This window comes from Rhineura floridana, chromosome 4, assembly GCF_030035675.1.
Source record: "Rhineura floridana isolate rRhiFlo1 chromosome 4, rRhiFlo1.hap2, whole genome shotgun sequence".
In the NCBI taxonomy this organism is placed as follows: Eukaryota; Metazoa; Chordata; class Lepidosauria; order Squamata; family Rhineuridae; genus Rhineura; species Rhineura floridana.
In genome coordinates, this window is record NC_084483.1 from 159,321,005 (window position 1) to 159,393,093 (window position 72,089).

At 42.4% G+C, this 72,089-nt stretch overlaps 1 protein-coding gene across 3 annotated transcripts; it reads left to right on the forward strand.

Annotated features, from left to right (window-relative positions):
* The first annotated feature begins 14,551 nt into the window (after positions 1 to 14,551).
* FOSL2 (FOS like 2, AP-1 transcription factor subunit) lies at positions 14,552 to 44,392 on the forward strand. Of its 3 annotated transcripts, XR_009762396.1 has the most exons (5): positions 14,552 to 16,781; positions 29,631 to 29,885; positions 34,455 to 34,562; positions 35,760 to 36,523; positions 43,914 to 44,392. XR_009762396.1 is itself a non-coding variant. In XM_061624942.1 (4 exons), the coding sequence occupies exons 1-4, from the start codon at positions 16,683 to 16,685 to the stop codon at positions 36,267 to 36,269; spliced, it is 972 nt and encodes a 323-aa protein (XP_061480926.1). In that variant the 5' UTR covers positions 14,552 to 16,682; the 3' UTR covers positions 36,270 to 44,392. The 3 variants fall into 3 exon arrangements, 2 of the variants coding, with proteins under 2 accessions (XP_061480926.1, XP_061480927.1); XM_061624942.1 differs by having other exon boundaries at positions 35,760 to 44,392; XM_061624943.1 differs by lacking the exon at positions 14,552 to 16,781 and adding an exon at positions 16,884 to 17,454 and having other exon boundaries at positions 35,760 to 44,392.
* The last annotated feature ends 27,697 nt before the right edge of the window (positions 44,393 to 72,089 follow it).

Genomic DNA, 72,089 nt, shown 5'->3' on the forward strand with positions numbered 1-72,089 from the left:
AAAAAATGTAAGTAACATGTCCTTAAAATTACTTTAGTGGCTAATAGGCAGCCAGTGCTGATCCCTTAGCATGGGTGTATGTCCCTGGTAAGGGACACCACTTATCACCCAGGTTGCAGCATTCTGCATCAGCTGCAGCTTCCAGACCAGCTGTAAGGGAAGCCCCACATAGAGTGAATTACAGTAATCTAAATGAAAACTTATCAGCACATGTGTCCTAGTGGCTAAGTTACTGCTGTTCAGGTAAGGCACAGCTAACACTGTGGCAGGCACTCTTTGTTCCAAAAGCACCCATAACCTGTGCACCTGTTCCTTTAGAGTGCAATCCCATCTAGAACAGATAAAAACCCCAGTTCTTGGATCTGGGAACCACCCACCTACCATGTCTCCATCTTAACAAGATTCAGCTTTAGCTTATTGGCCCTCATCCAGACTACCACTGCATCCAGGCACTTTTTCCCCCTCAGCACACATTGGGTAGTTGTTCAACCAGTTGTGGATCCACTCTTCCTCAACATCTCCCTGGTACTCTAACTAATTGCCTGGGATTGGTAACTGCATACTTGATGGCATTCAAAGTGTAACCAGTACAGCTCTAGAAGCCAACTGATGTATGCCACCCCAACACCCAGGATGATCATTCAACAGCTCTGCATTCTCCCACTGGGAGGAATTTCATTGCTTTGCCTTGAATGCCAAAATGCCAACGTATTCTCTGAGGCTAGGACTCTTTATTAAAAGCCCTGACAAAGCTAAGTAGAATTTTGAAACATTGTTATGCCAGCCCCAATTAAAGTCACCTAGTATTCTCCTCCTCTCCACAGCACTTTTCCAACTCGATGATAAAACTGACAGCTGAAGACAGGAAATAACCAAAACAAGAAGCATTTACAAAGGAGCATTTGCACATCATAGGCACTGCAGGCCAATTCCTTTTGCATCTTGGACAAATTCTTTTCCCCCTAGGATAGATCAAGCACATGCAGCTCTTACCTGTTTAATATATAGTCCAAAGGGGAAAACGTCAGTCTCACTGCGCCTGTTAAGAGCATTCCCCCCCTTGCCCCCCTCCCACTGCCTAAATATAATGCAAACTGGCTGCAACAAATGGTCTATTTTTAAGTCCTAACAACACCTCCTCTAAAGATAGGCACTGCATGAAACAGACCAGCTAATTTTGGACCAAGGCGCTCCCCCGCTCCCCCGTGGCCGAGAAAACAAAGCATCTGCCAACTAAACAGCCTCAGCAGGAGCTTTGCTTATAAATGCCTAGCTCTTCAGGTGTTAAAAGGTTTGGCCTTGATGTGACATTACTTACCAGCCTTCCAAAAATGAGCTTGGATACTTTATTTGGTGATCTCCAAAAACAGAAATCAACAGGCAAATGATCTTGCTTTCCTCCACAGTTCACTTGCAGAAAAATATATCTGCAGAGGACAGCCTAATGGGATTGAAACACTGGAATTTAAGCTTCTCTCAATTTGCGCAGCAGTTAAAGAGATGTGCAAAGTGCTAGTTCGATTCTCTAGGGGAAGTCTAAGAAACATACACATCCCATCTTAATAGGCCTTTTAATAGTCTTTCAAGTGCTGCTGAATTTCCATTTGTGTTTCCCATATTTATTTTCTCCTAGGTAACTACATTTTATTTTCATTTTACCAAAGATGGTGTATTTTTCTAAGATGATGCTTTCTTTCCATAGTTTTTATAAGAACTTGTGTTTAACACATTGTTTTTGTAAAAAAATCTGCTGCCCAATTAATCACGTTGTTTGCTTCAGTTTTAATTCTGAATTGGCACTTTTTCATCAATCAAAAGGTTTGGATTTATTCTTACCAATTAACATAGAGGCCGTGGCAATAATCCTAAGAAGCGGCCACATAAGCTTGCAGTCTTATCCAACCTTCCTGCAAGTAAATTCCATTGAACTCAGTGGGACTTGTATAAGAATAGGCATGCATCTGTAACAGATGAGGTCTAAGGATGCTTCCAGATGGGGTTATTACATCGCCAACGGTCATTCAGATCTGATTTTCTCTGTGCACATTTAACATGTGAGCTTCCAGACATTAACATTTCCCCTTATCCCCAGTCATAATATTAATTACTATGCCACCACTTGCCATCCACATCAGTGGGTGGAGCTTGACAGAATGTATCTGGGCTGTTTTTTGTCCCTTCCTCCAGTCATTCATTTTCCACCCTCCACTACCTTCTGGAAATGCACTCAGGTATTTCTGTACCTGTACACATGCACCTTTATATACACATTTAAAAAATCCCAGGCAATGTGCAAGAAGAAGCCTTATCTGGGTGCCTTTGGGAGGAAGGGTAGAATATTGTTTTTATATTGTTTTAAATTTTAAAATTGTATTTTAAATTGTTCTTAAAATATGTGTTTTAATTGTATATTTGTTTTAATGTTTTTGATTGCTGTAAACCGCCCAGAGAGCTTCGGCTATGGGGCGGTATAAAAGTGCAATAAATATAAATAAATAAATAAAATATACATTTAGGGTTGTAAGTCTCAGTCCTACTCAGAGTAGACCAATTGAAATTAATTAACCTAAGTTAGTCATATCTATTAATTTCAGTGTGTCTATTCTGAGTAAAACTAATCCAACAAACATATACATTTATCATATTTCACAATGTGGAAAATGGTGATGTACTATTTTGGTGGGGAGCAATAGCCATTTCCCTTTGGTTTTGTCTATTGGCTCAGTTAACTAATAGTCAGTGGATTCTTGTATGAACAATAATATTCCCAGAAGTTGGTAGGGGAGATTTCTGTTCAGAATGAGATGTTGGAGCATGCCAAGAGATAAAATCTTGAGTATGAGAATTTGATACCACATCTAAATTTGTAGAATGCTTAAGATTCTTGGGAGTTTCTGCTATTTAACAGAGGCTTTTAAAAGTATGATACAATAATTCCGTAGTTGTATAATGCCTTCTTCTTGTCCTGAATAAATGAAGGTATCCCAGGAGTTTAAAATTTTAATTAAATCTTTTAGCCAATCTTTTGCAAAAATCCAGCTGTTACCAAATGTACACACCATGGGGGCAGATCAAGTAGAAAGCTCAAATACTGACATGCTGGATGTGCTGAAACCCCAAAAGGCACATGCCCTTAAAATGGGAAAAGACTAATCACTATCTGCTTCATTTGTAATACAAGATCAGATGTACAAAATCCCAGGTATCCTGCTTCCTTTCTTTGTTGTTCTACATGTTGGAAGTGGGGCAAGTGCAACTCCTGTTTTGTTCTTTTGTTTGTGCCCCAGAAGGAAGATAGAGCTAGGGTCCTCCAGATGGACAAGCTTGTTTACCTTTACCTGTGATGCTGTGATTGACTTCCTTCTGTCGCTAGACTGTGACGTCTTTAGGGAAGCTTACCTGCTCCTCCTGCCTTTTCCACTCCTTTGTCCTCTGGCTGTCCGGGGGAGAGGAGACATCCCTTTGTCTCTGCTCTCTCCAAGCATGAGGCTAACCCCTACACCTGGGCGTTATGCCTCCAACTTAGCTAGTTAGTTAGAATTAGGTATGCCTTTTCTATCTACAGACTACAGTTCCCATCATTTCTGACCATTGGCTATGCTGGCTGGGGCTGATGGGAGCTGTAGTCCAACAACATCTGAGGACCAAAAGGTTGGGAAAGGCTGGGCTAGAACATAAGTGGAGGCTTGTGACAAGCCTGGCAAAACACAAGGTAGAGTTCACTATCAAGTCTACTCAGTGGTGGAGATGGTAGCAAAGAAGCCACTTTTTCCACCATCATTGTGCCTTCAGAGTGCTATCCAACAGAACTTTTCTGAGTGGTTTGGGGCCTTCTACAATCTTGCCCAGTAGGTGATATGAAAGAACCCTCAGTAGCATGCTGTAACACGTTTGTCAGATGCTTCAAAGATGAAACTGCTTGAATCCATCAGAATCTAGATACCACTGTTCATTAAGATCAACCAAGGAAGGTGTCCAGGAAACCACCTGGTTTCCAATTTTGTTGGAAAACGTTAAGGTTAAGGTCATGACCCTAGAGTCCAGCAGCAGGCAAGATACATTGTCAGAAGCTGCAGAGTCAGCTAAGGGGTAGCTAAACCTGAGGCTGGCAGGCAGGGTCCTTCTCAACCAGATCCCATCACACCAAGGTCCACAGCCAGCCAGAGCTAAGTCCTCACGGGAGCCTCGTGGGAGCCTTCCCTGGGCCCAAGAAAACAAGTGCCTCTCTTTTTTTTTATCATTAATTTTTATTCAAATTTTCAAAGACAAAAAACAAAACAAAACAAAAACAATTAAACAATAAAGTAAAATGTTGACTTCCGATTTGTCGCAGATCAGTTATAGGTCTACAATATATAACAATCCTATCTCTAAAATTATATTATAAAATCACTTTCCTCCAGTAGTTATCTTAATTAATCATCAAATCTCATAAACATTACTTTATTCTTTCCACAAAAAGTCAAAGAGAGGTTTCAATTCCTTGAGAGATATATCTTTCAATTTTTCTCCAAATAAACATGTCGCTTAATCCATCTGATTCAAATCTGTTAGGCCCAATAATTTCAATAGCCATTCTTCCATTATCTATATTAATTCCATCTTCCATCTTCAATAATCCTGTTAAGTCCAGTAATTTCAGTAGCCATTCTTCCATTATCAGTATCCCATAATAATAATAAGCTGTCCTGGAGGTGCATTCTAAAGATACCAACGGAAGAGGGATTTCTATTTCGAGGAGGGGGGAAAAAATTCTTTTTGGTCTATTTCATTTTGACGAATCTGCTTGTTCACGACGCCACTAATTGTTTTGATGTTGGGAACTAAGTTTGTTTTGTATTCCTGAACACATAGAGATAAGGCAGGCTGTACTGTCTACACTGATATCAGCAAGCCTGGAATATTAACCCAATTGTGGCTGAAATAATTTTTGTTTCTGTGGTTTTAAGAATGGCAACCAGGAAAGTGATTGAGACCATGGAAGAAATTATGTTTCAGAAAATAATGGGTGAGATTGAGATAACGAAACAAACCCTGAGACAGGGTAGACAGAAGATGAAAATTGAATTTAACAAAATGACGCAGGAGCTTAAAGAAATAGGGGATTCTGTGAGAGAGGAGTTTGATGGGATTAGAGATGAGAAAAGAAAAATTAAAGGGAAGCTACAAGCTTGGAACAAATGTGAAATTGGAAAAAGATTTGGAGTTTATGGATGTTAGAAATAAAGTTTACTGTTTGGAATTCAACGTTGTCTCTGAACAAATTAATGAAGATTTTGGTGGTAAAGTTATCAATGTCTTGGATAATTTTCTGGACTGGAATGATGTGATGGAGCTTGACATAGAAAAAATCTATGGAGTTGGCTACAGATATGTGACAGTGGATAAACTCTTAAGAGATGAGCCAGTGCATTTTGTAAAAAAGAAGAACAGAGATATGACTTTGCAGCAATATTTCAGCAACATATTCAGAATTCTTGACTGGAATGATGTGATGGGGCTTGACATAGAAAAAAATTATGGAATTAACTACAAATATGTGACAGAGCAGAGATGCACCCAGAGCAGAGATGTGACTTTACAACAATATTTCAGCAACATATTCAGAATTGATGGTAAGGACATATTTGTGATGAGGGAAATTCCCATCAGACTCTTGTTATATGACTATGGCTATGACAGCAAGATCATCATGGGATACTGATAATGGATGAATGGATACTGAAACCACTGGATTTAACAGGACTATTGAAGATGGAAGATGGAATTAATATTGATAATGGAAGAATGGTTATGGAAATTATTGGACCTAACAGATTTGACGAGATGGATTAATCGATATGTTTATTTGGACTATGGCTAAGAAAACAAGTGCCTCTCAACCTACTTTGCCCGTCCAACAGCACAGGGAGCACACCAAGTGGGATGCCAGGGAACACAGAAGTACCCCTCAGGAGGCCCAAGGTTTTGCCCTTTAAGGGCTCTAGTTATCACAAAAGGGGTGGAGCCTAGGAGAGGTGGATTGGAGGCTGAGATTCAAAAGACCTCAGTTCATCTCTAGCCATTGTTGGAGCAAATTCCTTTCTTGGAGGTCTCTATAGTTCTGCAGCATCTAACATCTTGCTCCATACTATTTATTATTTACTAAATTTATATCCTGCTCTTCCTCCCAAAGGATGCTTGCCCCTCTTGGCTTATTTCATTTAGCAGGGAGGGAGTGTCCAAGTGGGTGAACAACAGAAAAATCCAGGTTCTGGGTGCAGTGGATGGCTATGGGAAAGAGGTCCTTTTCAGTAGTGGCACCAAAGTTGTGGAATACCATCCACAGTGAGTCTTACCTGGTGCCTACCTTAGTATCATTTTAGTGCCAGGTGAATACCTTCTTATTTGCTTAGGCCTTTCAATCTGTCTTGGTTTAAAGTGACACTCTGTGACTGTTTTCACAGTGTATTTATATTAATTGTTACTGAATTTTATACTGTATTATTACTTGTTTTGAGCCACTCTGTTACAGGATGGCCTATAAATATTGGAAGCAAATATTGCCCTGCACATGGCAGAGCAAGGTTGATGGTGGTGGATACACTCTTTCTGAAGCACACTAAATTGGGCTCTTCCCCAGTTGATCCGTGGGCAAATCCCTGGTTTCATTAAAGCCCTATATGGCTTAGGACAGGGATGGGGAGGTTGTGGCCTTCCTAGGGCCAGCCCAAGATACTTTGTCACCTGAGACAAAGGACAAGATGGCTCTCCCTTCCACATACAGAGGCCGACTGGACTAGCAGCTGCATCTTCATCACTGGTGACAGGATAGCATTCTCCACTGCTCCTGAGGCAACAAGCTGGTTTATGGAGTTGAGGAATGGCCATGTGGCACACAACTCTGTCCTCCAACAGGGAAAAATGCAGTAGTGGCCAGTTGGAGGGGCAGAGCTGCAGAGCCACCCGCCCGAGAGGAGTGGCACTGCAGCTTACCCCGATAGGGCAGTCGCACGGTTAGGGCTGCACAGTGGCAAGGTTTTGGCTACAGCTCATGGTTAATGAGGAGAGAGCTTGGCCACAAGTCCTGGTTCAGATGACATGCTAAACCAAACCTTGGCTTTGGTTGGCAAGGCAGTAAAAAGGACTGGGGAAGAGCAAAGCGGCTTGCAAGCTTCTCTCTGGGTTAATCTGTTTTCGTAAACCCTGGTTGGGCTCACAGTGCCATGCAAAACAGCTTGATGTGTATCCCATTCCTAATTCAATCCAACATTAAGGGAGATGTGGCAGAGAATAGAATGCCCTCTCCAGAGGGACCCACCTGGCACCTACTCAGCACCAGGCAAAAACTTTTATCTTTTCCCAGGCCTTTTAAACTATGTTGTGGATTTAATGTTGTTTAACTTTGTGGATTTTTAATCCTTCTGCTCTCAGTTTTAAATCTGGCTCTGTGGATTTATTTCTTTGCTGTTTTTGAATAACTGTATTGTTACTTTTTTATTTGTTGCTTTTGTTATTCTCATTGTAATATATTTTTATGTTGTAAGTTGCCTTTGTTATAGGGAGATATATAAATAATGCAAATAAACAAATATTAAGTGAGGTTAAGTATGTACTCCTGTACTACTGAATTCATAATAAAATGTTAAAAGCCACTGATTGTTTAAAACCTTTTAGGAAAATGCTTCTCTTCTGCAGAAATCATGTACTCAATACACCATGTCACATGCAGGAAAATGTGGGATTTAGTCATATAATAGGGTCACAAGTGTTTCTATATTTACTATCCAAGCTGTGAAGGGAAATGCTGATTGTTTTATGTTCCTATTCAGACACACCACATGCTGAAGTGACCTGTACTTGCCGACTCTAACAAATCACTGGTGTCTGTTGAGAGGAACGCTGTAATTGTTACTGCAAAAGAATTTATTAAAATACTTAAGATGAGAGATGTGTAATTAACACAGCTTTGTGCTCTAATAGGTCCCTTTGCCCAAAGCTCTTTGAAAAATTAATTAAGTGGCACTCCACCCCCATCTGGTGATACAGATATATTAATCTTGCAGAAGGGTAACCTCGGGCATACAACATTGGGTGACTTGCCCAAAAAAGAGGCAGAAATGTTGAGTGGGATCCAATTCCCAGCTCCCTGCTCAAACCCCAGAGGTAAAATAAGAACTAATTTGATCCATCAGATTCTAAATGTATGAAAACCCATACAGCTTATTACTTAGTTATTTAAATGTACATTGTGATCTATGCTGTTGGGCTGGGTGGTTTACAGTTAAAATTAAATATACAACATACCAATAAAACTCTCCTTATTCCTGTCTTTTAAATATTACCCTGCTCAGATGAATTATCTGTTTGTACTGCTCAGAAAGATCTTCTGTTTTGGAAATCTGTGGGGGAGGAGGTAGTTTTACAGTGGAGATGAAGATACAGAAAACTTGGTTTTTTGGCTCCTGGTTTTACTCAAGGGCTACTTTAACAAGGTGGGCCACCAACAACTGTCCCTCCAAAGTAGCCAGATTGTAAGTTCCATTTCTGTAGTTGCTATTCCTTTTTCACTTCTGGTGTGGCAATCAGGGGCCAAGTGTGGAGGTCTGTTTTGGCCCAGGAGTCTTTGGTAACTGATCACTATTCTGTGTGAACTCTCTATATCCATTCAGCACATGGGCTCCTACTAGGAGGAAGGGTGGGATATAAATCTAATAATAAATCTGTCAGTCACCATTGGTTGACCTAACCCCATTTACCTGGGAGTAAGTCCCACTGAATTCAACAGGACTAACTTCTGAGTAGACATGGTTAAAAAGGTAAAGGTGTCCCCGCACTTACAGTGCGAGTCGTTTCCGACTCTTAGGGTGATGTCTTGCGACGTTTACTAGCCAGACCGTATATATGGGGTGGGATTACCAGTTCCTTCCCCGGCCTTTCTTTACCCCCCAGCGTATGCCGGGTACTCATTTTACCGACCACGGATGGATGGAAGGCTGAGTGGACCTCGACCCCTTTTACCGGAGATTCGACTTCCTCCTTCTGTTGGAATCGAACTCCGGCCGTGAGCAGAGCTTTGGCTGCATTACCGCCGCTTACTATAATCCTACATATGCTTACACAGGAGCAAGTCACAACGACCTCAGAGGCTGCTCCAAGCCCAGACTCTGGAACTCCCTCCCAAGGAAAAGCTTGCTTCATCCCTTCTCTAATGCTCATCCAGGGGTAAGGGGAGAAATGGCAGAGGTGTATAAAATTATGCACAATGTGGAGAAACCCTTTCCTCCCTCTCTCGCATTACTAAGACGTGGTCAGCCAATGAAGCTGAACTGTGGGAGATTCAGGACAAAGAAAAGGAAGTACTACTTCATATTGCGCATAAAACTACAGAATCCGCTACCATGAGATGTAGTAATGGCCATCAGCTGGGACGGCTTTAAAAGGAGATTCAACAGGTTAATGGAGGATAAGGCTGCCAAATGGCTACTCACTGTGTAGACTGGATGCTACCTCCAGGATGGGAGGCAGCATGCCTCTGAATATCAGTTGCTGGGAAACAACAGTGGGAACGACCTCTGGCACTTCTGTCTTGCTTGTGGGCTTCCAGTAGGTACCTGGTTGTCTCTGCAGGATCCGGAAGAGCTATTCTTTTGTTCACAGAAGATGTTTAAAATTTCCTTTGCAGGAAGGCTTTCTGCGGAGTGCTCCCTTTTGACATGGCTTTAAGCAGGCTGGGAAAATTATTGTAGTAGCTGTTACCGATTTTTAAAATTTGATCTCTCTGTTGTTTTAGCATTATATGTTTTTGTAAATGGTTAGGTTTCTGTTTTAACTAGTTTTGTTAGCTGTGAGCTTGTTGAGGACAGGCAGGATTTCAGCATTTTAAGAAATAAAATAGAATGAAAACTGAACCTTAGTAAACATATGTAGAATTGGACTTGAAATTGTTGCTTGGTTGCCTGGGGCACACAGACGGTGCTCTCTTTCTTTGCTCAACTTCAAAAGGCCAGCAAGAGGTCAAAGCTACCCTCCTAAACACAGCAGTTCTGGGTGAGGGCAGGCAAGAATTCTCCCTCCTGAGGCTAGGAAAGGTACAGCCATGCTCACAGCCACAGGCAACCACCTTCTAAATAAATATTTGCTAAGTCTGGGCTAGCTAAGGAGAACATATTGGGACTGAGGAGCAGGAAGTCTCAAACCATTTTAAGGTCAAGCTGTACATAGGAAGCTGACTCATATTAGCTCTATCTACTTCAGCATTGTCTACACTAACTGGCAGGGGCTCTCCAAGATTTTAGACAGGAACCTTTTATAGCCCTATCTGCAGATGTCAGGGATTGAACCCGGGGCCTTCTACAAGCACAATGTAGGCCATACCAAAAGTATGCCTCCAAATTGATAGTTATCCTTAAAATAGGAAACTGCTGTATACCAGAGTCAGACCACTGATCAAATCTGGCAGTGGCTCTCCAGGATTTCAACAGGTTCCTCTCCCAGGACTACCTGGAGATGCCACAGATTGAAGATGGCACCTTCTGCATGCAAAGCAGATGCTCTTCCACTGAATTACAGCCCTCGGCCTGTAGACTTGACTTGCCTGATGAGAAAACTAGAACAATCCAAATCAAACCCTGACAAGTCTAAACTGTACATCACTCCCAAATCTTTGTGTGCTATACTAAAAACCTGCTCACACAAGAATTCACTGTGTAGCCTTGGACAAGCCACTTTCTCTCATCCAGAGTTCTTCATCTATAAAATGGAGATGATAAAGACCTGCTTTGCAGGGTTGTTGTGATGATTAATACAAGATTCTCAAGCATTTTGTCACACATTATGAAGCAAAAGTATTGATAAATTATGGATAGGAATTGTAAGAACGTAGTCCTGCAGCTTCCTTTATGCCTACACTTTCCATGGTCTTGTTTTTTAAGTCTACATCATTTGGGCCTCCTTCACACAAAATATTTGAAGATATGTCACCCTTCATAAGCAATCCACTACACTGGATTGTAGGCTGTCAATTAATCCTTTGAGTCTAGGATCAATTATCACATATTCATTATCTACAGAATTTTGTAACAAAGGATTATCGAGCAAACAGTTACAGTGGTGTCAGAATAAACACCAGCAATTATGGGCATGACCCAGCCCACTGATCCAATCCCGTTGATTCTACAGGGACAGCTAATAATGCACTTAAATTAATGGAAGTAAATGGGCCTTAGAAGAGTTCCACCTGGGGCAGCTTGCTTTAAAAATGTATATTAATGTTAATGCCGTTTCACACTTTGTATGGCAATCAAGTCTGTTGGGGCTACAATTTTGCTGTGGCAAACACAAAAGGGTGAAGGGGAATTGCAAGTTTAGATTCTAAGCTCCAACGTCAACATCACTGGTTTAAGACTGCTGTTTGCATGTGAGAAACTCGCCTTTGTTGTCTAGCAAATTTAGGAAAGCCAGAGTGCTATAGCAATTAGAGTGTCAGGCTAGGGAAACCCTTCCTCAGTCATAAAGTTCAGTGAGTGACTTGGGCAGTCGCTGTTTAACCTAGGAACAGCCTTATATAGTATCAGATCATTGAACTCTCTAGCTCAGCATTGTCCACAGTGACTAGCAGTGGCTTTCAAGGATTTCTGACAGGAGTTTCTCCCAGTCCTAGTTGAAGATGCCAGGAATTGAACCTGGGAGCCACAATAACAGCAGCTAGCAGAGGCTGTAACATCTGAGTGGGGGAATAACAGACTGTTTTCTTGTACTTTAGTATTGGAATATTTATTATGTTTGTCATTAACTGATATGTTTTGTTTGATAGTTTGTTTTATGATTACTTTGATTATTATAACGTTCTTGTAATCAAACTGAGTTATTTGTTAGATTGTTGTTTTGAAATGATTTAGTATTGATGTAGTGATTTTTATTTATTTATTTTATTATTTGATTTATATCCCACTCTTCCTCCCAGCAGGAGCCCAGGGCAGCATTTGCATTTTTGTTCTGTTGTGAGCCACTTTGAGCATAATTATATGGAAAAGTGGCATACAAATTTAAATAATAGTAAATTATAGTAATAGTAATTGAACCTGGACCCTTCTGCATGCAAAGCAGATGCTCTATCCCTGAGGTACGGCCTTCCCCTTGCCATACCTCAAAGGGTTAATAATGCTGGGAAAAACAGAAGGGAGTAGAAAAAGAGGAAGGCCAAACAAGAGATGGATTGATTCCATAAAGGAAGCCACAGACCTGAACTTACAAGATCTGAACAGGGTGGGTCACGACAGATACTACTGGAGGTCGCCGATTCATTTGTTGTTGTTGTTGTTATGATTCATAGGGTTGCCATAAGTCGTAATCTACTTGAAGGCACATAACAACAACAACAAAAATTATTCTTGATGTTTTGTATTGTTCAGTCACTTTTGTTTTAAGGGAAGAGAGTGAAATCATAATCATGTAAAAAATAAGCCTCCAAAGGCATGTCAAGGCTTCCTTGTGTATGTCCACTCTGTATTTAACACTGCCTTTCACAATTTACGTGTTTAAATGTAACAAACACTGGACAGTGGTGCAGCTGTGGCAAACAAAACAGCTGTATAAAATAAGAAGAGAAACCCTCACACCTTTTTTTATGAGGCAACAATCCATTGATCTGATCACCTCCTCAACATGTTTACTGACTCAGCAATTGTCAGGATTGGCAGCCATAAAACTGCTGATATGGAACGTGTCCCTTTGAGAAATAGAGCACATAACTCCATATATGGAATCAATAATTACTATAGGGTGGAGTCCCTTAAGCATGACCTTTGTTCTAGATATTTCCTGCTCCTTACACTGTTTCCATGACATTCGTCTTTCATTTTGTCCAGCATTGTAGTGGACATTGCTAGGAAAAGCATTAGCAAAATATCTGGCTCCCCGCAAAACTCTCATTTTATTTGATACCTTAATATAAACATGCACACACAAATCTTGTAGAGCCTTAAAGGCTTAACATATTGTGGCAGATGCTTTCTTGGATTACAGCAGGGAGGGGGGGGTCTGTGGCTCTTCAGTTGTTTGGCTCCAGCTTCCATCAGCTGCATGGCCAATGGTCAGCTGGAGGCCTGCATATTCCTCACCCTTGGACTACAGCCCACTTCATCATAAAGCCACAATAAGAAGAGCCTGCTGGATCAGGTCAGTGGCCATCTAGTCCTGACCTCCTGCTCTCACAGTGGCCAACCAGCTGCGCACAAGAGAAGCCCTCAAGCAAAACCTGAATGCAACAAGGCTCTTCCCACCTGCGATTCCCAGAAACTGGTATTCAGAGGCAGACTGCCTCTGCTAGTGGAGACAGAACATAGCCATTGTGGCTAGTAGCCACTGATAGCTTTATTCTCTACCAGTTTGTCATAATTAACCTAGGTGTCCTTTAAGGTGCCACGAGATTCTGGTTTTGTGTATTTGCTTATAATGGTCTACCTACACCACTGGAAGCACCTTTATATAATAACAGGCATTCAATTATTTTAGAAAGAATGGGAATTTCAGAATTCATCTGGTTCTTGCATCCTATAAGCCCGATAGTCTACGACTTTTCTTTTTTCTTTCTCAAACGTTTCCTTCTAACTATCCTGAGATGCAATTGCACAAAAGACACAGTTAGTTTGCCCCTCACTTCCTGGAGGATCCTTTAAAAAAACAAAACCGTTCGGGCAGACGTAATCATCAGTGGGAAATTCCATCTCTCGCTGCCCCTCTCCCCTCTTTCCCGCACCTCCATCCGGGATTTGACTGATCTTTGCCCCGGCTGCATTTCCTGCCCGCCGTCTCCCCTGTTAGGTCGTTCACCATCGCTTTGCGGCTGGCGCTTGCTAACGCAACGCGTTGGATGGTTGCATCAACCACCGTCCCAAATTCCATCGTAAACTCCTTGATCTCTGGGGGTTAGCCAGCAGCCACGTAACTTTACTGGAAGACACCCTACCCGAGCAAGTGACGCCGTCGGGCCGTGCGTGCGAAGCAGCAGCAGCCCAAGCAACAAAGCGCTCCTCCCACTGGGGAGGCCTGACTGGAAGGGGCGGACCGGTGTGAGCCGAAGGGAAAGGGAACAGCTTGCGTTTCTCTCGCTCCGGCCAGTACTGGCAGCGGCCTAGCAGCTGCTCGGAAGCCAGAGCCAAGGCTCCTCGATCTGAGGGCAGGCTCTTGGCAGGGATCGCAGCAATACTGGCCAACTCAAAGCTTTTGTCCCGCTCTGTAGTAGCTCCGTGTCTAGCCCAGCGAAGTGCGGCTGCAATCAGACGGAAGGCGAAGGTGGATCATGTGATCACCTTTTAAAGCGCCTATAACTTGTTATCGTTCGGTATGTTTTTAGACTCTTGCAGCCCTATCCTGTGCGCGCGCTTACCTAGAGGTAAGCCCTTCTGAGTTCAGCAGGGCTTCTTCCCAGGCAATTGAACAGGACTGCAATCGGAAACCTATACGTGTTTACTTGGAAGTAAGTCCCACTGATTTCAATAGGCCTTCTCACACGTAAACGTATTTAGGATCCCAGCCGTACTAGTACAAGTCTAAACATGCTTATCCGGAATTAAGTCCAGGCCTTCCCGTTCTCGGTTTAAGCGTACTCATTAAAAATCTTCATAGGATTGCGCGATCTAAGTGTCTCAGGTTAGCAGAATTTACTCATCGGGCTGGGAAGTAAGGCATGCAAATAAATAACCACGGAATTATTGAGGTACCGTTTCCCCATGCATAAAGAAAATACAGGCGGCTTAGGGAAAGCGGAGGATCCATCCAAGAAAAGGCTAAAGGGCAGCGGCCATTGGAATCTGTGGGTTTCTTTCAAAGAAAAACAGGACTGCGTTTATGATAGTTGAATGGATTTAGAGCCTGAATTAGAAGAACGCTACTTAACTTCGACGAGGCAAACGCGGGAAACTCATTATGAGGTCGAGTGATTGCACTACGACAGAAGAGTCGGCTGTTGTACTAGATTTATGGCAAAGAATTTAACGGTAATAAACGGGGATAGAGGAATGCGGGGGGTGCAAATTCACGCGGGAAAAAGCGTCGGCAAAGTTGCCTGGCATCAGCGATTCTTTCTTCCTCCACTGCGGCTTCTGCTACTCCTACCAGAGATGCTAAACCTGACATCCCACCCAGATCAGTAGCGCAAACTCAGCCTCGGGAGTGAACAACAGACGCCCTTTACGAAACAAAGCATCGGGATCCGAGCTTTCCCTGTTTCTCCCCACCCTTCCCTTCTTTGAGTTGCGGTGTAAACCAGCCCTTGTATTCGATTCAGTAAGACACGCCACCCACACTCCGGTTTTGCACAAGCAGCATTTAGAAAATTCGTAGGCTCCGTGAATAGTGGAGACAGCATATCGGCTTCTCTCCACCGTTCCCCCCCACCCCCGTTTTTTGATCCGGTTCCCCTTTAAGCGAAGTTCGATCTGTTGCAGACGAGCAGGGAATCCCTCGCTGAACGCGTCATTCTAACCAAGGAAACCCGCGGTCGCGTAGTACAACGCAAATGACCATCTTTGGCAACGGCGACCTGCGACAATGGAACAGACTAAACGTACACGCTAGAAGGGGACGGGGGACGTGACAGAAAGAGGCCTGGATCGGGAAATCAGGGCCATCAGACGAATTGGCCGGCTGCGCCTCCGCTGCACTGGGAAATGGGTATGAGAAGAGCTTCAAGTCGTCTGACTGGCGTTGGCTCTGCGGGGTTTAACGGGCAGGGTGCTCTTGCCCGCCTGTTCCTCCTCCGCCAAGTGGGAGGTTCCGCAAGGGGAGGCGGGGCCAAACTGCAAGTTTGACGTTTGCGAATCCACATGGTACAGATCGTAAGAGACAGGGAGATGGAATAAGACTGTGGATTTGAACTAATGCCATTGCACTGACTCATTCAGGGAGAGTAAAGGAGCTCAGAGAACAAGGATACGAGATAGAAAGGCGCTCAAAAGAACGAGGGAGAAAGAGAAGAGGGGGGTGACTTGTAACAAGGGGGGGGAGATAGCCTTTACGGCAGACAAGGGCAGCATCAAGAGTTTAAAAAGATCAATAATTCAGAAGAGTATTTTAAACAGCAACAAATAAATATAAGGAGCCTCAGATCCCGGGCTGAGTCATCCAGCCCAATTACAGCAGGAAGCTGGCATTTTTCTGAAGGGCTTAATTATACAGGAGGTATAGATCCTCCTGACTTAAAAACTACAGTGCCATCGCGGCTTTGAAACCAGTAGGGAGATATCCGCAGGAAGTTGGAAGGAAGGGAAATGAGACACATCAGGCTTTCTCTTATGTAGAAATAAAGTCGTATTTGGAAAGAAATTTTTTTTAAAAAAAAACAATCTTGTCGTTTTCATATGAGAAGCAATGATTTGGCTCTAGAGGGATTTATGTTATTTTTCTATATTGTATGGAAGAGAGTTTTTGGATATATTTTTTAATTTCCCCAGTGCTGTCACAAGAAGGAGAAGAAGAAAAGAATATCAGGAAAGACTTATTTTTCATTGCTTAAAATAGAGGAAAAGGGAAATACCCTGCCAAACGCAACAGTGCATTTGGAAAAATCCTAAACGATCGGAAGCGAACAAGACAGGGAGGGACTGAGGGGGAAAAAAGAGAGCGTGCGCTTGGAGGGTTGTGTTCTTTCCCCTCCTTTCCTTTTCTCAAAGCTTATTTCTCCCCTACTTCCACCTCGGACAATGTATCAGGACTTTCCAGGAAACTTTGATACCTCCTCCCGGGGCAGCAGCGGTTCTCCAGGCCACCCGGAAACTTACTCCAGCCTCGCAACTCAACAGGTAGGGGCGGTCGCGGGCACCTTTGCCACGGAGCTGCTGGGATCGAGGTTTTGGAGTGATACCTCGCTTTTCTTTTTGCCTGTCCTCTTAAATACACCCCCGAACATTTTGCCTTGAAGAGGAGTGCAGGTCATATAAACGGATTCCACTTTATTTCGCGTTTAGAGATGTAGCGTGATTTTGCATAATTCAGGCCCTTATTCTCTCTCTCTCTCTCTCTCTTTAAAATGGTCGTTACTTTTAATTCTCACTCAGTAGTACACTTTCCCCTCTCCCTACAAGTGTAGTAAGGCGGGTGAGCGAGCAACGCCGCCGACGCCTCTTCTTCCTCCTCTTCCTTCTCTTCGCAGCAACTCGTTAATCAAATAGTAAAGTTCACTAACCACACCCAGTGCACCTCCTGAGAGCGCGCTCCGACCTCTCCCTTAGTCGGAGATTAGGGGGAATAATAGGCGGCGGCGCGTCTCCTTTGGCCTCGAGTCCAACAACTGCCTTTCTACGCGTACACCTTAAAAGGAGGCGGAAACGGCTGTTTGCTGCTGCTCCTGCATTGCGAGCGTTTGGGCGGGTGAGCGCAGACAACACAAGCTCTTGAAGTTTAAAGCCTTTATACAGTGTCCAGGACGCGGGATCGGAGAAGCAGGCTGAATGCGACGTTGATCCCACCGGCAAGGCAAGCGGGGTTTAAGTCACTGCGCGCCTGAGACTGTGTGTGTTTCTCTGGGAGGGGGAGAGAGATGTCTGCTCTCTCCATTTGCTTGAACTCTGTGCTAGGGAACAACACCCTGCTTTTTTATGTGCGACCGTGGCTAGCTTCCTTTTTTGTTCTTAAGTGGCTTGGTGCTGGCCTCTGGCGGACTGAATTTGGAGTCGATCAATATGTGTGTGCAAAAAACAAACAAACTGGGATGGTAGTGTAAATAAATTCACAGTCGGAATTAAAATCTCTTGGTTAGGGTGTCTCTCTTACTTCTGGCTCTACCGCTGGGTGGGAGTGCCTCTTGGCCAAAGAAGCGTTCGCATTGAGCCTAGTGGCCGTTCGAGATAATAGCACCGAGGGAGAGCTGGGCTGTTGTGCTTCCGAGCGCCCGACGGGGCGAGGAGACAAAGGCGACGCGGTGCATTCGTTTGGGGGTTTGGACCTAGCCAGGTGTGCGTATCTGCACAAACAGAAACATTCTTGAGTGTCCTTTTCCAAAGTAGTGGTCTACACACACATTGCTAGGGGAGGGGTGGGGTAGTGGCAATACTTTCTCAGGATGAAATATGGGGGGGGGGAGACGTGCACACGGGTATGACATGGGGACAGGACATACATGGAATACCAGGAGTAGTTGCCAGAATGGTGGTACACAGACAATGGGGCTGCAATCCTATACCCATTTACCTTAGAGCAAGAGCAGTGTTTTTGTGTGTGTGCGATGATACCTGTAAGGTGTACTGTTGCCTCTATTTTGCCCATTGCATACATTTTGTTCTGGCACCGACAGCACTTTTATCAAGATATGAGTACCGGCACCTCACTTTGTTCCCCCCCCCAAAAAAGCACTGCCTGAGAGTCCCTACCATTAAACTGGGTAGGACTTGCTCCTGAGCAGAGTAGGGCTGAGACTCCTAGTAGAGTGTAAAGAGTATAAAAGGGGTTATGTTGGTCTCACTCTTCAGTCCTGCTTGTGTGAAAGAAAACCAAATTGCCTAGTGGAGGGGCTGGAGGAGAGCTGGAGAAATAACTCCTCTTCCCCCTTTTTTTTAAAAAAAGCAGTTATGCTGTAATCTTCAAAACAATTTTCCTTTTTAAGTCAGTGGAACGCCAAAAGAAGCGATTGTTCACAATGGTCTATAGTCTTTGTTTGGATTTACTGCATATTTTGCCCCAAGACTTCCAAAGCGTGAGCAGTGCATTTCACTTTATAATGTTTCCAAAGGTTGTGAGTTTGGATTCCATGGGGTGTTGTTGGAAACATTCTTCTGTAGTCTACCCATTCATTAATTGTGTCTCTGACCTACTAGGCTTGGGAAGTAGAAAAGCCATTGGCTATGGTGGCCCTTGCATTTGTTAAATATCGCCTGCACGTGGACACTAGAGTGCCCACACCACAACAGCTGAATGAACTAGATGGTTGGTGATGGATTTGGGGGATCAGAAGTGGGAACCCTAGTGGAGAAGGGGTGCCACCATCATAATTGCCCTCTCCTTCTTGGCCTTTGATTATACAAGCAAGGTACAGAAGCCATGTAACGAGAGAAAAAGAGTAGATGGATTGTGTGGCACCTCATTTAACATTTTGGGTAGATTTGCTTGATTTTAAATATATATCATTGCTAAAAACCTGTTGCTATTTCCCCCTACTTCAGTTCCTTATCACCTTATTTAAGATATGCATGTATTTAAGGGATGGCAAATGGAATGATTGAAGGAATCCCCACACACACAACATTCTTTGGTCAGTCTTGGATTTACATTTATTTATATGTGTTCACAAGAGACAAATGTGTTGGCAGTCAACTCCTTGGACTCCACACTGAATTGGGATTTGGGGTTTTAATTATATTTTGCAGACTTTGTGGAAAATGCGGTGCATGAAATTAAGAGTCATCTTAAGGAGACTTGGCTGCCTGAGAAATGCAAAGCAACAGGCCTATCCACCAAGCCAGAGTTAAATCCACTTTAATTTGGTTGAATGGGTTAGTGAATTAAGCTGCAATGTGTTTGAAAGACCTCTATGGTAACCTAGAAAATAAATATTGGCTTGTTTTAATTTATAGAACCCTTTCCTGGGAAGGGATCTAGAAAAATTGGATTTTCTCCAAGGGCCGCAGTTGGGATAGGCTATACAAATTAGATTTATTTGTATAAATTTACTTTCATTTACTCATTTTTTGGGGGTAGTGTGTCTTTATCTGTCTAAGCTGATTTGCTGAATAGAAATGGAAGATGTGTGGAGCAACAACCAGGATCCTCGTGGAAGGTCTGGTTAAGTCCATACAAAAGGCAAGATAGGAACACCACCACCCACTCTCCAGTTTCCTTTAAAGATTTAGTCCTTTCTCCTTTCACAAATAACGCAAGTCTTCCATTTTCTGAGATTAGTAGATGTAACTATTCAAAAAGGTTTGTTTTAATTTTTTACTGTAACTAAAAACATGAATAGTTATGCTTTATTATTATTGTGATTTTTTTAAAAAAAATTAACTATTTTTTTAAAAAATGAACCATAAGGTTCCCTGGAGGCAAGTACATTTGCGGTGGGCCTTACCAGTGTTCTAAGCTTTCAGGGCTGCTGAATTTTTTTTTTTTAAAAAAAGCAAGGAAACCACCGTTAGGTTTCTATGGTTTGTGAATCTTTAGCAAAACCTGTTTATCTTTCCAGATTGCCCTCCTGTCTCTTATTTCTCTCCCCCACCCCAATAATCTTTAGGGCTAAACATATTCATGTGTTTTTTTTAAAAAAAACACTAGTATTTTCAGGATTCTGAAGATGCTGCAAGATTCTAAAGTAGAAATTAAATCAACTACAATACTTAATACACTAGCGTAGGTTTGATTGAAATTAATAGACGTATTTCCAAGAAATTGGTTTAGGATTAGGATGTATTTCTTGATTGAGAACTCACCTTTACTCAAGTTCTCATGCAAATAATATTTTACAGACAAATAAGGTGGATTTCTGGATTGAATACTTGAAAGTCCAATAATTGGCGTTGGACGTATTTCTAGAAACCTGGCTGCCTAATTTCTTTATATTAGGAAAGACAAACTTGTGGTTTCACTGTAAATGCAGCTGCATATGTTCTTTACAGTCCCACCGATAAGATTAGCCCTTATGGCTGAGGTAAGTTTGCCGATTTACTGAAATAGATACACTTCCATTGGATTGGAAACAACTATATTAGAAATACATGCAAAACTGAAAATATGAATTCAAGGAGAGAAATCAATACATAGGTAAGAAGACAATCCATGATTGAGCACAACTTAAACATTGGTCAGTTCTGAGCATGCTGCCACACAAAATAGTTTGCAATGAATAATATTTATGGTATGAGAATCTTGTGTTATCTAGAACTTGTGGCTGCCATTAGGTTATAGCTGCCATGCAAACCAGTGAAATCTACTAGGTAAATTCTGCTTTTTCAAGGCATAATAAATACTTTTAAGTAAAACAAAAACCTTCTTTCTCTCCAGCTTTTGTTCTGGCTTGAATTTCTTTTATTTGTTGTTGACCCAAATTAAATGGCATTTCATGAGCTGTGCCAAACTACAATTAATTCAGTGCTATGATGTTGTTGAAGTGCTGGAACCATCTCCTAGTACATACACAGTAACCTTTTAAAGCAGGCATTTCTATTCCATGTTTTTAATAGCGTCTGTTCGGGAAGGAAATGGAATGTGTTATTTTTCTTTTATAGGCTCCATCTTCAAGCAAGTTAGGGAGTGACATTGTTGCACTCCTTTGGTATTCAAACATTCCTTTGCTGACTGAATGGACCTCATTGGTATTTATTGTTTGGTTTTTGACCTTCAGAATGCAAGTTTTTACAGGGCCCATGCAATTTGGCTACATATTTGGGATAGCTCTTTTGGTGCAGAGTCTAGCCTGAAATGATGTTGGACCTTGAAGAATGAGAAATATTTCCTGTTGAAACTAAAATCTATGAAATCCAGGAGGATAGTTGTGCTCTCTTCATTGCTCTGCCCCCCTCACTTTTCTCTCAATCAGTATTTTTCTTAGCCTTTTTGAAGATGTCTTATGTGCCTTCCTAGGCAAACCCTATGGCTTCTGTGACAAGGATTGCACAATCTAAGCAGTTACACAAACTTATATTTCGTAACGTGTTTACATTGGCTGGCCTTGCCTTTCTTCCCCCAAGATGCCTTTCTTACCACTTGTGTAATGTGTGTGTAAAATCTACTGGCAAAGAGAGACATTAAGGCTTTTTCATATCAACTAACTGTAGGTTGTCTTTGTTCGGGGAATTTTTTTTTAAAAAAATCTGTTCTATATAAAACTTTGCTAGTGGTGCTGGTCTGTGACATTCCACACATCAAATAATTTATGTATTTATTTATTTTTACAAGAAATGACGCTTGGTGTCTAGGTCCACACCAATGATACCACTTTGGTGCCCTCTATAGGCTGTTTCACATAGGAAGATTTCCAGAAATGATACACGATGGAAAAGGAATTATTCGTTCACCTACAGTAAATGTGGAAAATCTTGGTGGGGAACGGGTAGAGTGAGTTTTGTTTTTAAGACGTGTGTGGCCCAGATTTTTAACAGAATTGTTAATAAATGTGTGTTATGTATTCTAATTCAACAATTCTCCAGAATTAGAAAACCAAGCTTCCCTTCAGATTTCAGCTCTCCCTCTGAGGCCTCCCCAGCACCGCACATTGTTGTGAATTCTGTTTCTAGGTTTGGATCTGCTGTGGTTTTCTGCATCTCACCTTGTTTTGAAGATTGGAATGCTGCTGATCAGTTGCCTGATCAGTTGAACTGGAACTGTGCGTTTAACTCTTTGTTGCAGATCTTTTCACAGTTGTAAAGCCTTACATGTTAAATCAGGCAGCTGGCAAACTTTTTTGTATTTATTGATCTGCCCAACTGTATTTCCCATCCATAGTTTGTTGCAATTCCCTTTATTTATTCTCACCAACACCCGCTCTGCCAGTGCCTACCCACCTTCAGTTGCAGGCAACATTACTCACTGCTTAACTTCCAAAACGAGACATCTGTGAATTCAGAGTTGGCTGGAAGTTATACCCTTGGTGTCTGCTGGTGTTCATTATAACTCTTTGGTGAAGGAAAGTTCCTCGGCACATGTTTCAAGGCATGCCTATGGTTTTTGCATACTCCAGAATGAACTCTCACATTGACAATAGAAAGGGAAAGAAAAATAATGTTGGAATAGATATGTGCATGATTTCTATAGTCGATCACACTGCTCTATAAGATTTCTGCATTTCCCTTGATCTCTCTCTGCAATTAAGCACAAATGTTACATGAATTCTTGGGTTGAAAATGTCAGCTGAATCCTCACACCAGAGAAAATGCATGTCTTGAATTCACCCGCCCCTTTTCATCATTTCTTTTTTATTTCCAAAATAGTGGAACTTGTGCCTTTTGGAGTCAAAACTTCAATGCCTTTTTAACTCCTGCACCCCTAAAGCTAGATGAAATAAGCTTGATAAAACTATACTTTCCATCACAAACTTGCAGTACAAGGTGAACACTTAATTTAATCAGGAGAGGATGTCTCACACTGGGACTGATGAGATTACTTATCTTGCCTTGCAAGATTAAGCCTAAAGGAATCTGAAGGGATTGGACTGTGTTAAATTTTGTTTCTTCTCACTACTTCTAGCCACTGTGTAGAGCAGGAATGGGGAACCTCTGGCCTTCCAGCTGTTGCTCAACTACAACTCCCATCATCCCTTTGGCTTTGATGCCTGGGGCTGATGGGAGTTGGAGCTCCATAACATCTGGAGGGCCAGAGGTTTTCCATCCATGCTGTAGATCGTATGAAAATGCTATAATGGTCACAAATTAGTTATTTCTGTTTTAGTTTGGAAAACAATGGGTAAGATAAGATTTGTTCTGTAAATCATTAGATACCTATTTCCGTTGGTGATAGAATTATCTTTTCAGCAAATAAAAAGGCTCTCCAAACATGACATGGTTTTGATGCAGTTGAGAAAGTGTTTTGAGTGTTTAATTTTTGAATGTCCTGTTTTATCATGAGGTAGATAGGCTGGCCTTGGGCATGCTGCTATGTTTTTGGATAACTAACCTCACAGAGTTGTTGTGGTAGTAAGTAACAGAATGATAAAGCTTTCTGTGTGCTGAAAAACACTGTAGCAATTAACAACAAAATTTGTGAAATGTGTAGGACTCATATAAGAGTTTGCTAGTTCCAATCTTGCCTTCATTATCCATTATTTTAAAAGTAATAGTTGCTCCATAGTCTCATTGAATGGATAGCTTTTGTTTCCACACATTGCACTCATACAGAACACTACAGACTTTTTTCCTTGCTTTGGGTACCACAGCTCCAAAGTGACCTTCATTTTTGCAATCTTGATCTGACAGCTTTAGATTTTCTGCACTCCTCTGAGTGAAAAATCTTCAGAGATTGGCTGTCTGAGGTTTGACCACAGCTGAGTTTCATAGGGAAAGTGTTAGTTTAAAATGTATCTGTGCGCTGAGGTTGCTTTACATAAGACATTTTACCTGCAGAGGTAAAGGAGAAAAATAAGTACACCAAAGAATGCTGTCGTAAGGATTGCATATATGTGGGTGGTTTTTTTTGCTGCATTTGTATGTGCAAAGTGCCCTAAAACAGATATATGGACAACCATCATGAATGAATGCACAGGTGTACACTCTCCTTCTCCTACACCCTTATAGATAAAATGTCACAAAGTGTGAAGCAGACTGCAGTACAATAAGCAGTCTTGGAAAAGGCCCTGTAATGCAGGGGTGGGCAGAAGGTAGATCAAGATTTACTTTTAGATATCTGAATGATTTGCTGGAGATCGGCATGGGTTCTGACGCCAGGTTGTCTAACTATAGCAACAACAAAAATATTTGTCCTCACTAAATTAGGCTGCTGAAATGGGAGAAAATTTGGTAACCAGGAGTGATTTGTGTGTGTTCTAGTACTGAAAAAATATCCCAAGGCTCAGAATGTATTCATAAGCACCCTGCTCTTTAATTTTAATGGTATGTCTTTTGCAACTGGCTCTCATTGGTTGATCTTGGGGTTCTAGTAAAAAATGAAAGCAGGCCCAACAAACCTGAAGCCTACCAATCCCTGCTGTAATCGGGAAGGTGTACTCATACTAGTTGAGCCTGTCTTGGTAAGGGGATGATATATGCATAGACTTGAAAGCAAAGGGGTCATGGCAGTTACAAAGAATATATCCTAGCCTTTTTGTGAATACTTGGCCTGACCTTCAACTCAGTGGTAGCTGGTGCCTATTGGGACTGGTGGGGTGGAAAGCAGGTGACCAACACTAGGTGGAGCCGGAGCCAATGGCTGGTGGAACCAAGCAGTTTAGTTTTGTTGCCATCCTCCACTTTGTTGAGTTCTACAAAGGCAGCACTAAGACTGAGGAGGAGCAGGAAGCTGACAGCCAGTGCCACCCGCTGGATTGGTTGGAGGTAAGAAGGCAGGCTGGATGAGGGCATGGTGAGGCAGTGCCTCATTCGCCTGAATGGACCAGCCTCCCCTGCTTCATCTTCTAGTTGTTTGGGAGAGGTTTGTTTCTGACTCCCAATCTAGGTGACTTGAGATCATTATAATTTATATGACCTGCCAGATATGGACTCCTCCTTGATTTAGTCATTGGATGTCAGGTCGTACGTCACTCCTGTGTGGATACTTTATCCCCTTGTTTGTCTTAAAACATATATGTGAGGTTTGAAAAGCGGCTTATGTGCATTTCTTTACCTCTGTTCCAGTGGCGAGGAGCTTGCATTTTCCCAACATCTGGCAGGATTAGGTCTCTCTGGTTCATGTTAAATTGGCAGAGTTCATAGCATGGCACAGAACAGTCTGTTGGCGTTTACCTTACTTACATTGTGTTACCCTGTCCAATAAACTTAAGTTCACTGGGCTTCCCACCCATCCCCTTTGTTCCACATAATAATTTTAGATTTTTGTAATATCTCAAAATTGTGTGCATATGCATAAACACAGTAGTTTCTAACCACCAACATCTTAAATGCTGTCAGAGAATCATGATGAAGGATTAAAATTATTGTGGATGCTGACGAGATGCAAAATATAAATATTCGAATTATGAACTCTCATATAGTTATAGAAAAATGGTCCAGATGTTTGGATTTGTTTCCTTTAGAGCAGCCTTTCCCAACCAGTGTGCCTCCAGATGTTGTTGGACCACAGTTCCCTTCTCTCCTGACCATTAGCAATGCTGGCTGAGGCTGATGGGAGTTGTGGTCCAACAACATCTGGAGGCACACTGGTTGGGAAAGGCTGCTTTAGAGTAAAAGGAATGATTTTGTACTCGTGTTCTCTTCCATTTTCTCATGGAGGATCATTCTCTCTCTCAAAATGTATTAGATGCAGTAATCAGAAACGCAAGTTCCATGGTCAGAGGCTGTACACAGTTGCTGGATGTGGGGAGCCGAACAGTATGCGGATTGTGTTTCTTACTTGTGAACTTTTTCCGAGGGATATCTTGCTGGCTCCTTTAGGAAGGCAGGAATTGTGGTCCTATTGGACTTTGGGTCTGATTCAGCAAGACAAATCCTTATGATTTTGTTGTGGTGGTTGCTGTCTTTGATATAATTACTTTGGTGGAAGAGTGCAGATGAGTTTTAAGGACTTCAAATAGTTTTTAGTTAATGGGTTTAAAATCCCCAGATAGGCAGATAGGTCTGTAAATCTAATCCAATGTTTCTGTGTCTCCTAAATGGCTCCCTTGTTAGAGAAAAGCATTCCTTCTCTCATATTTTTTCCTTCAGGGACTGCCTATTTTATTGTGTTGTGTTGTGTTCTGTTTTCTTCCATTCTCCAAGCATTTTAGTTCCAGGTGGATTTATCTCAGTCTTGAAACAAGGTGTTAACGTATTCTTTTTTAATAATTTTATTTTGCAGCAGATCATTACCTAGTGCCTTTCAAAAAGCTGCTGCTTTGTTTTGTCTAGACAGAGCAAAGAGCTGCAGTGTTTTTTCTGATCTGAATCCCAAAACACATTTTATAATGTATTATTAAAATATAGGCATGTAAATCTGCAGCAGCTGAAGGCATCTTTATATTCTACTTTTTTAAAAAATTCCTTATATGTGATCCCAGAATGTATGTGTTATATCAGCAGAAGGCACAGCTGTTGTTTTTTTGCTGAAAATCCAGGGTCATGTTAGTGAAACAGGCACCAAAAATAAATAAAATTCCACTTTTTAAAAAAGGGATTTAGTATTTTATTTGCCATGCCCCACCTCTTAACCAAAAAGTTCACAAGGCAGCTTGTAACATAAAAAAGAAGAGAAATCATAATCGGCCATTCAGCCAACAGCAAAGCAGCAGATAAAAACCTGATAAACAGCATCATCCTATCATATTAAAAGCAATGTGACTCTTAAGTTCTTTCTGAAAGGCAAAATGGAAGGTGTGACTACTGATATTGTGAAGGACACTGAAGGACAGGGCTGGTGCCAAAGGGCAGCCAGGTCGGACCCAGACCTAGGGCCCTGTGGCCCACAGGGGCCCCTCGTTAGGGTAGGGGAGTAGTGCTCCCCTGCCACGATCTGCGGCAGGCTCCCTGCTGTGGACTGCAGCCAAGGAGCTTTCAGGCTGCCCAACCATTTGCTCGCTCCATCTACCTCTCTCTCCTGTCTTTTGAGGCTGCGCGTGCAGGGTTGCCATCAACCAAGATGGCGGTGGAGGCTTTTTAAAGGGCTGATGCTGATGCTCCTACCGCCATCTTAGTTGATGGCAGGCATGTGTGTGCGCATACGAGTAGCGTATCATGCATGCGTGCCATCAACCAAGATGACGGTGGGGACATTAGTCCCTTAGAGAAGTCTCCCCTGCCATCTTGGTTGATGGCAGCCCTGTGTGCATAGCGTGCACAGCACGCACAGCAACAGGAAACAAGAGAAGTAGGTGAAACAGTCAGGAGCCGTGCACCCAGAGCAAGCTGGTGCTGGCCCTGCTGAAGGAATTGTATGTCCAGATGCTAAAAAGGCAGTTTCTGGGTTACCCCTCTTGTGCCTTCCAACTAATTGTGGTCTTACGTTTTTGGCGAAGGATCAGGAATATACCTTTTCAAAGGCTGGTGTGACTCATGAACCAATTCTTCATTTTGTGTTGCTGACAAATGAGATGGTAGGTTGAGGTAGTAAAATACTGAATTGAACTGTTTCAGACTGTAGGATAGGACTGACTCTGGATTCAGATTTCTGACTGCTCCTCCATGTTAAAACAAATTATTACTGTTTTATTCAATTTATGAGTCGCTTGACCCACAAGGGAGTCTCCAAGCAACTTACAAAATGTTGTAAAGAGCTAAATTGGTGATAAAGAATTAGCCTATAATCCTATGTATACTTAATCTAGGAGTAAGTTGCATTGGACTCTGTGGGGCGTACTTCAAAGTATGGAAGTATAGGATTGCACTGTTAGTGGATTAGTTTAGCTGATGAATCAAAATCAATATGTATGCCATGACACCAAGAAACTTTTGATAGTGTTTTCAGATTGAAAAGTATTTCCACAAATAAATAGAACAAAATAAAAACAGCCGATATCATAATGCCGTTGTATAAATCTATGGTGCGGCTGCATTTGGAATACTGTGTACAGTTCTGGTCGCCTCATCTCAAAAAGGATATTCTAGAGTTGGAAAAGGTTCAGAAGAGGGCAACCAGAATGATCAAGGGGATGGAGCGACTCCCTTATGAGGAAAGGTTGCAGCATTTGGGGCTTTTTAGTTTAGAGAAAAGGCGGGTCAGAGGAGACATGATAGAAGTGTATAAAATTATGCATGGCATTGAGAAAGTGGATAGAGAAAAGTTCTTCTCCCTCTCTCATAATACTAGAACTCGTGGACATTCAAAGAAGCTGAATGTTGGAAGATTCAGGACAGACAAAAGGAAATACTTCTTTACTCAGCGCATAGTTAAACTATGGAATTTGCTCCCACAAGATGCAGTAATGGCCACCAGCTTGGATGGCTTTAAAAGAAGATTAGACAAATTCATGGAGGACAGGGCTATCAATGGCTACTAGCCATGATGGCTGTGCTCTGCCACCCTAGTCAGAGGCAGCATGCTTCTGAAAACCAGTTGCCGGAAGCCTCAGGAGGGGAAAGTGTTCTTGCACTCGGGTTCTGCTTGCGGGCTTCCCCCAGGCACCTGGTTGGCCACTGTGAGAACAGGATGCTGGACTAGATGGGCCACTGGCCTGATCCAGCAGGCTCTTCTTATGTTCCTATGTTCTTAAATTGTCAGGCAGTTGAGGCAATTTAAAATTTCAGATAAAGCCTAATGGATTGGAGGAACAGAAGATATGTCATATATTTAAGCTGCTGGCCTAACCACTGAATTGTCCAATTTGTGAAATGGGGGTAAAAAATGTGGGGAATGCCAGAAGTCTAGAATTCTACGCTGTACAAATTCCTGTGCAAATGATGATATGTCGGGTTAAACAGAATTGTTTTGCTACAGCTCTCACTATCCAAGCAGGGTGAAAAGTGAATTGTGTGAACTGGCACTCTAAATTTAAAGAGTTTAAATCAGTGGTGGGGAACCTGTGACCTTCCAGATGGTGCTGGACTTACAATTCTTACCAGCCTGACCATTGGCCATGCTGACTGGAGTGGATGGGAGTTGGAATCCAGCTACATCTAGAGGGTTGCAAGTTCCCTACCCCTGCTTTAGAGTTTCAGTATAGCCCAGAGGCAGAGCACATGCAGTATATTTTAAGGTGCTGGATTTAGTTTCCAACATCTCTAGTTAAAAATAACTTATGTAGTAGAACTGAGAGAGATCTTCACTTAACCACCTGCAGAGCAAGCTACTGCCAGTCTGAATAGACCAGGTTCAGCCAGCACAGTGCCCTCCAGATGTTGTTGGACTACAACTTCCCTGACTATTGGCTGTGCTGGCTGGGGCTGATGGGAGTTGGGATCAAACAACACCTAGAGGACACCACATGATCTATCCCTGGAATAGTTACTAGTGAACTAGATGCTCAAGAAGTCTTGCTTGGTAAAAAGCAACTTTTGCTATTGAGTTGGTGTCCTTTGACTGCCACCTTGTTGAATATTTCAATAATTCTGAGTTCTGGTTCTACTGATTTTTTCCCCTCTGTGTTCTAGAAATTTCGGGTAGATATGCCAGGATCGAACAGCACTTTTATTCCTACTCTGAACGCCATTACCACCAGCCAAGACTTGCAGTGGATGGTTCAGCCCACTGTAATCACCTCCATGCCAAGTGCCTACTCTCGCTCGCATCCCTACAGCCATGGTTTGCCAAATCTGTCTTCGGTTACTGGACACACAGCTCTTCAGAGACCTGGTGTTATTAAAACCATTGGGACCACGGTGGGCAGGAGGAGAAGAGATGAGCAGGTAGGTACACATGGTTGAAATGGTAGCATGTTATCCAGTAGCTGTGTGTTCTTCGAAATACTTGGGAACGAAATGAGAGTTTCCAAGACAAATAGCTTCATGCTCCAAGCATTTTTAGTGGCCCAACTTTCCCTTCATGTTCATGGGATACAGGTACTGTTATTTAGACAGAACCATAAAAATCATGGGAAGGAGCCATCCTTAACGGTGGATCATATGGTTTGCCAATATGAGGTCTTGCTTTGGTCCTGGATGTCTCTAGCAAAGGAATATTTGCTGGGCAGTACTGAAGATCTGTAAAGACTTGCCACTTACAGAACTGAGCAAGATAAATAATTGGGTTGACTTGACGTCTTTCCTTATGCTTCCATTTCTGTAAAGGCTTTGGTGGCATTTCCTCCCCAGTGTCAGTCCTACTGGAATTGAAAAGATTCTAAAAACATTATGACATATTCTGCATCTTGTTATGTGTTTCAACTGAATACGTGATACTTTGCTTTTGATTCCAACCCTAACAAGTGAGAGCCAGTATGGAGAAGTGATTAAAGTGTTGGACTAGGACCTAGGAGACTAGGGTTCAAATCCCTACTCAGCCATGAAGCTGGTTGTCCTTGGGTTAGTAACTGTATCTCTCAGCCTAATATACCACACAGGGTTGTTGTGAGGATAGAATGGAGAGGGGGAGAAACATGTACACCACCTTTAGCTCCTTGGAGGAAAGGTTGGATATAAATTCAATAATAAAATAAATAACCCATATGTATAGTCTTTCGCACTGTTATTCAACCTTGGGTCCCCAGATGTTGTCAGACTACATCTCCCATCAACTCCAGCCAGCTTAGCCAATGGCCAAGGATGATGGGAGTTGTGGTCTAACAACATCTGGGGACCAAAAGTTGACTGACAGTGGTTTATCAGAGCACAACATGCCATTTGGAAAATGGGCTTCCATGCAGTGCAAATAACTTTAAGGGATATCTGGCGTGCACACGAGTCATGATGGCTAGCTAAGCTGGTGTCTGTCGCCACATCTTGTGGCAGTGAATTCCATAAAACATCCACAAATAATGTTTGTTTAAAATAAATTGAATCAAAGACAGGGTTGCTTCTTTCCTAGTTATATTCTCTCCAGTTTCATCTAGAATTCTATTTGAGATCAGTTTCTTCTTAAGCACTCTCCTATGACGTGATGATAATAAAAGGCTTTTCTGTGGAAAACAGCTTCAGGGCTAGGTGAGATGAGTGGCAGCTACCAGTTGAATGTTAACAGGAGTCCATGTTATAAATCCTCCATCATCATAGTCATGACTGCCTTTGTAGTAATCTCAGACAAGGATCTTGTCAGCTAAGCTCTTTTGACTCCTAGTTTGTTTGGCTGTATTTGCATGAAAAAGGCATTTGCATGAGCACAGGAGGTTTGCTTCATTTCAGTGACTGCATGTAAGCAAATGATGCCTTGTTATTGCAGCTTGGTAGTACTCTGAGTTTTGTAGGTGCCTGAATGGGATTTGTGGCCACTTTACCTGATTTGGGAGATTATTTCATTACTGTTGCAGCAATTTCCAGGGGAGTAGCAGTGTTGGTGTTTTGCAGCAAAAACAACAAAAGAGCCATGTGGAACTTTTAAAGACTAAGGGCTTATCCACACGGGGGCATACCTTCGAAAGATGCTGCTTTTACCATTGCGATAGATTTGCAAGGTCCATACTTGGTAGCTTTAAATCCGCTGTTTCGCATTCACGCTAGTAGGCATTCCTCTGTGAAGGATCAGTGTCACTGTTTCCCACTTAAAAAAAAAAGAAGCATAGAAGCAAAGCACCTACAAGGAGCAGCACTGCGCAGCTGGGATGATTTTCCTTTCCTTTTTGCATTATAATTGGATTGGGTTAATACAGATTTAAAGGGGAAAACTGTGTTATAGCTTCTCTTTGCCTGCAACATCATATGAACCATGCAAATCACAAGGGAATGCAAGTAGCACCAGACACACACTAAATTGCCATGTGGACGAGCCCTAAGAGTTGCACACAACGCTAGACACACAGAGTTCCACTTGTGCAACAGCACTTCCCCTTCTTGTCCTTTCCCCACACACCCCCAAAATCTGTTCTGGAGTGACCCTCATCCCTCTGGGGCTGCAAAGGAGAGGAAGGGAAGGTCATGCTGCATGAGTGGAATGGCAGTTATAGCATACGCTTTCATGGAGTTGAGCCCACTTTGGGGTGATGCCCCCAGTGTGTGAGTTCATAAAGTCCAGGGCTGCCATCATATTGATGTATGGATCTGGGCCTCAGTTTTGTTTGTGTATAATATGGAGGCATATGTCACCAGTCATCAAAACACTTGTTCTAGAGTACTCCTACTGACAACATCTCTGTTTGGCTCATGCAGTCTGAGGGACTGTTTTGAAATAACTGGTCATGCATAGGCAAAGAAAGATCATCCTGATCCGATCCTGTATATTAGCTTTATTCTTCCAGGTGAGTTCTGTCTTTGGCTGTGCAGTGCCCCACCCCACAAAACACATGATTGGATGTATGCCATTTTCCAAAGCTACCAGTGTTTGCAGTTCAAGGGCGGTTGACCTGCCTTTAGGATGCTGTGTATGGAAGCTACCTTCCAGTACCCATCAATACCTACATGGACAAAACTGTACAGGGGTAAGGAAAAGGCACCAGTGGTGACACTGCAGCTGGGGATAGGATGGGTCCCAGCTCTGTTGCAAAGATACTAGATGAGTCTTTTATTAGATTGTAGTCAAGATCTTTGCTTCCAATCCTGTGTTTGCTTCTGTGGTTCAGATATGTAGGATCAGGCTTTGCAGTAAGAGTACCTTTGGCTATAACTGGAGTTTTGCTGCTTCTCATCAAAGCTATAGGTAGGAAGTTGTAGTGGTGTTGCTATAGCTGCCAGGTTGGAAATCCTCCTCCCCAACAATACATAGCATTTGAAAACAAAAACTATCCTAGAGAGCATTAAATTTCAGCCATTACACAATATTATAAATGAATTAAAATCCTTCATATGTTGCCTTTTAAACAAGAAGATTCCAATGTGGTGTACAGCATAAATAACACAATCAACTGAAACACATTAAACACCCATTGGAGTAAAAACCAAAAACAACTGCCATATTGAAGAAACAATAAAACATTATGCATTATTATTGCTTTGGCCTCCATGTGAGCTGCTGCTTCACACCAAAGTGTGGATTCTCAGGCCCTCTTTGGCTCTTTCCTGACTTTTATCGTCACTCCCTTGAGGGCTGCCTGATGATTTAGGAAGCATAGCATGTTAACGATGGGAAAAACCAGAATGGTGGGAGGGGAAGGAGTGAAAAGTAATTATTGAAGCTGATGTCCAATCAAAAGAGCTGGTTTGTTTGAGATGGTACTCCAGTTTATTCCGTCCTTGAGGACCTTGGCTCCTGACCTTCAAGTTAAGAACTGTTTTTCATGAAGGAAGAAGCAAATAGTTTCGTCTCAAGAAATAGAAGCTTGCAACATCTTCCTGTGCTTTTACCTCACAAACCACCCAAGTTGTGAAACAGAATCTACTGTGTGTTTGTCCTTGATTGCAGATTCATTGTCTTCTTGACCAATCTTCCTCTAATTTCTTCACTTTCTTGCTCCTCCCTCACCTTGCTTGCTGTTTATCTCTGGCTGAGTCCCAACATTATGATATACAGAGGCCACATTCACACCGGATGTTTATTCCACTTTAAACAGTCCTGGCATCTCCCAAAGAATCATGGGAAGTGTAGTTTGTGAAGGGTGCCAAGAGTTGCTAGGACACCCCATTTCTTCTCACAGAGCTACAGTTTGCTGTAGAGATTTAACAGTCATTTCCTCTTCCCAGAAAACTCTCGGGAATTGTAGCTCTGTGAGGGGAGCAGGAGCCTTCTCACAGCTTTCAGAACCTTTCACAAACTACACTTACCAGGATTCTTTAGGGAAAGCCAGGACTGTTTAAAGTGGAATAGTAGTAGAACAAATGTCTGGAGTGAATGTGGCCAGACTACCTGATGTTCCATTGAAGCTGTAAAGGGTTTGATCTTACTACTGGTTTACCTGATTCGGGGAGGGGAGCTCGCAGGTTCATGGCTGCCAGCCTCTGATTCGATATCTGGAACTTGGTTATATTCTTCAGCCTATGATATGGCAGCCACAGACTTGACTGGGCCAACCTCCTCCATCTCTGAGTCTTGGCTGTTTTTTGAGGCTGGGGGTATGGGATAAATGATTTTTTCTTGAGGTGTTACTTTGTAATGCAAGGGTGACAAAACTGCTGCCCTCCAGATGTTGTTAGACTAACTCTCATAATCGCTGACCAGCTGAGAGAGGCTGATGGGAGTTGGACTCCAACAGCATCTGGGGAAGGGGCACAGATTCCCCATTCTTGTTATAGTTGCTAAAACATAAATGTGATCATGCCCAGAGAGTTTAATAAAAAGTGTTGTGGAGTTCACCAGACGAGCCCCCGTTCTCACTGTGGCATATTATTTGGAAGAATGTTTTCCTCCTGTGCCACCTGTGATCTGATGTTTTTTCTTTGTTTGTTTGACCTCAGTTGTCACCTGAGGAAGAAGAGAAGCGAAGGATCCGGAGAGAGAGGAACAAATTAGCAGCTGCTAAATGCCGTAACAGACGTCGAGAGCTGACAGAGAAACTCCAGGCAGTATGTGTTCTCCATAGAACTCTACTCCTTTTCTGCCATGCCCATTTTGGGTCATCCAGAACTGATTTTTTTTGTAAAGTTTCCATGGTTTGACAATGAAACTCTCTCTCTCTCTCTCTCTCTCTCTCTCTCTCTCTCTCTCTCTCTCTCTCTCTCTCTCTCTCTCTCTCTCTCTCTCTCTCTCTCTCTCTCTCTTTTTCAGTGGGCTTATTTTTTAAAGGGTTTTGTCACATGACACAAGTTGATGTAGTGCAGGGATCACCAGCGTGACACCCATGGGCACACATGTGCCCACAGGGTCCCTTCCCTCACCCATCTCCCTGCTGAAATTAGGCTTGAAAGAAGTACTTCATTAAAATAGGGTGTGTGTGCGTGCGCCCACCACAATTTCTCCAGTTTGCAGATGGGCCCCAAAAGGTTGGTGACCACATTCTGTTTTGTTACATTAGATCAGGGAACTGTGTAGCAGGTCTGTCCAGCTCTTTCCTGCTTGGTTTACACAGGGTGACACTCTTAACAGTAGAAGCTGTACCATGCTACCCAGAGCATTAAATGCAGCTACGCCTCCCTGTGTTTCTGTCCCCCATATTGGTCCTGTCAACCTTTGGACAGCCAGGAGACTACAGGTGTCTCAAGCATTTGTCTCATAAATACTGTTGGGTCAGAATTTCTGCAATAATTCTAATTTACAGTGGATGCACAATGTAAATGCATCCTTATTTGCGGGAAGATGCAAGAGGCATTGGGCTTCTACCTTCTTCTGAGACTTGCCTTTTACTGATTTGTCTGTCAAAGCAGGGAGAATATGTGCCTGGTAGGTCCCCATGGCAATGAGTTATTGAGGTGCATTCTGAGCATTCTGTATTCTCTGTATTTAACTGAGCATTCTGTATTTTATTTGAACATACCCCTTTGCTGCAAAAAGGTGACAACAAAAATGTGAGGCTTAAGATACCTGAATATTGAAAAACTTGTTCTTAAAAAGAGGGGAGGGGGAGCTTTAGTTAGCAGACATTTTGTGTTTCAGACTGGTTTGCCCAAATGTATATCCTGTCTTTCAGTGGCCAATCAGCATTCTCAGAGCAGCTAACCCAAGAGGGAATATTAAGTCCCATCTATCTCTCTGTGCTTATCTTACCCCTTTCTCTACAAGATGCTCTTATGGCTGCCGCTGACCTATTTCTCCTGGATCTGCAGGAAACAGAGGAGCTGGAGGAAGAAAAATCTGTGTTGCAGAAGGAGATTGCTGAACTGGAGAAAGAAAAGGAAAAGCTGAGATTCATGCTGATGGCTCACAGCCCAATGTGCAAGATCAGCCCCGAGGAGCGTCGGACCCTGCCTTCCCACAGCCTCCAGACCGTCCGGACTGGAATGAGTGGCTCTGTGGTGGTGAAGCAGGAGCCTGTAGAAGAAGAGATCCCTTCCTCCTCTTCTGACCTTGAAAAGGGGCAGAGATCTGTCATTAAACCCATCAGCATCGTAGGTGGGTTTTATGGGGAAGAGCCGCTCAACACTCCCATTGTGGTGACCTCAACACCGGCTATCACCCCTGGAACATCCAACTTGGTCTTCACCTACCCCAGTGTGCTGGACCAGGAATCGCCACTCTCCCCTTCGGAGTCTTGTTCCAAAGCTCACCGGAGGAGCAGCAGCAGCGGTGACCAGTCCTCGGATTCTTTGAACTCTCCAACTCTGTTGGCACTGTAACCCTTTTTTCAATTTTGCCCACACCCCGCTCAATTACTTTGTGTGTGGGGGGGGAACCCCACCTTTGAGATCAAAGACCAGCACAATGACTTTTTCAGGCACAAGGGCAGCAAAAAGCAAGAAGAAGAAGAAATGATGTAGTTCCCAATACTTCCTGGGACGGGAAGAACCAGAACAAATGCAAGCCATATAGGAGTGGGGTAGGGGAGCAGAACTCGCGTTGCCGGGCCCCAAGGGCTTAGACTACATGGCAGGTATAGAAGGGAATGAAACTTCTCATCCACAGTTTAGTGCGAATGGATGCGAGCGTCAGTAAATCACTAGCCGTTCTCGTTATGCTGATGAATGGATTTGTGAGACAAGGTTCCCTTCCGTGCTAAGTAGTACATTCCAGTTAGTTTGATCTCATTTGGGCCTTCACCTTTTTATTCTTGTTAGATACCATGACATTTCGAAAACTCTAAAAGGCTTGTGGCAATTGTCATTAAACTGCTGCTGATGTTAGGATCTGCCTATGGGGAACTCTTGCTGTTGTTGGGTGGTTTTTGTTAGATGATTCAGGACTGAGAGAGGAATAACTAACATGTCAAAATGGTTCTTTAAAAAAAATTATCCTACTAGTACCCTTTTGGAGGGGGCTGGGATTGCATGGAAGGAAACGAGTGCTGGATATTTGATTGACAAAAAAAGTCTCCTTGAAGGAGATGGGAGTATGGCGATAGGCGCATTGTTTCTTGGTGTGTTGCAAAGGCTGTGTTTGCAATGTGCTTCCCATCAGTGGGCCAGGAGTGGTAGCAGGGAGCTGGGGAAATGCCAAAGTGAGTTTTCACCAAGCCTTTGTCTCTGGCATAAGTCCTTCTATTATTAGTGTTTTGTCAAATTGGTTGCTGGACCCTACATTGCCTTTCCCTTTGGCTGCCAGCCACCTTGGGTGTGGTGCATCCTCCTCATCAGTGCACCTGACTGGGATGCTGGGGCTGTTTCTCAAACAAAGCCACTGGCTTCCAGATCTGTGAACTTTAGCATTGCAGCGATGTTGCCATTCTTCTCTGGTGACTGATCCAGGAAAGAGATTCACCAAGGGGGGAAAGCGCAGAAAGCTAGCTGTGTGCTCCCTTGGAGAATTCCTTTTCTTGAGTGTGTTGTATTTCACTTGTCAGTTCTTGGCCAAAGTGTGTATGTGTGTTGCTGTTTGATGGCTTCAGGCCTTGTTGTTCCTTGGCCCCCTTACTAGTCCTAGAGACAATAGGAGAAAATAGTTTCTATACCTCAGTTTTGGTCCTCTGCTGTGCTCTGCGCTCTGTCCCTGCACGTTCAACTGGATACAGCTGTTTCAAAACCTGTGCTCGCTACTGAAATGGGCAGCATGGTTTACTTTGTGCATCTTCTGTGGTGCCAAGGCAACATCCTTTTGAGAGACAATTGCACTTAAAACAGCACAGCTGCTTGGGTCTGCAGAATGGCATGAAATTGAGGAGAGGTTTGCTGGGTCTTCATCTGGTAGATTATGGCTTTATTTCTAAAACTATTTTGTATAGAGACCATCTCTTTGAGCCCAAGCTAATTATTGTTCCTGTGACAAGCATATTTATTTCCACTCTCATTTTTGTTTTCATTTTATCTCAGGGTGTATCAGGCCAGATGGCAGAGGGATTCATGATGTCATTGTGCTGTTTGGGGACCAGTTTTCTGAGCTGGAGAAACATCATCAAGCCATGTTAACTCCTATCATTGAGCATCTCTGCCTCCCTTGAGACTTTGCCTTAACAGCCTGGGAATTTGCTTTTGAATCTTTTGAGGATTTTTACATTGAAGTCGGTGACCAAACTCTCACTGATTTTTTTTTTAAATGCATTTGGATAACAGCCATAGGTTCAGGTCAGCTGCTTTTATACCATTGTGAAAGTCCAGAGGTTCTCAAACTGTGTGGTGTGGTTCACAGGCTGCTGGCGGCCCACAAGCTCCATTCAAGTGGTCCACAGAAAAGTTGCTGAATAGTCAATAACATTGCAATTGGCCCTGCTAAAGCTGACAAATGTTACATGCAACTTCACAGGAAATTGCTCAGAAAAAACAGGCATATCTATCAGATTAGAAAAGCAAGACTACAATTTATTAAAAAGCAAGTCCCATATTGCTTTGCTTTGTAGAACAAAAGGAGTTTATTAAGTGGTCTGCTGAGATACTTGGCAATTTTCAAAGTGTCCCCCCAAAAATGTTTGAGGGTCCTGTTCTAGGCTGTTTAGTGTGATTGGAGTTTCTAGCTAATAAAAACAAATAGAATAAATCAAAGCCATTTTTAATTCTGTGACCTGAATCAAGAACATAAATATTTGAGTATAGTCATGCAATTTGCATTAATTATTTTGCCAATGCTGGCCATGGGGTGGAGAAAAGAGCTATGCGGAGCACTAAAACCCTACTTCTGGCTGCTGGCAGGGGGGTGCTTAGTGTCCCTCTGGCCTCTAAAAGTTCGCCAGGCATTAACTACATATTTTCCAGCTTCTCTTCACAGCAATACAGGTGAAAAGTTTTTTTTAGATGAGAGGGAGGGCACTAACTGCAATTTCCTTGATATTACCTCTGATACCGAATTCTGCTCTTCGGTGGCACAATTGTTTAAACCCAGAATAAATTAGTTCTGGCTGTAAATCTTTATTTTTGTTTTTAAATGCAATTTTTTTCTGGAAAGACATTTGATACTAAAATCCAGGCATCTTTCTTCCTACATCTCCCATTTTAGATGGTGCTTTTGAAAAAGAGTCAGTTCTAAGCATCTATCATTTAGTAGGAAAGATTCAATGCATAATAGGAAAATTAGAAAATCTGCATATTTTCACTGTAACAATTTTTTAAAATAACACAATATACCTTTCACTGATGTACTTTCTGAAATGTTTCTTGCCTCAGGAGGCCAAAAGCTTCTTTAAAAAAAAAATCACATGTTGTCAGCCCATATAATTGTGCAATGGGCCAAGTTGGCCCAGGCTGCATGGTTTTTAGAAATTCTTGGAAAAGCAGAGGCTGAATGCAACAGAGGCACCTGCTCTGCCAGACTCGTATCTATTGGCAGAAAAGGAAAAGTGCACTCTGAAATTCCTAGCAGGATCCAAGTGTATGGCAGCGTTCTGGGAATGAGGTTTATATGTGAGGCCACCATTTGCTGGTTGGTTGCTGTGATGCTTCCACTGTTTCATAGATACACCTTATGCCCTTTGACCAGACTTAACAGCCTGTTACAGAAAAGCTGGAGGAGAAGACTAGAGGAAAGACATGGTTTGGCAATGCTTTTTGCTCCATCTAGTTTTCTAAATGGTAACGGAGGCAAACAAAAATAGGGGAGGCAGGATTTAGAACAGGTGTGAAGAACCTTTGGCCCTCCAGATGTTGCTGAACTATAACTCCCATCATCTCTGGCCGTTAGCCATGTTGCTGGGACTGATGGGAGTTGTAGGTCAGCAACATTGGGAGGGCCAAATGTTTCTCACACCTGATTTAGAACTTGGTTGTTTTGAGGCAAGTAAGGCTGTGAGCAAACTGTTTCCATTGGCCACACTTAGAGGGGCAACAGGTTGATCTGCAGATCAGTTGTGAAATCTGTTTGAAGCTAAAAAAAGTTTTTTAAAAAAATGCGTTCGAGCTGATCCCACCAGATTTACAATAAAAAGCCGTGGGTTTTGACTAGCGTTGTGTGCCCCCATTTGCAGAAAAGAGAGGTGGAGTCACACTGGAACTGAGAGAACAGTAAGTGTGTCTGTGCCCTAAGATAGGTGGTATGCCAAGTCTATAGAAGAGCTCCCTTTTTAAGATCAGAGATCGCCTGCAGAGAGATCTGGTTTTACTACTAGAAGCAATTACAAAAGAGGTCTATGAACATCTACTCTTTTGTAACTGCTTCCCATTGTTGACCTCAGAGATATCCTCAGGCCATCTTAGTATGTTTCTCGTTTTATACTGATAGGTTTTTATATACCACTTGAATGAAGGTTGCTGGCCTAGGAGCCATGGCTTGCCTTCACCTTTTCTGCTGGTCAGAAATGTGACCTGCCGCCATTCTCTTCCACAAAATGTTTGTCATTTTGTGGCAGATATTCTTGTGGATCCGAGTCTTACAGTTGATACAGCACATGTTCAGATTCTGAGTAAAACCATGTTCTGTTTAAATCCAGTTTTTGCTCCAGATTCTGTTTTTCTTCATTTGCAAATTTATACATCTGAAGTGGCATATTGCACTTCTTTCCTAGAGCTACACAGATGGAACTCCAGTTTAATCTTTGCAAGGCATGAGCAATGGCTTTGGCCTCTTGGACACTTCTTACTAATTGAATGCTTCCCCTTGCTCTTGGTCCTTTTTGTTATGTGCCTTCAAGTCGATTACGACTTATGGCTACCTTATGAATCAGCGACCTCCAATGGCATCTGTCATGAATCACCCTGTTCAGATCTTGTAAGTTCAGGTCTGTGGCTTCCTTTATGGACTCAATCCATCTCTTGTTTGGCCTTCCTCTTTTTCTACGCCTTCTGTTTTTCCCAGCAGTATTGTCTTTTCTAGTGAATCATGTCTTCTCATTATGTGTCCAAAGTATGATAACCTCAGTTTCATAGCTTCTAGTGATAGTTCTGGTTTAATTTGTTCTAACACCCAGTTATTTGTCTTGGTCCTACAGAATGGTAATATCTGGGTTTTAGACTTGGCATGATGCTCTGCATATGAAATCCTGGTGGGATCCTGGTGGGATCAATTTGGCCACTGAGTCAGGGATTCTACTGACATCTCATGGACGATGATGGGTGATATCCCAGCTGTAGACATTACAAACTCCATGTCTGGATGTTGGCTTTACTGTAGGGAGGTATGGGAGATGCTTTGTAAGTGAGGCAAAGCTCATTAAGATTTTATACCAAACAGATAGGTCTCTGATCCAGGAATTATTTCTCCATGTTCTTACGTTAAACTCACACAGGACGGGCACCAAAGGGCAGCCAGGTCGGGTCCTGGCCAAGGGGGCCCTCGTTAGGGTGGGGGAGTAGTGCTCCCCTGCTGCGGACCACAGGGAGGGGGCTTCCAGGCCACCCGCCCGTTTGCTTGCTCCACTTGCCTCTCTCCTGTCTCTGTTGCTGCGCACGCTGTGCGCACAGGGCTGCCATCAAACAAGATGGCAATGAACACTTGTTTAAGGGGCTGATGCCCCTACTGCCACCTTGGTTGATGGCAGGCATGTGAGTGCATGTAGCGTACTGTGTTTGCATGCAATCGTTCAAGATGGCGACAGGGGCATTAGCCCCTTAGAGAAGCCTCCACAGCCATCTTGGCTTATGGCAGCCCTGCGTGCACAATGCATGCAGCAGCGAAGACAGGAGTGAGGTAGGTGGAACAGGCAGGAGCTGCGCACCTGGGGCAGACTGGTGCCAGCCCTGCTCGTGTGATGCATCTTGGCTATTACAGATGTCTGTATTCATTAATATGCGATACTTTGAAGAAAACCTAGCGACTTTGTTCAAAGGAACAATATATTTGTGTCTCAACACTAAATCTCTTTAAAATTCCTGCTTCCTATCCATTCCAGCTTCTTTGTACTTGACTGTTTCTTTCCATTCAGTTTGGAGTACAATCCACCAAGCATTATTACTTTGTGAGCTCTCTTCATTTCAAACTGTTTTGTGCTAGCCTGAGTGGCATAGATAGAGGATAGCCACAGTGTTTTAATGGATTGTGCTCTTAAGTCTGCAACATGCTTGTGATGCAACAGGACCTGAGGCCATCATGTTGGTATCCATAGATTTCCCCCCCCCTTAAAACATTTTTATTTAATTGATCTATTAAGTTTATTTGAACCTAGCATTGTGCTGCTTTTATATTCCACCTGGCCTTAATCCTAAAAACACCCATTGGTTTCTCATTTATTTATTGGCAGGCAAACACTTTATGTGCCTGCTCCAGCAAATCTGCCCACCGTTTTAATTTAACATCCCTCCAACTTGTGTTCCTGTTTTTTAATGCCAAAATGACATTCTGCAACATTTAAAAAAATTCCAAAAGTATTTTCATTTGAGTGGGTCAAATATATATATTTGAAACATATATATATATATGTTTACATCTTTTTCTCAGTTTCATATCTGTATTTTAAAAGACCTTTATTTTTCACAGCTGACTTTTCTTTTATAAAGGAGATGGCTTTAGCCTCTTAGGTTTATGGATTTTCCCCAGTTTCATTGTGTCACTCTCCATGGGTTGGCTCCGGTCTGCATTTTGCTCTGTCTGTCTTCTACCTTGCATGGAGAATTTCTCTAATTTAATTGAAGAAATGGTGCACTTGCAACTTACTTGTCCCAGCTCTCTGTTCCTTTCGCCATAGATATCCAGGGGGGTGTATTAAAACATTGGGCAAGTTTTGGGGGTTTTTTGAAGGGGGAAAGGCTGTAGGTCAGTGGAAGAGCATGTACTTTACATGCACAGTGACTCTGGTCCAAGCCTTAGCATCTCCAGGGAGGATTGAAACCCTGAAGAGTTGCTGCCACTTTAATTCCCATTGTGATGGCAGAAGTGAAGCCCTTTCATTACTCCCAGGGCATGTTAGTTTACTAACTTGTGAACTGGGAAGTCAGGACTTTCTCATTAAGTACAAATCATATTGATGTGGTCATTCGTGCAATCACATGTGGAGGAAAAATCCCAAATTACTTGGTTTTTAATACACACCACTGCTTGTGTACACTATTTACTTAAGTGGGGAAAAATCATGTCAACAGAAGGGAAAGCTGCAGGGAAAAGCAAACTACACATGTGTTGGGGTCTTCGCAAATCCAGAAATCAAAGCTGGAAAAATAGAAGAAAGCAAATGCATTTGTGTCTCTCTGCGTGTAGGTTGAGATAAATTCAAACCACTAAATCCAGGGGGAAATTTAGCAGGAGAGAACTTCAGAAACATCTTTACCTTTTCTTTTTTATAAAGAAAAACTATTTCTAAAGAAGCATTATCAATCCTCTGCAAATAGTAATAGGTGAGGCCAGAAGAATTATTGCTGGGTACAAGAGATGAATCAAAATTTCTTTCTGTTCTATGAAATGATTCTTCTCCGTTTCCACTTTGTACAATTAAAAGGTTGGTCCACTTTCTTGTTTGTGGCTGTTTGTTGTGGGAAAAAATATGAAATTATGTGTAGAAAAATAGACATCAGGTTTGTCTTTGCTCAGTGAGCAGATAAAGTGTTTGTGTGTGTGTATATATATAGATAGATAGATTCTACTGTGTAGTCACAAGTAACGTTGGTAAGAGTGCATCTTTATTAGCACAGTAGTTTAATAGTGTAAGATGGAAGAATGCTTTAAGATTCCTGAAGATAAATGGGCCTGGATCTCATTCTGTTTACATTTCTCTGATCCTAAATGCACTCATATTAGAAGTTTGTATCTACACTGATCATAACACTGGTAAGGAAATGGTTCTCAGTGATCTGATTTGTGCTACAACATTTTGTGCAAATCTATAGAAATCAATAAATATTTGGGTGTGCCATATTTTTCTTCCACATACAATATGTCCCCCCCCCTTTCTTAACCCCGGAGTGAAATAACTGCTGTCAAAAGTTGTTTAATATTACTGAATTGGAATCCTTTTTTACCCCTTATCTTTTGTATAGATTTTCCTGTGGCGGCGAAGCTTGACTGAATTGTCATCTTCTCATTCCTTGTTATGCAGGCCTGCAATATTTGCACTAAAAACAATGACAAATAATTATATGAAAGCTGGTTGGAGAAAGCTTGCTGCTACAAAAGAACATATGAAAATAATGGCCATGCTTTCCAGTTTTAGTGGAGTAGTGCCATTTTGTAAAATAAAATCTATCTAGGTTGAAAAGAATGAAGGTTTTATATCTATCTAAATATTACTATTTTTACTTTCTGTCACCTTTCATTTCCTCATCCCATCTGTTATCATTCTATGCCTCTGTCATTGTTCCTTTTTGTGATGATTGAATGTGTTCACTACCCCTACCCTGCAAGTTCAAACACTTGTAAATTATGCTTTCATGGCACTGCTGACACCTTTTTTTGTATAGTGAGAGCTAACTGGAGTTCTCTCTCTTCGGTTGAAGTCATTAAAAGATTCTCTTTGTTATGACTAATTAAAAGCTTGCATTTTCCTTCCGTCTAAACAAACATCAATAATGGTGGGCACCTCCAGACTGTCAGTATTTTTCGAGAGGGATTCAAGCGCATTCTAGGAAATTTAGGTTGGCACAATTAGTGGATGAAAGTGCTCTTTTACTCTGCCGGAACAAATCCACTTTAAAAAAGAAATGTACCTTTTTGCATTTAGGAAAGTGACGGGGAAATTCATTGAAAAGTTTGGAATGAAGGAATGATTTAACAGGAAGACATATGAACACCCTGCAAACAAATCAGAATGGATGCCCGTATTCATGTAACATCTCCATAAACAAATCGAAACAAATGCTCAGTAAAGAGGAGACGTAGTCTAACCTCTGCGTAAGCTTTGTGCAAGCAAATCAATAGATAAATACTCAATAGACAGGTCACCTGGAAGAGCCTCCTGCCAGGTGCTTCCTTGTGTGGCATATTGGAAATAATTCCTTATCAGATGAGATTCTGCTTAGGTCAATTTCTGAGAAGTGGGGATAAATGGTAAATAGGGGAGAGGCTGAAAGAAGGAAATGCTATGAAAGAGAGGCACTTCAAGATTTTTATCTGACATACAAATAGGAAAAGAGACCCTGGGGATGTGTTATAAGCAAGAAGGCATTGTAATAGTCAGGTGCAGAAGAAAAGCACTCCCGATACTTTTAAAGTGGAGTGCTAAATATGGTTACACATGATGATAATGACATGAGTGGACTCTTATTCTCCAGTCTGTTTGCATAGTTGACACAGTGGACAGACAACACTGTGTGTTTAATGACTGCATGGCAGGGAGACAAATCAACAGGTGAAGCTTTTTTTGCCACTTGTTGACTATCTCGTAACTTTTAAAGGCGCTAGAGTCTTTTTGACAAGAAAGAAGTATTGTATTTTAATTCCAAGATCTGAAGCTCTAGGCTCCCCTCTTTTTTTAAAAGTAAAATAAATCTAGCGGGAAAAGTTGGAAAGTATTCAAAAAGCGTTTCCTCAAAAGTCTTGGACAGCTGAGAATAGAGTTGCCAACTGACTCAAAAATATAAAAGCAAGAATAGTAGGGTCTGCTCAATGTCTCTTGAACCACTGGGCTTGAGTTGCAGAAATGGAACAGGTGAAACTTTTTGCAGGATGGAGAGAAACCTGCCGATAAAAGTACAGTGGCAAGACTAGTCAGACTGGAGATGCTATGTAGTACATAGCTGTGGCGCAGGGAATCTTTGGCCTTCCAGATGTTGCTGAACTAGAGCTCCTATCACCTCCAGGCAATTGCCCATGCTCACGGGGGCTGAGAGGAGTTGTAGTTCAGTAACACCTGGAAGGCCAAAGGTTCTAAACTCCTGATATGTGCCTCCTACAGCTTCCAGTCCTGATCTATGGCTATTGCCCTGAGCTTTTGTGACAACATACCGTATTAACATAGAGGATATGCATTTATGCAATTTGAATGATTTGCATAGCCTGTTATGCATGCAGGCTTCCTGTTTGCCAAATTGCAACCTGTTGTGGATGGCAGTATCCAAACTGCACAAAATGAATTTTCACCAGTGAATCTACATATCATTACTCTAGAGTAGAAGATGTACAGGATCCTTTCCCCTTCACTTGGGGTGGTGGGGAAAAAAAGCATGTCAGTGCTATCTCCTGTCCCTGCAATCTTTTGAGACTAAAGTTGAACACAAGCATTGATGAACCTATGCCCCCTGAGATACTGTGGGATCCCAACTCGCATCAGCTCTAGCCAGCACCAATGGTGAACAATGATGGAAGTTTTTCATCCAGTAACAGCTGGAGGATCATAGATCCCCTATTCCTCCCGTACATGGCAAAATCCTTTCTTTGCAACTCTTAAAGGTACAAGAAGACTCTCGGTGTCTGGACCTGGCAACCCCAGCTAGTCAAGGCAGATATGACTGAACAAAGTCGGAGGGGACTTGTGGAAGACACAGTTACACAACACTCCTGTTAAATAATGTTTATATGTAAACCATGTCTAGTTGCACTGATCTCCATGATTGTAGATGCTGCTCCTACAATGTGTCCTATCATCATGAAGATCTGCAATTCTTGCTTCGCTATGCCACTGCTTAACATTTACAGCCCTTCTCTTGATCACTCTTGCAACAACTCCTTGAAGAAGGAGCAGGGCTGCGGAGTCGGAGTCATGGAGTCCGGGTCGGGAGCAATTTTGGGTGGAGTCGGTAGAAATGTACCTCCTACTCCGATTCCGACTCCTTCATAAATGGCAGATGTATATAAACTAGTAATAACAAATTTACTGTAGTAAAATGGTAGCACAAGGCATTTCATCACCACTACGTGAATCCAGAGCTTGGAAAAGTTACTTTTTTAAACTACAACTCCCATCAGCCCCAGGCATCGGAGTCGGAGGTCTGGCGAACCGACTCCACAGCCCTGAGAAGAAGGCATGACTTTCATGCTGAAATATGTGTATAGGAGGAGGAGGAGGAGGAATGAGTTTGAAAGAGACAGCAGCTGCTCAAGGAGTTTGGGTTAGGAGTGGAATGGCCATTCTAGTACCAATTCAGCCTTCATAAAAGATAAGCAGTGCAGATAGCATTGCCAGGTCCCAAAAGAGAGGCTCCATGTGTTGCTTGAAGACTCCAGGCACTGAGCATGTAAACGGAAGCTGTGCCATCCACTCAACTGGTCCCTTGTTTCTAGCAAGCAAGACTAGTCATATTATAATTACACACAAGGGAGAGCAGGGCTGACTCCAGGTTTGAGGGGAACCTCGGTAAACTGTTTGCTTGTAGGCTTATGTGACAGCAGCAGCACTGGCAACACCAGCTGGCTGGGACTCTGCCATTCAGGTCGGGTAGCAGGGTTGCTTTGCCCTCACAGGCTACATTTCTAAAAAGACAATGAGATGCAACACAACACACAAAGCACTTAATTCTATTTGAAAATGATTTTGAAAATGGAATCAGTAGGAAACTTCTGCCTTAAAATGGTGCCCACTTGCCATGCACACGCTGGGTTATGTTAAGTTCCTAGTCTGTTCTGGTATGACTAGTTGAAGCATGAGCTGGTGCCATCTGTCATTCAAACATCCCTTGCTTCCCTCCACAGTGCCGGAAGTGCTGTTAGTGCGCAATGTGGACATTACTTGACTAGTCTGTAAACTAGGCATGGAGAGTCTGTCTCTTTGTGGGGGTGTCAAATGTGCCTTTCCAGGCCTCTCCATTTCACCCTCAGTGCTCTCCCTAAGCTGCACCCCTCAATAGTCCTGCTTCACATCCCAAGTGTTTCTGCCTGGCTGGAACGTGTCCCTGAACTCAACGCCTCTTGCTTGTCTAGAGATGGAGGAGAGAGGGGGGAGTGCAAGTGTGTAAAGAAACTACCCTACTGCACAAAGATAAAATTTGCATTCATTGCCTCACCCACTTTTGCCCCTGGCTCCTCCCGGCACATGTGGCCTTTGGTGTGAATAGGGCTCCCCACCCCTGCTGTCAATTATATAGGTTTGGGTTGGGGGTAATGGTGAATACATTACAGAGACTAGGATTTGGGTACCTAGGAAGCTGCCTTACGCCAGGTACCTCTCTGTAGCCAAGGATTGACTCCTCTGAATGGCAGCAGCTTTCTTACCAATCCTTTATTTTATTTTTTTTAAGATCCCAGATACTGAACCTGTGATCCTCTGGCGAGCTACGGTTGCACACTTTTCTGACATCTCTGGCGATGACCTCAAATTGAATGAATTTCTCAGAGTCTTACAAGGCTAACAAAATGGCAGTTTCCACTCAAGCCATGAATAAAAGAGCTTGCCAGTTATTTCTGGGATTCAATGTACACTGCCTGCTGCACTTAAGCCCCCTTTGTACACAGTGTGCTTTGCAAGAAGAGGCGCATTACTTTCCTCAATGATCTCTGAGAAATTCCTAGCTAGATGATCTTTTCAGCTTCAACAAGCAGCCCACAGATGGTGGGATCTCTGCACAGCTACTATAATTTATATCTGAAGGATGAAATTATATGGCAGCACTAACCTCATGCCTGTTTCGGTCCTCTTTCTGTGGGAAGCTAAGTTAAGCCACACTTTTCCTTCCCACAGGAGTTCTGTTCTTTTGCTGCCTTCCTGTCTTCCTGTTTTTCACACCCTCAATTCCCTTAAGAAAAACTTTCTCCATCAGCTTTTTGCTTCTTGGATACTGCAATTAGGTAGGATGTCTCCTTTCAAGGATCAAACAATTCTATAGTTCCTGCAAGGAGGTTTGAGCTCAAACTTTTACCCAGTTTCCTGTGAGTAAGTCCAACTGAAATAAGTAGGCATGCATAGGATTACACTATCAGTATAGAGGGCGGCAACTTGGGCTTTGATTTGGGCTTTGGAGAAAAACAACTGAACTGATCTTTTGACAGGTGCTCATAAAAGCATTCATTCAGAAATGACTCCTGACTTTGCAAGCAGTCATGGATTAGAGAGAACATGCTGTGATGGGATTGAAAAAAGATACATTTTATTAAAACAAACCAGTGTTTACAAAGTAGTGCATAATTTATTTATTTATTTATTTATTTATTAAAATTTTATACCGCCCCACTAGCATAGCTCTCTGGGCGGTGTACAACAGAAAGCATATACAATAAAATCACATAAATTGATACAAAAACATATATATAAAAATCCACAAATCTAAAACAAAATTGAACATATTAAACTAAAATGCCTGAGCAAAGAGAAAGGTTTTAACTTGGCGCCGAAAAGATAGCAATGTCGGCGCCAAGCGCATCTCAACGGGAAGACTATTCCACAATTCAGGGGCCACCACTGAGAAGGCCCTGGTTCTGGTAACCATCCTCCGAGCCTCTCTATAAGTCGGAACTTGGAGGAGGGCCTACGATGTTGAACATAGTGTAATGTTTCAAGATGCACAGAGTTCTTCCTCAGGGTGGATAGTCAAATGTGTTTAAATGGAGAGTTCGGACCAAACTGGAGAGTTGCGTTTCACCTTGTGTGCAACATTTTTGAGCCCTAGGAGGGAGGTGAAGGAAATGCATACAGATTCACAGCCCCTATCCCTGTACACATTTGCTCTGAAATAAGCTCCGCTATGCTCAGTGGGCTGAAAATATTATATATATATGCTAGTATATATGTTATATATATATGCTAGTAACTAGGGCCTCGGATTACACTGAAGCATGCTGGACTAAAGACGTAATGCAGCTCCCTTTGACAATATAAAACCTATGTGACACAATTTGAGGAAGTGGAGAGACATTTATTGCTTCATCCTCACATTAGAGGTTATAGATAAATTCACTAAGTGGTTGGCATGAGGTAGTGATGATTTTATAGTCTTATCCTCCATTAGTTTGTTTCATCCACTTTTAAAGCCATCCAAGTTGGTGGCCATCCCTGCATCTAGTGATGTGGGCCTAGAGATGTGCAAGCCAAGATCCCAACCAACCTTATTAAGAATTAATAAATGAAACAAAGATCTATAAAGAATTTATCCCAGGCCCTGGAGACAAACTTAATGTACATTGTAGTGGGGGGGATGGGACTGCAGCCTCTGTACACTATTCCAAAATTGCAGCAAAGAAATGAAGACTGATCTTGAGGGGAAGGCAAAGATTAATTGCTCAGGCAGCAGGGAGGAATCTCCCACTACATGGCGAGGAGCAGAAAAAGGCAAAACAAGCACATACTCATATCTGCAGTGGAGGCTGGTTCATTAGGGCAAATGGGGTGTTGCAACTACCACCCTCAGTCTGCCCTGACCTGCTTGTCTTCTTACTTATAGCCAGTCTAAGGAGTGGCACTGCCTGTCATTTTCCTCCTCCTCAGTCTCAGCATAGCCCTTGCAGAACTCAGCAGGGAGGAGGATGGGGGCAAAACTAGAATTAGCCTGTCATTGGCTCTGGCTCCACTTACTGTTGGTGTCTCTGCCTTCTGCCCTACCAGTCCTAATGGGAACTTGCAACCACTGCAAATTTGTATATGGTTTTTCAAACCTAACGGTTCTCAAACCCCCAAATATATATATATAAATCTTGTCCTCTTTAAGATTGGTATTTATGGCCCTGCCTGCACACTGCAGCTTTATGTTGGTTTTATATCACTTTAATTAATTGCTATGGTTTCTCCAAATGACTCCTGGGGATTATAGTTCTCTAAGGTGCTGAGAATTGCCTGTTAAAGAACTGTGCCTCCTTGACTCCTGCTCACACTACAACTTCTAGAGTTCTCTGTGAAGGGGGAATAAATCAGGTGATTTACAGCGTGCATACAGTCTCCCTCTCATTCCCTCCTGCTTCTTTAAACAATGCATGGCTTATCCTACCATTTGATTACCAGACTGAACTTAATGTTTGAAGTTGTTTTGAAAACTTGAGGCACATTTGTACATTTGAAGCTGTAATATGCCACTTTAAAAGTTATGGCTCCCCCCCCCAAAGAAACCTGGGAATTGTAGTTTGTTAAGGGTGCTGAGGGTTGTTAGGAGACCCCTGTTCCCTTCATAAAGCTACAATGGCCAGAGTTCCCTGGGAATCCCTAAACCACTCTGGGGATTGTAGCTCCGTGAGGGAAACGGGTCTCCTAACAACTCTCAGCACCTTTACAAACTACAGTTCCCAGAATTATTTTGGAGAAGCCATGACTGTTAAAAGTGGTATAATACTGGTTTAAATGTAAGGTGCAGATGCAGCCTGATTGTCAGAGTTATATCACTGCTGAGTACTTGTGAGAATAACAAATCTTAGAATCCAGAACGAAAAACAAAGGATGAGGTTGTGCCATGCTAGCTGCAGATAGCAGTCTTTTCTAAACAGACTCACTCTGAATCGTGCTTTTCACAGAAATAGGGCACCAAAGCCAGGAAAGGCACTATGTTCATTTGGCCTAATTTCCTGTTTTGGAAGGTACCTGAGTCTCCACCCTCAGTGGAGATACAAAAAGGCTATAATTGCCACCTTCCCTCCCATGCAATCCTGCCATACCACGCCAGTCAGAGAAGATTAATGTAGCTACGTAATGTAATTCAGCCGTCTCCTTGCTTAGCCATGTGTACTTACCTTTTATTCTCTGCTGATGTTCAACAGGCACTTTACCTGAATAGAGTCACCACAGGCGCCAGACTTCAGAGGGCCCTCAGCACAGTGCTGCCAATGGCCTCTCTACCCCTAACACACACACTCCATCTCTCCAATGTGGCCACGCTTCTTTCTTCTATAGCTACTGCCTCAGTGGTGGCAGCAGCAGCAACACCACTTATTACCTTCCTCACCAGGCACCAGGGCTGCCTTTCAGTGGTGGGCAGGCGGCAGTGGCACTTTTGAATGGGAGCCAACCTTGGCTCCCATCTGTGGTGACTGCCTGTCATTTTAATTTACCCACAATGCAATGCCCCACCCTAAAGATCTATGAAATGTATTTATTAAAGCATTTATAAACCACTTAAATGTTTTTTTAAAAAAAATATCTAAAACAAACAATATCATTAAAACAAAAATACAACCTAAAACCAATAAAATAGCAGTATAAAAACATGTAAAAACACATTAAAGCAAATAATTCAGGGGAATTCAAGGACATAAAACAAGGTTCAATCTCGGGCCAGAGAAAACCTGGGCAAAATGGTAAGTCTTTACAAAATACAGATTACATTTTGAGCATATTAAAATGGTAGGCAGCCATTGCAAATGGGAACAAAGCTTGGCTGTGTTCAATAATGGCACCACAGCTGCCCACTGCTAAAATAGACATCTGGGGCACTACAAGGTAAGTCGGCATAGCTGGGTCAGGCCCCTGAGGCCCTTGGCCAATGCCCAGCCTGGCTGACACCACCCTTAGTTCAAGAGAATAGCGGCTGCTGTTCTGCTCTTTCTTTGCAGGAGCTAAGAAATGGCAGATATATTCTAATCAAATTAAGGACCAAAACACTGTTCAGACAGTAGTTTTTACACCGGTGTGAGCTGCTTCAGACATCTCTGAATGAGCATCTTTAGGAGTCTGGAAAACATGCAAGAGCTGACATGACTAAGAAAAACTTGCACAAGTGAAAAAATAACAGCATAATCTAAGCATTGGGCAATGGAGAACAGAGACTCTTGCCTGTGTAAAATCTGATTTCCTTAGTAACCAGGGGAGGTAAAGTATCCTGAATGATGGATGGCCATATCTAAAATTATTTACTTATTACATTTAAATCAGGGGTAGCTAAACCTCAGTTTTGGGGCTTGATTGAAGCAAATTTTTCTGGCATCCCCAAGACCCTCCATTGATCTTGACAGTGGCAGCAAACAGGGGAGGGCAATAAAGTAGACAGTCATCAGATTGATTGATGAATGGAGATGGGGAGATAGCCCCATCCTCCTCAGCTGATCTGAAGAGAGGAGTGTGTGTGTCCAGTGTGAGATTACATATAAGAGTGTGGGACAGACACACGCACTTTTGATTACACTCACTCTTGGCATGTTACCCCCCCCACCTCCCCAGAGGATTGGCCAAATGTAAATGTAACCTTTGAGTCAAAAAAGGTTAAAGATGCCTTTACTCCAACAACCTGAGGGATATGTACCTTGTTATCCTCACTAAAATCCTGTGAGATAGACTAGGTTGAGCAAGAGCGACTGCTATGAAACTCATAGAAATTTGAATCTGGGCCTCTCCCAACTCACGTCTCGGTAGTGGCACCAGTGCACCACATTGGCTGAGCCAGAGGATACCTTTTCATAGTCCATGTTTCATTCCAACAGCTTCTTACCTCAACAGGGAGAGAACACTTGCATGGATGCCTGCTCAGTGATTTTTAGCAACACAATTCTTTAATGGACTGCCTTAGGTAGTTTCAGTGAAGTCCACCGTTTGTTGTCTAATCTGATGCATACCCTACAACAAATGTACTTGGTATTTAGGCCTCCAAGGATCACCTCTGCTTTTATGGGTGGAAAAACTTGGGGAAATTCATGCCTGGGAGACGCAAAACATGACTGGTAACTAAGTGACTGTGACAGCTGCAGTGACATCACCCCTAGCTCCTTACATTCCTCAAGGAGGTTTCCAAATAGTCTCTGAAGAAAGGATGACTTGACTACTGTCTACATGCTGCTTCCTCAGCCTCTTCTCAGTACTGTATTGCTGCAAGAATTTATCCTCAGCTGTCTTGAGAGGAGGCCAATACAGTAAACAACAATAATAGTGTCTGAAAATGGCCCTGGATAAGAATGCCCCAATGGACTGTCGTATCAGCCTCTTGCTCTCTGATCATAATGGGCTGCTTCAGGTGTAATGCCAAACTATGGTTTGTGCTAACTATAGTTTAGACTCCAAACCATAATTTTGTGTTTTGGATGCACAAATTAAAAATATTAAGTGGTTTATAAATGCTTTAAATAAAATAAATAAATTACATACAGGTAAACCATGGTTTGCAGTTTCCCAAAACTGGTGTAGTGTAGTGAATGGGAGACTGAGCTATGAGTCAGGAAGTCCCATGTCCAAATCTTGCCTCTGCCATGAAGTTAAGGTGCCTTAAGCAATTAAATCTCTCTCAACCTCAGTCCTTCCTTCTACAGTATGGAGAATAATAATACTGATTAACCTTACAGGATTGTTGTAAGGCCTGCAACTAGGTAATGTATGTGAAGCACTATGAACACTTGAAAGCACTATACAAATGTTAAGTATTTTTATTGTTGTTGCTGTTGTTGTTAAATTATTATTTTACTTAATATCTTCTGCTTGAATCCAAGCAGCACTGTATTTGCTATGTTTATTCCCCTGATTTTTAGGGGTAAGGATTGCACATAACCACACCTGCCTCACTGCCACAAATGTATAGACATCACATCATGGCATTAGGGAAGGTGCATAGCGGTGACGGTAACGGAAGTAAAGCCAGGGATGGTGGCAAACAGTAGACAATCATGGTGTCCCCATAACAGGATGTAAGTTTAATAAATAAATAATGTAGATATAAATCTGTTGCCTAAAGGGCAAACTGACCAAAAAAAGTTTGCTTGTTTGTTTTTAAATATATTTGTATACCACTATTTAGTTAAAAAACATCAAAGCAGTTTACAAGTTAAGAAAACAACCATACAAAAAAAATATTTAAAATACAATAAAAACAAAGGTCAACCATTGCTTATATAACTATTATATAACTATTTTAAGTAGATACAGCACTGGTGGGCACAGCCCAGTGCCTTGATGAGGCTGCAAACCGTCCCTTCTCCAGTCATCAGATCAATCATTTGATGAGGAGCGAGTGGGTGATAACCCCCTTTCTCAGCTGACATGTATGGATCAGCTGAAGACTGTGTGTATGCCCACCTGTGTGTGTGTGTGTGTGCGTGCATGTGACAGAGTGTGGTTTAGAGAGTGGGGTGGCCACACACACTGCTGGCATGTAGCCCACAAAGGTTTGGCCAAAGGTGAATGCAGCCTTTGGACAAAAAAAAATTAGCCAGTCCTGCATTAAAGGGCATCGGGTGCCAACATGGAGAGAAGGGCCTCCATCCAAGACCTTGAAGAGCTGCTTCCAATCGGTATAGGCAGTACTAGGCTAGATGGACCAATTGTCTGGCTCAGCCAGTATAAAGCAGCTTTGGGTGTTCGTATCAACCTGGTGGGCTCCAGATGTTTTGTTTTGGACTACAATTCCCATCAGCCCCAGCCAGCACAGCTGCTGTGAATTCCATCAGCCTCTTTTGGAGCCAAACATTTCAGGCCCAAAATCCTCCTCAGCAGATAAGAGCATAAGAAGAGCTTGCTGGCCGATGTAGCCCAGCATTGTGGTCACATGGTATCCAACCAAATGCTTATGGGAATCCTGCAAGCAGAACCTGAGTGCAACAGCACTCTGCCCTTCTGCAGTTTCCAGCAACTAGTATTCAGAAGCATACTACCTCTGACCATGGAGGTAGAACATAGCCATTGTGGCTACTAGATCTTTCTCCCTCCTGTCCCAACTACATTTTAAATGTACCATCTTGGTCTTGTTGTGGTTGCTGTTTTTGCTTTCATGTTGTTTGTTGCACCTGTTACTTCCTAGGCTCAAGGGAAGTGCTACTGTGGCATCTGCAAATACATCTTCCTTTGACAATGGAAATGGGGTGTGCTGAGGAATCAGCCCGTCATATTCTGGCATAAAGGAAGAAACTCATTCAGCGGTGACCTCATGCCACCACCCAGAGGAGGAGAACCTTTTTGCAAATTACAATGACATTTTAGCTGCTCTGCCTGCCTGACAGGATCTAAGGAGTCACCTTAGCCCTTTTCAGGACAACCTGCTGTCATTAGAAGTTTCAAATGAGCTCAGGAGGAAAGGGAGGACCTTGTTAGTCTGGGGCTGATGCAGACTAATTATAGATATTTATAGCCCTTCTTCCTTTCCTTTGGGGCGTCCTTATGGAGGAGTCAATCTGTGAAGCCAAAAGATGGAGCTCTCAGTAATGATTATGTTAATTTTGGCATAACTTATCACAAACAGAAGATGAGATCAAGCCTTGCTGAAGCAGAGCCAGCATGGCTTCTGCAAGGGAAAGTCCTGTCTCAGTAACCTATTAGAATGCTTTGAGAGTGTCAACAAGCATATAGATAGAGGTGATCCAGTGGACATAGTGTACTTAGACTTTCAAAAAGCGTTTGACAAGGTACCTCACTAAAGACTTCTGAGGAAGCTCAGCAGTCATGGAATAAGAGGAGAGGTCCTCTTGTGGATAAGGAATTGGTTAAGAAGCAGAAAGCAGAGAGTAGGAATAAACGGACAGTTTTCCCAATGGAGGGCTGTAGAAAGTGGAGTCCCTCAAGGATCGGTATTGGGACCTGTACTTTTCAACTTGTTCATTAATGACCTAGAATTAGGAGTGAGCAGTGAAGTGGCCAAGTTTGCTGACGACACTAAATTGTTCAGGGTTGTTAAAACAAAAAGGGATTGTGAAGAGCTCCAAAAAGATCTCTCCAAACTGAGTGAATGGGCGGAAAAATGGCAAATGCAATTCAATATAAACAAGTGTGAAATTATGCATATTGGAGCAAAAAATCTTAATTTCACATATACGCTCATGGGGTCTGAACTGGCGGTGACCGACCGGGAGAGAGACCTCGGGGTTGTAGTGGACAGCACGATGAAAATGTCGACCCAGTGTGCGGCAGCTGTGAAAAAGGCAAATTCCATGCTAGCGATAATTAGGAAAGGTATTGAAAATAAAACAGCCGATATCATAATGCCGTTGTATAAATCTATGGTGTGGCCGCATTTGGAATACTGTGTACAGTTCTGGTCGCCTCATCTCAAAAAGGATATTCTAGAGTTGGAAAAGGTTCAGAAGAGGGCAACCAGAATGATCAAGGGGATGGAGCGACTCCCTTACGAGGAAAGGTTGCAGCATTTGGGGCTTTTTAGTTTAGAGAAAAGGCGGGTCAGAGGAGACATGATAGAAGTGTATAAAATTATGCATGGCATTGAGAAAGTGGATAGAGAAAAGTTCTTCTCCCTCTCTCATAATACTAGAACTCGTGGACATTCAAAGAAGCTGAATGTTGGAAGATTCAGGACAGACAAAAGGAAGTACTTCTTTACTCAGCGCATAGTTAAACTATGGAATTTGCTCCCACAAGATGCAGTAATGGCCACCAGCTTGGACGGCTTTAAAAGAAGATTAGACAAATTCATGGAGGACAGGGCTATCAATGGCTACTAGCCGTGATGGCTGTGCTGTGCCACCCTAGTCAGAGGCAGTATGCTTCTGAAAACCAGTTGCCGGAAGCCTCAGGAGGGGAGAGTGTTCTTGCACTCGGGTCCTGCTTGCGGGCTTCCCCCAGGCACCTGGTTGGCCACTGTGAAAACAGGATGCTGGACTAGATGGGCCACTGGCCTGATCCAGCAGGCTCTTCTTATGTTCTTATGTTCTTATGAGATGGTAAACTGTGACTGTATTGTACCACTTCAGATTGCTTATGGGGGTTTACATGATGGAACATTCTCCTGGGGGTTGGGAATCCTGTTCACAGAAAACTAGCACGCTATGGAGAAGAACAGGCACCAGCACTTCTATCTGACAACAATTTTATTATGTCTAGGGATCTCATTTATTTATTTAGCATGGAAGAACATCCAGCCATAAGAGCCCTCACCTGCAGTTTAAAATGACACCATCTAGCCACAGGTTTACCACTTTATCTGATCTACAGCCATATCTCAAAAAAGGAATTAAGCATCCCCCCTTGTTTCAGATTTTAATAGATGTGTTTTATTGGTCATGCTGCTGTTTTATCGCCATGGCTCTGGAAATGAATTGTTATACCTACTGGATTATATTTCAATGTGTTGTTGGCCTTTTTTGCATTTCTTAAATTTTAAAGTTTTGTTATATAACTACTTCCACAGTTGTGTTATTTATTTCATTTATGAATTGCTTCCTATGAAGCATCTCAAAGTGACACCAGAATACAATAGAAATATACATAAAAACAACTGCATTTAGAAAACTGGGATAAAAATCTCCACTCAAAAAGCTTGTTGAAAGAGGAAAGCCTTCAACAGGTGCCAACAACCCAACAGAGAGGACCCTTCTCTGATATGCAACAAGAGGGAGTTCCAAAGGATAAGTGCTGCCATGTTGAACACCCAATTCCAACATAATGTGGAATAGGCCTCCTTATAAGTTGGCATATGCAGAGCACAGTGATTGGTCGGGTCGCATTTTTATGCTTGTATTTTGTTTGCTGCCTTGGGTGAACTTGGGGAACTTCCAGACTGTCACTATTTTCAAGTGAGTTTCAATCGCATACCGGCAAATTCAGGTTGTGCAATTATAGTTGGTTGGGAGGTCTTGTGCAACAAACCCACTTACCCAAAAGACTGGACTTTTTGCAATGAGGAAAGTGACAAAAAATGTGCTGGGAAGTGTGGGATAACACTTGCTTTGATGCAACATCATTTAATCTCCCTACCAACAAGTCAGAATGAATGCTCACTAAATAACCAACATTGTCTAATCTCTCTGCAAACAAACCAGGGTGAATGCTCACTAAACAGAATGTCTGGAAGTGCCCTTGGTCATGAAAGGTGGCTTATAAATGTGTCTTTCTATTTAATAAACAGGTAAGCCATCACACCGTCATGAGGTCACACAGCATGATTTCGGGGAGTGGCGGCAAAGGTGCAGCAGGTTACCTGATGAGCAGGCAGGCTCTGTGGTGGCAGTGGGAGAGGCCTTAGAGGTCACGGGGGAGGCGGTGGCAGCAGCAGCAGCTGCAGCCCAGGCAGAAGACCAGTGGCAGCAGCAGCTCAGGTGTGGGCTGGCTGGCTGGTTATGAAATGGCTGCAGCCTGGGCAAGAGACTGTGTGGGAGGTTGGTGGCAGTAGCAGCTTGGTGGCTAGTTGGAAAGTCAGGTGGCAGGTTTGGTATACCTGTGGGGGGGCAGCTCTGGTGACCTGAGAGGGGGAGGGCTCTGGTGACCCAAGGGGGAGAAGGGGAAGGGCTCTGGTGACTCATGCGGGGAAGGGGGAAGGGCTATGGTGACCTGTGTGTGCGAGCTTTGGTGACCTTTGGCAGGGTTGGCGAGCAAAGCGAGCAGGGGCAGCAGTCCCTAATAAATAAATGTATAAAATAGTGGGGGGGGGTTGTTATACAAAGTGAAAACTTTTCCTTCTGCATCAGGCATGCTGGAACCTCTTACTATGGGGAGGAGGGCTTAATGGGCAATTAGCAACAGCGAGAGAAGAACATCCATGGAAATTCACACCCATCTTGAAAGGGTAGGGACTGAAAGCCAGTGCCTGATCTGACTGGGAAGTGGTAAAGGAATTGCCAAGAAACAGATGGGAAATGGGATGGGGGGTGTAGGACGGAATTTGGATTCTCCTGTTCTGAGAGCTGGCTGGGCTCTCAGACCTGAAGTGATGTTGCTTGGGAATGAGCACTGACTGCCCAAACCCTGTAATACCTGCTCAGCCTGTACATTTGCAAATAAAGAGATTACGTTTGAAGCAAAGCTGATTTTTCTGCACATTTGTTGGATGTGTGGTTTCATTTAACATCTGAATCACTTCTATATAGTCCTGGTGGGTACTCTAACATCAGGTCCGCTGTCCAAACACAACATTGCAAGTTCAGAAATAGGCGACTGATTACAAAGTCTTCCATGTTATCTTCCCATGCTGTCATGGAAATAGATTCTGTAAAGACTGTCCTGAGTTTCCCACCACTCAGGAAGAGAAAAATAATATATACTTTAGGAAATGTTGTTGATATGTGCCTTCAAGTCAACTATGACTTATGGCGACTCTATGAATCAGCGATCTCCAGCAGTATCTGTTGTGAACCACCCTGTTCAGATTTTGTAAGTTCAGGTCTGTGGCTTCCTTTATGAAATCAATCCATCTCTTGTTTGGCCTTCCTCTTTTTCTACTCCCTTCTGTTTTTCCCAGCATTATTGTTTTTTCTAGTGAATCATGTCTTCTCATTATGTGTCCAAAGTATGATAACCTCAGTTTCATCATTTTAGCTTCTAATGGTAGTTCTGGTTTAATTTGTTCTAACACCCAATTATTTGTCTTTTTCACAGTCCATGGTATCTGCAAAAGCTCTCCTTTAACACCACATTTCAAATGAATTGATTTTTCTCTTATCTGCTTTTTTCACTGTCCAACTTTCACATCCATACATAGAGATTGGGAATACCATGGTCTGAATGATCTTGACTTTAGTGTTTAGTGATACATCTTTGCATTTGAGGACCTTTTCTAGTTCTGTCATAGCTGCCCTCCCTAGTCCTAGCCTTCTTCTGATTTCTTGAGTATTGTCTCCATTTCGGTTAATGACTGTGCCAAGGTATTGATAATCCTTGACAAGTTAAATGTCCTTATTATCAACTTTAAAGTTAGACAAATCTTCTGTTGTCATTACTTTAGTGTTTTTGACTTTCAGCTGTAGACCTGCTTTTGTGCTTTCCTCTTTAACTTTCATCAGCATTCGTTTCAAATCATTACTGGTTTCTGCTAGTAGTATGGTATCATCTGCATATCTTAAATTATTGATATTTCTCCCTCCAATTTTTACACCTCCTTCATCGTGGTCCAATCCCGTTTTCCGTATGATATGTTCAGCTTATATAGATTAAACAAATAGGGTGATAAAATACACCCTGTCTCACACCCTTTCCGATTGGGAACCAATCAGTTTTTCCATATTCTGTCCTTAAAGTAGCCTCTTGTGCAGAGTATAGGTTGTGCATCAGGACAATCAGATGCTGTGGCACCCCCATTTCTTTTAAAGCATTCCATAGTTTTTCATGATCTACACAATCAAAGGCTTTGCTGTAATCTATAAAGCACAGGGTGAAATTCCTTGCTCCGTTCCATTATCCAACGTATGTTTGCAATATGATCTCTAGTGCCTCTTCCCTTTCTAAATCCAGCTTGGACGTCTGGCATTTCTCGCTCCATATATGGTAAGAGCTTTTGTTGTAGAATCTTGAGCATTACTTTACTTGCATGGGATATTAAGGCAATAGTTCCTTAATTACTGCATTCCCTGGGATCCCCTTTCTTTGGAATTGGGATGTATATTGAACACTTCCAGTCTGTGGGCCATTGTTTAGTTTTCCATATTTCTTGACAGATTTTTGTCAAAATTTGGACAGATTCAGTGGGCCATTGTTTAGTTTTCCATATTTCTTGACAGATTTTTGTCAAAATTTGGACAGATTCAGTCTCAGTAGCTTGTAGCAACTCTATTGGTATGCCATCTGTTCCTGGTGATTTGTTTCTTCCAAGTATTTTAAGAGGAGCTTTCACCTCACATTTTAAAATTTCTATTTCTTCATCATACGATGTCTATGTGAATGAATCTGTCATCCTCGCATCTCTTCAGTGTATTGCTTCCATCTTCCTTTTATTTCATCGCGGTCAGTCAGTGTGTTCCCCTGTTGATTTTTCAACATCCCTACTCTTGGTTTAAATTTCCCTTTAATGTGTCTAATCTTTTGGAATAGGGCTCTTGTTCTATTCTTTTTGTTGTCCTCTTCTATTTCTATACAATAACCATTGTAATTGTTCTCTTTGTCCCTACGTACTAGTCACTGTATTGTTGCATTTAGGGTTCTAACCTGTTTCTATCACCTTTTGCTTTTGCTTTCCTTCTCTCTTTAGCCGTTTTAAGAGTTTCTTCAGTCATCCATTGAGGTCTTTCTCTCTTTTTAACTAGAGGTATTGTCTTTTTGCATTCTTCCCTGATCATGTCTCTGACTTCAGTCCATAGTTCTTCTGGTTCTCTGTCAACTAAATTTAAAGCCTCAAACCTGTTCCTTATTTGATCTTTATATTCTTCTGGGATGTTATTTAAATGTATTTTGGCATAATGATTTCTTTGTTGTTGTTCTTTAGCTTTACTCTGATTTTCGATACGACCATTTCATGATCTGTGCCGCAGTCTGCTCCTGGTCTTGTTTTTGCGGAAAGTATGGAACTTCTCCATCTTCTGCTACCAATTATATAACTAATTTGATTCCTATATTGACCATTTGGTGATGTCCACATGTACAATCATCTTTTCAGTTGCTCAAAAAATGTGTTCGCAAGAAACAAATCATTGGCTTCACAGAATTCAATAAATCTTTCTCCTGCTTCATTTCTGTCCCCTAAGCCCCATTTCCCCATAATTCCTAGTTCTTCTCTCTTCCCTGCTTTTGCATTCCAGTCTCCCATGATTATGAGTACACCTTGTTTTGGTGTGTGATCAATTTTTTTCTGTACTTCTGCATAAAACCTCTCCAATTCCTCTTTTTCTGTATTTGCTGTTGGAGCATAGACTTGGATGTTGGTTATGCTAATAGGTTTCCCGTTTAATCTCATTGATATCACTCACTCAGACCTTGTGTTGTAGCTCCTAATTGCTTTTGCTACATCACTTCTCACTATTAAAGCAACCCCGTTTCGTCTTAATTTCTCATTTCCTGCATAAAATATTTTGTAGTTGCCTGATTGAAAATGTCCCATTCCCGTCCATTTTAATTTACTCAAGCCAAGTATTGTAATGTTGATATGTTCCATTTCTTGCTTGACAATTTCTAACTTTCCCTGGTTCATGCTTCTCACATTCCATGTTCCTATTGTGTGCGTTGTACAGCTCCGGACTCTCCTTTCACATCTGTGCGCATCAGCCTCCGGGCTTCCTTTCGGCTTTGACACAGCTGCATCATTAGTCACAGCGCTACTCATACTTGTCCTTTGTTCTTCCCCAGTAGCTTGGTGAGTGCCTTTTGACCTGGGGGTCTCATTTTCCAGCACTATCTCGTGTTGCATTTTGGATACTCTGTTTATAGGGTTTTTGTTGTAAGAGGTATTCAGAGGTGGTTTACCACTGCCTTCCTCTGAGTTTGGATGCATCTTAGTCTGGTATCTCAGCTTTGACCATTCTGCCTTGGGTGCCCCTGCTAGGACTCTAGCCTCTTGGTCTAGACTCCTGACGTCATTGCTGTCAGCTTCTTCAACACTCTCAAACCCCCTCACCACATTAAGGTGTGCATCCTGGAGGGGGCCTTAGGAAATAGATGCCCATACAAATGGATGCGGACTCATTTCTGCCTACAGGTTGCAGCTGCTCAACTGAAAGCTCTTCTTCTGAATAGTGGGAAGTGGTCTGTGGTAACTCAGCGGTGAGGGAAATACAATCTGTGTGTACTTGGAGGCATTGTCTCTTTTGCTATTTAATAGGCTCCAGGCTGAGCCAGCTCTGGAACTTTAACTAAGGTGCTCAAGTGCTCAAGGTGCTAAACCCTTGCTCAAGTGTTAGCCTTTAAGGTGCCATCAGATTCTTTGCTAACAGATTTGTTATGTAATAAATTTTCATGTTATAATAAATTGGCTAGTCTGTAATGGGTCACAAAACTCTGTTGTTTTTGTTGCAACAAGCTACCACAGTGACAGGTGCTTCCAGGCAGGTGTTTATTGGGGAACTAGTGCTCCTTATGTATGCAGTTTTTGTTTTTGAAGCATCCACACATCATTGTTGGCATCAAAATGCGAGCCTGTGTTCACCCCCCTTTTAATCCAGATTTACCGTTTCCAGGGAAAATCTGATACTTCTTTTTTTAAAGACCTGTTTGCAGTATCTAAACAACAATGTTAAGTTCCTCTCTGGAAGCACCCTATATAACTACCCTTCCAGAAGGTCTTTTTATGCTATATTATCACAAGACAGAGTTCCAGACGCCCACAGTTTTTCACCTTACAGTGGGAAGCAGCCTATTTTGCATCTGTGTGTGGCCCTTTGTGAATGGGGGGAAAGGACCCTCTCCCCCAGATTCCTGCAAAGTTATCTGTGCAGAAGCTGATGCTGGCACAGTGTAAAAGAAGGTGATCCTGTGCTGATAATATTAATACATGTTAATCATACTGATATCTCATACCTCACGTTATATAAAACAATGAAAAGTAACACACACACTCTCTCTCTCTCTCTTAAGAGCCTGTTTACTTGAGTTCGTAGACTTGGCCAAGCACACAGTTTCCAGATCCATAAGGAAATCCTTCAGTCTGAAACCTAAACAAAAACATTACTCCTATAACCCCTGCCTTTGTGACTACCTGAAGGCGAGCCTGTAGTAGTAGATCAGCACAAAGTGGTTGGCACTGAAGACAAAAGGATGTCCTGAATACAGGCAAGTTCCCTCCGTTAAGGCCTGTATTGCACAAACAACAGGGTATGTTCAAACTTTAAATGGATGTGGGACAAACCTGGGGGATGGCAATGTAATAAAAGCAGCACTGGAACATCAGGAAGTGTTGCAACTTGGGACTAAACACTATGAATTGACCACTCTGTGATGTGGAGAGGAGGTAAGGCTGGTATAGCAGCTGATGTTGAAATGTGGGGCTGATTCATTTATAGCATGCTTCAAATATTACAAAGACATATGTTACTGCAGCCATAGCTTTACTCTTTACAAGAAGCAGGAGTTCATTTATCTGCATCCACAGCACATGCCCAAACCATGCAACACTCATATACATGTGCATTTTTACTGCAGAGTACTAAATTTTATGTGGAGTATTGATTTTTGTGCTTTTTATGGTTTATGTTATATTGTCATTTTTATGGATTGTAACCTATCCCTGAGATCATCTTACAACAGATTATGAACTTCAGCAACAATGATTATTATTATTAATAGCAGTAACAGTAATTGTAGTTAGAAATAAAGAACACATGCTGTCCAACCTACCAGAATTTTAACCTTTCCAGAATTAGGATCAAACCCAGAAAACTTTCCAGCTGAGCCAGTTTTTCTTGTCAGTGCACATGCACACCTGTGGGCTGTCCTAGCGTGTGCATGCATATTAAGGCATCATGTGGGAGAAGGAGTGGCTGCATTTTTCTTATATTACACATGCTTGTTTACTGTTAACTTGATCTATCATCTGTCCTGCCTCCTCATCTCAGTATGAAATGTTCTCGCTCTAGGAAGTCTACATGGGGCCAGTCATTTTTCACAAGGCAATGTCTTCTGTGCAACTGTTATTTTCTGTTTCCAGGGTTCCAAAGGAAACAGAAGAAGAGCCCTAGCATCTGGCTGGCCACTGTGTGAAACAGGATGCTGGACTGGCGAGTCCAGCATCCTGTTTTACACAGTGGCCAGCCAGATGCCTATGGGAAGCCCACAAGCAGGACCTAAGGGTAATAACCCTCTCCTTGTGTTGTTTCCCAGAAGCAACTGGTAATTCAGAGACCTTCATTGGCAGGTAAGGATGGAAAGATCTGTCTGTTTCGGTTCTCTCGGTTTCTCATTTTTCCAAAGTTAAATTTAGTTCTCTACATTTCTACAGTGATCTGCAGGTTTTTTTAAAAAAAAAATCCTCATGAAAATTCTCCAGCATTTTAGTGCGAATTTCTCCAAATAAATACATTTTTGTAGACAGGTTTGACAAAGGTACACATTTTTTGCAAGCCATTTCTCATCATTTCATGCCTTTTTGCATGTTATTTTCACTCATATATTCATTTTTATGCATACTTTCCCCTAATATACGCATTTTTGTAAATGTTATTTAGTTGGCGAACTGCATCCCAAAATTCAAATAAATGTGAATTTCAAAGGATGGCTCTGGGCTTGATCACATTCTGGTGTAAAGCGGATCTGGTGCTTTTTGCAGATCCTTTTAATTTGGACTGTTTGCATGATGTTTTTGCCAACGCGAGTGCATTCAGCTGCTATTGCCTTTAAATCCGGATTAAATCAATGCGGTAAAAATCCAAACCCACACTATAAACATTTCATTCCTTCTTCACAAAAAAGGGCTTTGTCTAGAGGAAATGAAACTGACAACAGAAAAAAAGTAATTTAGTGTCAGTTGCACCCCCCACTGTCTCCCGCTTAGAGTGAAATTGACAGGAAACCCCTCCCCTTCTCCATTAGTGATGGGGATGTTCCAGAGGGAGTTAACATTTAAATTTGGGGGTGGGGCCACAAGGAAACAGTGATACTAATAAACGCGCATGTGTGTGAATGCAAACCAGCAAAACAGAAAATTGGAAGGTAGGGAGGATGGATGTGTGTGGACCGTGGAACTTTATCACAAAGGGAAAAGCTTCATATTCAATATGGATTTTAGCTCCCATGTGAACCTGGCCTCTGTTTCAGTTCTCATATTATTTCAGAAATTGAGAATTTGATAAATTCTGATTGAAATGCGAACTGAATTGAAATTCTCAACCTTTTAAAAAATAAATTTATTTATCAATTTTTCATTGTTACAAGTATATAACTAGGCTATTACACATTACACAAGCTGCTGAGTGACTCACAAGAAAACCAGCTGAGCTGGTCATCCCATCTTTGGGTAGCAAATTCCATAAGTTAACTCTGTGCAGTTTGAAAAAGTACTTATCCACATCTGTCCTGAATCTTCTCATGCCAGTCAGCTTCACTAGATGTCCCAGGTTCTAGTGTAAGGAGAAAGGGAGAAAAATGCCACTCTATCCATCACGTACCAGCTTGGAGGGATTTTGACCAGAAATAAGATGCTTCTAAACTGAATGCAAGGACGTAGTTGTCTGGGACTGTGGGATGTTTGTGTGTGTCATAGACCCCTTACTCTTTAGGGAGCAGAGTCCCAGTCCCTATGTATGAGCCAATCAGCATGAAAGGGAAATGTGTTAGCCACTGAGAACATTCCTTGTCCTTTTGTGCTGATTGGAGTCAATCAGAGTGAAAGGAGGTGAGTCAGCCACTGAGAAGACTCTTCTCAGTAGCTAACACAGTTTCCTCTTTCATGCTGATTGGCTCTTAGGGGCATCTGTTTAGTGGAGTTTGGACTCAGAGGTGACACGAGAGCAAGGGAGATGAGGGAAAGTGGGAAAGAGGGAAAGAGGGCATGGCTGTGAGGGGGTGTGGTGTGATTATAATGAAGGGACCCTGCTCTTCTGAATCTGCCACTACACTCCTGACTCAGTGTAGCCAGATAGGAGTGGTACTGATTTGAAAAATGGGTATTCGCAGAGGGAAGATCACATAGGAGATGCTCAGAAGCACCCATTCTTAGGTGCCCCCACTCTGTTCTCTTTATATGAAGAAGGCATTCTAGACATGCTCGGATGTAATTTGTCATTTGGTCAATTTTTAAAAAAGATAATGCATTCATTTAGTTAAACTCTTTTTACCCCATCTTTCCAGGTGAAAAGTTTGAGGGCATTCCTCACGTGTCCAGTAGTCATCAGTCTGAAACCCACATTGTTCTTGAAAACAAAAGTTGTCAGCCCTCATTTTGGATATGCTATAATTTTTCTATGCTTTTAAGAGGGAAACGGTAGGGTTTTTTTTTTACAGTTGAAGGATATTGCTGTCACTCGGAGTATGCCTTCGTATACCAGTTCCTGGGAACTGCAAGTAGGGAGAATGCTGTTGCACTCAGGTCCTGTTCACGGGCTTCCCCTGGGCATGTGGTTGGCCACTGTGAGAGCTGGATGCTGGACTACAAGGGCCTTTGGGTGATCCAGCAGGGCTCTTTTTGTGTTCTTATGCTTGCTCAGGTCCACAGCCTTCTATTTGATGGATGGTGTGCAAGGCTCCCCTAGTCATGGGGGCTGCTTATTTGCTGAGCCTGTGGCAGCCACCTGTTTGTGGTGAGTGGGTCGCCTGACTCATCTGCCATAAGCAGAAGCTTAACTTTGCACCCTGCCACAAGATTCCTTAATGCGGGTTGAGAGATGGCTTGCAAAAGATCAGCTTCTGCCCACGGCAAATGGCTTAGACAACCACTTGGTTGAAGCTGCCACATGCACAGGGTGGGGGTGGAGGAAAAGCAGCTGCTACAAGCAATGTGGCAACCTCACAAAAAGTCTCGGGATGCTTGAGGAAGGGTCGTAGCTCAGTGGTAGAGCACGTGCTTGGCATGCTGAAGATGCCAGATTCAATCCCTGGCATCTCCAGACAGGGCTGGGAGAGACCCCTGTCTGAAACCATGAAGAGCAGCTGCCAGTCAGTGTAGACAATACTGAGCTAGAGGAATGAATGATCTGACTCAGTATAAGGCCGCTTCCTATGTACCACTATTATTATTGTTGTTGTTGTTTACCCTGCCCTCCAACAGGTTCCCAGGACAGCTTACAAAAAGTTAAAATTACGAGACTTAAAAAAAAACCCCACAGAGAAGTATAAAAGCAATTGGTGGTGTTAAAAACAATGACAAAGTAACATAATATCAATGGTACAGAGGACTAAAAAGCCTGGGATAATTAAAAATAGTCTTTGCCCAATGCCAAAGTAATATTTAGGTAGATGCCAGGTGAGCCTTTCTGGGGAGAGCATTACTAGTCAGGATGCCATCACCGTGTAGGCGCTTTTCCCTTTAAAAATGAGCTGTACCTCAGATGGTTGACTCACCTACGTAAAGGTAAAGCTCACTGGGTGACCTTGGGCCAGGAATTGCCTCTCAGCCTAACCTACCTCACAGGATTGTTGGCTGCAGGGATTAAATGAGGAGAGGGAGAACCATGTACACCAGAAAAGGTGGGATATAAATGCAATAAATAAAGTAATAAAGTGATAAATAAATATTTAGTAATGATTTAGCCATAATCCTGAACCTTAAAAGCACTTCACATGATGCTGATTATGCTCAGCTGATTGGGTGCAGTAGGCCACACCTAGTTGGCCATCTTCTGCTGCTTCCACTCTCATCTGCCAGGCCCTGTCTCTTTTCCAGGTGTGCTTTGCCATTGGCAGCATTAGTACCGGTAGAAGGTACAAGACAAAAGGGTACACACGAGATGTCTCTTCTTTCCCTAGATTGTGGGGGAATCCATGTGGAAACCATGAATCTAGAGGCTGATTATGCTGGTGAAACCCACATTCCAAAAGCTAGAAGTTGCGCAGTGCAGCTTCTCTCTTCCATCACACTGCTACAGCGATGGAGGAAAAACTCTCAGGTGCTGAAAGTTGACTTGTTTGATTGCCACTGGGCATGATGGTGGCAGACCCATGGCTTCAAATGTGTCTTGCTGTTGACCAATGGTAAAACTGGGTGGAGGCAAAATGGGGTGCTTCTGCCTGCCACTTCCCTGCCACTATGCAAGACACACACTCACACAGCCCCTCCCGCTGAGCTTATTTCAAGTCTCCAAGACCAGCTAAGGGGAAAAGATCAGAGAGTGGGGTTGTGAGAAAAGGGTTGGCAGAGGAAACTTTCTGGTGCCACCTCTTGCCAACAACCAATGCATACCACCCACACCCCTCTCTATAGCTGTTTGGTGCAAACTGTAACTTTCCTAGCAGGGTTGTTGTAAGGATTCCTGCAATGAGCTCTATGTGGGGCTCTCTTTGAGGTTGACCTGGAAGCTGCAGCTAGTGCAAAATGTGACAGCTAGATTGCTTACTAGTAGAATATCACCATTATATTATGTCACTGCAGAAAGAATTGCACTGGCTGTCAATTAGCTACCAGGCTTGTTTCAAGGTGCAGGTATTGGTGGACAAAACCTTATACAGCTTGGGAAAAGGATACCTAAAAGATCATCTTACTCCCCTACACACCCAACTGATCACTGCGTTCTGAAGGAGAGGGCATCTTGCAGATATCATCCTATCAGGACTTCAGGAGATCCATCCTGCATAATGTCAATCAGGCTTTTAGTGTGGCGGCACCTACCCTTTGGAATTCCCTCTCATTGCATATCAGACAGGCTCTTTCTCTGTTGTCTTTTTGGTGCCTTCTAAAGACATTCCTCTTTCAACAAGCCTTCTAAATGGAGATCTTTATCCCAGGTGGTATCTGTACTGGGTTTGAAGTGATTTTAAGTATGTGCTTTTGTACATATGTCATATATATGGGTTTTTTTTTTCAAATCATTTTTATATATGCAATTGTTTTCAACTGTTTTTATATATGTAACTTCTATATGTTTTTTATTTTGTCTTCCAAAATCATCATTCTTTTATTTTCTTGTTCTTGTTGTATTGTGTTTGCATTGTTTTTGTTGCATTGTATTTTTACTGTATATTTTTTACTGGTTATTTCTTATGTATTTTTTTGTAATATGTTTTTTAATGTTTTGTTCACCACTTTGGGGGCCCTTTTGGCCAAAAGTGGTATATAAATAATAATAATAATAATAATAATATAATTTTGTTATTTCAGCATTACAATTCGTAACAAATTAAATTTTAAAAAAGGGTTAGGGTTAGGGAAAAGAAAAAAGGAAAGGAAAAAGAAAAAACAAACAAAACTAAGTTAAATTAATCTGCAAACTATAAATTACAGTCACGAGTGAGTAAAAACATAACTCCATGTATGGAAAAGATTTTTTCCATCTTATTCATTTAGAACATTACAGGTATACTCAATTACCGTACCGATTTATTCCATGTATTCAAGGAATCAGACTTTACAAGGGATTATTTGATCTTTTTATTATTTCGTTGTATATCACTTTGTGATGCCTCATGGGAAGTGATTCACACATGAAATGAAATGAATAAATAAAGGAGAGGAGAGGGAGAACCATGTATGCCACTTGAGCTCCTTGCTGGAAAGGTAGGATGTTTGAAGACACAGGTCAGCTGCTGTCACATCTAGTTCTGCCCCTAAAAGAACAGACACCCTGCCCTTTTTGCAATCTCCACCTAAATTCCTTTGAAGTTAAAACTATTAGTTTTTCATATATATATATATGCAGCGGAGAATAGAAATAACTGGTCTGTTAAGACTGGTTGTTGAAAGGATAAAGAAACATAATGTTTATTACTATAAAGAGGTAAAGTCATGCATGGTGAAGCAGCCATGTAGCTTCTACTCAGGCAGCCATTACTAAGGGAGGAAGGGGAGGAGCAAAGTCTGCAAAAACAACAAACAGTTTAGAGGAGGAATCAACATTGAGAAGTATAGATTGCCTTTCTGTCTATTTCCCCTCCCCCACTGGTTCAGGTCACTTGTAACGTGTTGGTGCTTTATTCCCAACAAAAATGAGACAGCACAGGGTTACATCTGAGAACCCTCTGTACAGACAAAATATTTAAAATATTTAAAAGTTTCAAGATGGTTCCTTCTTCATCCCTCCTCTCCCTAAAGCACTTTCTTAGCACCCCTGGTAAAATGCCCCAGGAGACAGGTAGAAAGCACAGATATGCCACCCAAAGGATTATTAAAAGACAGGAAAAACTTGCCAGCACAGTCCCAATTAGGCATGTTTACTCAGAAGTAAGCCCTGCTGAGTTTAATGAGACTTACTGTCTAGTAATACTGTATAGGACTGCAGCCATAGATTGTTTTCAGAACACACTCTCTCGACATTTCTTGCAGATGTAATTCAGCTGTTAAATTAAATCTACATTGACAAGGATATACATTCAATTTGAAATAAGCCTCTCCCAAGCACCATTCTGGTGGCTATACAGGTCTTGCAGCTTTATATCCCTCCTTAAGCAGTGTCCACAAGTAAGCCACGTCAGACCAAAAGCCCTATACTATGCATGTTTACTCAGAAGTAAGTTTCACTGCAGTCAAAGGGTAGAAACACACTCCTGTTGGTTCCAGTGTGTCTCCATCTCTCTCTTCTGAAAAAGGGGGCATACGACACTACTCAAACCCCATCCCTTTCTACTGTAAAACCTGGTGGGATCAGCTCGAGTGCATTTTTAAAAAATACAGCTTCAAAGAGATTTCTCAACTGACCAGCAGATCAACCCATTCCCCCTCCAGGTGTGGCTAATGGAAATGCTTTGCTGCAGGCAACTAGTATGTTCAGAGCAAGCCCAAGAATGCTTTCACCCTGTGGAATAGTGACACCTTGTTCACTCACTTTTTACAGGTCATCTACACAATCTCATGATCAAGATATCCCCTTATTTTTAACTCAGTGAAATAGCTATATAACTAACTCTGGTGAAGATGACCTATCACGCCGTGATTCTGACCCATCCTGAGTGCCCTAACAATTTCCCAGATTGCTCTAGCCATCTCCTTCTGTATGGTCTTTCTTTCCTCTCCCTTCCCCCCCCCCGCACTATTGATCATAATTTACCCCACTGCAATTTAGGGAAAGCTTAAACTGAAAGGGTTATGATGAATAGTGCAGTGGTGGTGGGGGAGGAGGAGGAGGAGGAGGAGGAGGAGGAGGGAGTATTTAACCCTTCCTCTTCCACAATGGTCCAAATTAAAATCATCCCTCCAACACCTGGAGCCATAAAAAGGGAGACTGTCTAC

Excerpts from the sequence above, each read along its gene's own strand:
- FOSL2 (XM_061624942.1), top strand. The coding sequence starts at position 16,683 with ATGTATCAGGACTTTCCAGGAAACTTTGATACCTCCTCCCGGGGCAGC. Across the intron at positions 16,782-29,630 it reads CCAGCCTCGCAACTCAACAG|AAATTTCGGGTAGATATGCC; the intron begins GTAGGGGCGGTC and ends TCTGTGTTCTAG. Across the intron at positions 34,563-35,759 it reads TGACAGAGAAACTCCAGGCA|GAAACAGAGGAGCTGGAGGA; the intron begins GTATGTGTTCTC and ends CTGGATCTGCAG.